Here is a 71,897-nt window from a genome sequence, read left to right as displayed (position 1 = left end):
ATCAGTTAACCTTTTGCTGCAAGCCTCTAAAACACTGGCCTGAAATAACAGCCATCTATCTCACGATGGTTCTGGTGGCTCCTGGGTCCAGGCTGGGCTCGGGTGGTCTTGGCTGGGCTCGCTCGCCTGTCTGGCTGTTGGCAGTGGGGAGTGAGCGGAGGGCCCAGGCTGTGAGCAGGTTTGGACCCCAGGAGCGCGTGTTTGTGCCTTCCACACCCTTTGCTTAGTCTTGCTTGCTACTTTTCTGTTGACTCAAACAAATCACAAGCCAGAAACATTGCTAGGAGGACGCTGAAAGAGAGTGGGGAGTCAGGGAAAGGTGAACAAATTAAGTCGACTGCAGAATTTCTAGCGGAGAAAAGATTAAGTCATATAATCAGTAACTATATTTCCTCAACCAGCTAACTGGAAACAAGTTCTAAAAAATATCCATGAAATAAACTGTGATGCAACTTGTGGCAAAACAAAAACCCAAACAAAAAAAACCCCAAAACCACCAACTAAAATGTTTAAACCTTTTCGTTTTTCACTCAAAATTTTAATGTCTTTTTCTGACTTAAAAGTTTTTAAATTTATCTTTATTTTGGAACAGGGGCTTGCTGTGTCACTGAGGGGTTTGCTAAGTTGCTGAGACTGGCTTCAAACCTGCAATCTTCCTTCCAAGTCTTAACCTTCCAAGTACTGAGATTACGGTTGTGTACCTTCATACCCAGCTTTTTCCTGATTTTTAAGGTAGGCAGACTCCTACCAAAATATTTGCTAGAGAAAAGCATGATTTGGGAAGGGTGAATCCTTAAAGTCCTGCCATGCTAGAGATAACACCTGTTAACAGTTTAGTAATTATCATTTCGATTTCTTTTTAAATGTGTATACTGGCAAATGCTATCCATGCATTTCTTTTATAGGAATTGATTTAGTCAATAGTTGTTTATTGGATACCAATTATGTACTAGGAATGGGTGTGTATTGGTGAGCAAAACAGTGAAGCCTCAGCTTGTTAAAATAAGATCTCACAGCCGGGTGCAGTGGCGCACGCTTGTAATCCCGGCGCTTGGGAGGCGGAGACAGGAGGATAGCGCAGGTTCAAAGCCAGCCTCCCTGGCTTAAGAGACCCTGTTTCCACATAAAATATAACATAGGTGTCTGGGAGTGTAGCCCAGAGGTAGAAGGGTTTCCAGGAAGCCCAGTACCACCAAAACAAAACAAAACAAAACAAAAAAATAACCCCCCCTAAAACCCCCCCAAAAGATCTTAGGATAACTATGAAAAGCAAATCGCTCTCCTTCTGTTAGTATATTTTAGACAGCAGTTCACGTGAGTATAATCGCCACTACTGAGCTTAGTTTGTGGTAAGTGCTGAGATGAGGACTTGGTATATGTTATTGCATTTGAATGCTGGCTAGAACCCTACAGAGTGTCCTATCACGATCCTTGTTTTGCAGGGAGCTAATTAGGCAGAAAGAAGTTAACAAAGAAACCCGGTAAAGGCAGGAAGTGGGGAGCCAGGGTCTGAACCACATCTAATATCTTGCCCTAAAACCCTCAATTCTACCCACTTTGCTGAATCGCTCTGGGTTCAAATAAGCTACCTTCTCCTTTTGCGTGGTTGCATGGTATTTCATCATGAGAGCACTAGTATTCGAGGTATTGGTGGTTAATACCTGTAGCCCACCTCTCCACGCTGTGCCAAAGGCTCTTCCCATTCAGCTTTGTAATGGACTCTATTCGTCCCTCCAACCCTCTTGCAGTAGGTCCTCCTCCAGAAAGCCTTCTTTGACTCTCATCTATGCCAGATACCCTCGTCTGAGCCCCACAGCTTTTAGGGCTTTCCTCAGTCCTCACACTGATTTCTGACATGTGTCAACTTTTGGTTGTCTGGCTCCCGGACTTGGGCAGGAGCTTCTAGAAGTCCAGGCTCTTCTTATCTTCCTTTGTGGGTATATATGATCCTAGTACTTGGGTATTAAAAACTCTTACTGAATGACTAACAAATGGACATTGCATCCACAGTGTGGGTTCTACTAAAATTAATGAATTGCAGTAATTTATAGGTGAATAAACCTAAAAATTAGTTTTCTTATTATGGAAACAACACTTGCACATGGTAAAAATTCAAAAGCAATGGATATGCTGGTAAAAAAGTAATGTTTCCCTTTTGAGGCCCCAACTTGACTTCCCAGAGGTAATCTGCTTCCAGGGTCCCCGTGTCCCAGCTCCGACCCTCCCAGCTTCCTGCCCTGGCCTCCTTCCTAGAATGGTAGAGTCCTGGTCTTCTCCCCCCAGGGATCCTACTCCTGTTTCTTGACTTGAGGTCAAGAAATGTTGTCTTTGATACCATCTCCAAGAAGCCTTCCTGAACGCTCACCCAGAATCCCTCACTCATGACTGTGTATTCAGCATATGGGGTTGTTTTATTAACACCTGCACCCCCAGCTTACTGTTTCAGACACGACATCTGCTGGACTTTGCTTTCGCTTGGCGTTCTGGCGCTACTACGCGTACGCAGACTGTGATGCCACACCTGGGTGCTGGGGCTGGGACTGGGGTTTCTCAGTAAAAAGCAGAGCTTCTGGTAAACAGGCTCCTTGTAAAATAGTTGTTAGAAAAAAGAATGACGGGGCCTGGTCATCCCCTTCCCAGGGGCAGGGGCCCTGCAAGGGTTGCTGTGGAACTCTTGGCTCTGGAAGAGTGCATTTTGCAAACAGCAAATTGATTTTGGCTTCTTCATCATTTGTACAGATGAGGAATTTGTAATTTGTGGCCATTCAAGGTCATCCTTCCTAAGGTCACCCAGCTAAGGCCCACTAGGACGCAGGACCTGGCTCTCCTCACCTTCTGGGGAATATTAATTCCAGTGCATCAAGCTTTTCTCTGGAGGCACGTGGGTAAGGGATGGGGGTCTAAACTGTCCCTTAGTGGGCAGAGCACTTTGTTTAATCACTCACCCATAAAATCCCTTATCAAGCAGATAGTTAACAGCTCTTGTGTCCCCGGCTCCAAGCAGATGCTGGGGAGACCTTGGTGGTAACGCAGACATGGCCCCTGCTTATAGCCTAGCAAGAAGACAGAAAATGAGCCATAAATAAGTGTGTAAATGGGCTGGGATAACTCTTCTGAAAGACAGGAATAGAACGGAGAGTGAAGACGCCCTCCCCGACCCTGCTGTCCCGTTCCCTCCCTTCCTGCCTGTGGGAGATGCACCGCTCTGGGTGGTCCTGGGGGTCCTGAGGGAGGGAGAGCGGAGGGCCAGGACCCCTAACTGCTACCAAGAATCTGAGCTGCAGGCTGACGAGGCCACCAGCTCATGTTGCTCCCACTCGGGGTCTTTGTGGTGGAACAGAGTGGGGGGTGAATAAAAAGCAAGCATACCAGATAGAGCCGCCACACGAACTTGGGGCACAGATTGCCAGAAAGCTGTTCTTAAGCTCCAAATTAGGAGTTTCATGAGCTCCAATGTGACTGGGTGATTTCAGGCATGTCTGTAATTAATTATCCCATAATGCAGGGCAGTCCTAAGAATTTGTTCCAGTCCCAGATATAACCAAGGGGATCTGTGGAGTTAGCTCTGGTAAGGAGGGGGGAGGGAGGAGGCACAGCCGGAATGGTGGAGGCTGAAGAAGGAAACTGACACAGGATGGAGGCCCTGTTAATAAACATTTATTGAGGGTCAGTGATCTACCAGGCACTGGGCCAGACTCTGTCTATACCAAGAGGAGTAAAATTGAGTGGCTGCCTTCCAGCACTTCCAATTTAGTGGTAAGTGCAGTGAGAACATTTGGCTGGGAGTGGAAGACCTCCATCCAGATGTTTGACCTTGGACTGTCTTTCTCATCCCAGCAACTCTGAGTTCAGAGGGGCCTGATTTCTTCTCTTCCAATCTGCCAGCCTGGTCTTAGAGCAAAAATGGAGATGATCAGATTCATTGAATAGATTTGTGGATAATGTTGAGCAGTTACCTGGCACCGGGCTGGACATGTACCTTGTCCTCGAGGAGCAAATGCTCCCAGCATTTTCTGTTGGGAGAGGATGAAGGGCTTGGAGTGAAGTCACAAGTGCTACTATGTACTGGCTGGGCCTAGGAGGGGCTTGGCCTGCTGGGACTTTTGAAAGGGGCTTGGGGTTGGTTTAGAAACTGGACTCTGGAGTTGTCTAGAGTCCTGAGAGTACTGCAGTCAGGGGAGCGCTCTCCAGGAATCTCTTTTAAAATCCTCAATTTACCCCATAATAGAACAACTTAGGCTAACCACACTCTTTGTTTCTTTGATTTGGCTGGGATTATGTCATTGGTGCAAATATCTGATGCTGGTCAGAAACTTAGATTGACTGTTGATAACATTTGAGAAGTGATTGTGACCTGAAGAGCAGCTTGAACTCATGGCTGTCGTGTGCTGGAAGTGAGCACGTCCAGTTCTGGGTAACACACACACACACACACACACACACACACCCTCGATGAATAAAAATGTGGGGAAATGTATTGGTTATTACTCAATAAGTGGAGTTTGTTTGTTAGACACAATCTTTCAAAACATGAGGTCCAAAGGGAAAAATTATGAAAGGGCCCTGGAGACTGAGCGTGGGAATCATTGCTGTGGTTCAGTCATCTGACCAAGACTTGCTTCTCAGGATCTCTACCAAGTGACCAGTCCCAGTCGCTGTTTGCCCTCTCCTGGTGACAGGGCACTCGTCCCTCCCTGGCGCACAGTGGATGCTTAGGCTTCAGGGCCCTCTGTAGTTTTAGTCTCGTCCTTTCCCTTCCATGTGGCCCAGTTTTCTTCCCAGCCCTGTTGCAACATAACTGTGCATTTTGGACAACCTAGTTCCATGCTGTGATTCTTGAAGTCATTGTCTTCATGGTGAAGTGTTGAAAGCCAGCTAGTCCACTCAATGCAATCCTACAGAGAAGGTTGAGGTACACCAATATCCAGTTCTCTCTTCTCTCTGGGCACATGAATACGTCACATTTTCCAGTCTCCTTTGTACCTAGGAGGCGCCATGTGACCAGCTTTGCCCAGTGGAGTGTGGGTGGAAGTGATTTCTGACATTTCCAGGCCTGGTTATTCATGCCCTGAAACACCCTGCAGCATGATCTATCAGGCAATCCTCATCTCATGACGGGATGAGCCACACGATGGTAGAGACACAACAGGAGGCAAACTGGGTTCTTACATCACCCTTTTATAGTGGAGTCTTTTGACCAGGAACAGCATCACTGGAATTTATGAGATAAAAAAAATACATTTTGTAGTGCTAGTTATTGAACCCAGAGCTTTGTACATGCTAACCAAGTTGCTCTACCACTGAGCTATACCCTCTACCCTGAAAAAAGCCCTCCAACTCTTAAAGAGTTAAGACACTAAGATTTGGGGTTGTTTTAATAGCTGTTAGTGATAGTTATTCTGAGAAGCCAAAAATGACATCCCTTCTCTTCTGGAATGTAGAACCAACAGAGACATGGAGATTTAAGAATTGTATTTTTGGAGGGTGGGAATTGGGTAGGGGTTAAATCGATGATGTGTACATGTATGTACACATGTTGTTTTTCTTAACCCCAATATGATGTATAAATATAATGCTCCAATAAAAATTTTTTAAAAATTGTATTTTTTAAAATTGAGAACTTTTTCAAAATAAAGAATAAAAAAGGAGGTATAGCTCAGAGGTAGAGCTTGGGTTCCATTCCCAGTACCGAAAAAAAATAAAAAAAGTTTGTTTGGAGAACATAGCGGCCATGTATGACCACAACAGTGGTGCCCGTTAGACAGACTTGCCCACTTGATGGCAGCTTTAGGCATCTCAAGAGTTTTCCCTTATGAACATGAACCTGCAGACATATCCTAAAGCAGTTCATAAAAAGAGAATCCAAAAGGGCTTGTCTGTTTCTTCTCCTGACCCCATTGATGATAACCTCCCTTTCACAAAGGGAGAGGCATGGAGGGTAATGGCAGGAAGTGTTACTGTGATCAAGTTCCCCCCACATGGAAACATGAGGCCAGGAAACCAAGGTTCCCATCCAAGGTTCCCCTTGACATTAAAGTTGGTGAGTCTCTGTGTGTTAACTCCTCGAGGACATAAGCCACACCTTATCCCCCTTCTGTCTCTCCACAGCACTCACTGCAACCCCTAGGCACATATGCTGGTGATTCTATGCTTGCCAACTGACGAGTGACATGTCCTGAGTATATCTGACATTTTCCCCACTGGGTCGGTTCAGAAGTAGGAGAAACTGCCGCAGTGTGACCCCTCACACCGCTAGTCCTTGCCTAACCCAACAGTTTGGTGGTGTGAAAGGCCAAGCCGATGACCCAATCCTTCCTTGGGGATATGTCAGTGCCCTCCTTCTGCCCACCAAGCCCCAGGCCGGGCAAGACACTTGACCCTGTTGACCTCCTGGCTGGCCCATCACTGCCTTTCAGGCGAGGTGTGTCTGAATCCCAGAGTTGGTTGGACGTCTCTGAAGTTCAGGACGAATTCTTGTGGTGCTGGGGCTTGAACCCAGGGCTTTGTACATGCTAGCCAAGTTGCTCTACCAATAAGCTACACCCTCAGCCCTGAAAAGAAATGTTAATTGAGAAGTACCTTCAGCAGGTTGTGGCTGAAAAAAGAGGGGCTTTTCTTCTTCTTTTTTTCCTAAAAGATGTCTGGGTATTACCTAGGTAGGAAGCAGAGAGGGTGCTCCATCATTTAAACATATGCACAGGCAGGTCAGTGATTCCTGGGCTTTGGCATATGGTGACGTATGTGACATTAAACTAAGCACCACTGATGGGAAAATGGATAAACAAAAGTTGGCATATGAATACAGCGGAATATTATTTGGCCTGTAAAAGCAAGGGGATTCAGACACAAGCTTCAACATGGATGAACCTTGAGGGCATTATGTTGAGTGCAATGAGCCAGGCGCAAATTGACAAATACCGTATGATTCTACTCATAGGAAGTACCTGGAGTAGTCCAATTCTTAGAAACAGAAAGTAGAACAGGAGTTGCCAAGGGCTAGGGAGGGGGAGCGTGGCGTGAGTTTAATGGGCACCGAGTTTCACGTGGGGATGATACAGAAGTTGTGGAGATGGTGGCGGTGGTGGTTGCACAAGAGTGTGGATATACTTGATGTGCTGAACTGAACACTTTGAAATGGAAGAGCACTAAAAAGAGTTGAACAAAGAAAACCAACCACAATGACCCCAACTTTTAGCTCTGCCTGTCAAAGGCATTTAAAGCCAAACTACACGCTGGATTTGGGGCTAGATGTCTACAATCCCAGTACTTGGGAGGCTGAGATAGGAGGATCACAGGTTTGAACCAGCCTCAGAAATTTAGTGAGGGCCTCAACAACTTGGCAAGACCCAGTATCTCAAAAAAAAAAAAAAAAAAAAAAAAAAGACTGGCGTATAGCTCTGAGGTTTACTGGATTTAATCCCCAGCACCAAAGCAAAACAAAACTAAACTAAACTAAAGCCAAACTATAATGTGCTTTAACTGTTAGGCTATCCACAGAAATGATATTTCTAAGGCCGGGCGTGGTGGCGCACGCTTGTAATCCCCGCGCTTGGGATGCAGAGACAGGAGGATCGTGCAGGTTCGAAGCCAGCCGCACGTGCTGGTTTAGGAGACCCTGTTTCCAAATGTAAAAATAGGTCTGGTAGTGTAGCCCGGAGGTAGAAGGGCTTCCAGGAACCCCAGTACCACCACCACCACCAAAAAAAAAAAAAAAGATATTTCTAACCTCGAGGAAGTTAGAAAGATGTGCTCGTAAGGCACAGAATAATCCTTTGAATGCAACAGTCTCAGCTTTCTAGAAGAAGTGAATTAATTAAATATATGGCTGTAGTTTCTCTTACATGCCATACTGGACTCATGTGGTCAGCATCTGTGAAGCCCTAGGTTGGCTGGTGGCCCATTCTTGGGAAGAGAGAAGAGGGACTCGGAGGGTTAGGTCAAGCTTCTTCTGATAGGTTTGCTCAGGGGGTGGTTGGCAGGCTGGACACTGAGCTACAACAGGGCCATACAGGGTCGGTAGTATTTGTACCTGATACTCCCTGTAATTACTAATAGTGCCTCCCAGCTACTTTTTTGGAGGGTACTTGGATTTGAACCCAGGGGTATTCTACTTCTGAGCAACACCTTCAGCCCTTTTTATTTTTTCTTTCGAACCAGAGTTCTGCTGAGTTGCCACCACACCTGGCCTCCAGCCACTTTAAACACCTGGCTTATCTGGGTGCTGAATGGCACAGTCACCCTGCCTGTTTCTTCTTGTGCACCATGGGTAGCGGGGCTGGGGCCACGCTGTCAAACGGTCTGCTCAGCGAGAGTCCGTGCGGTCATGTGTTTGGAAAGGGCCTTCCCAGACTTGGCAAGTGGCAAATTCTTGGTCCATGGCAGTTATTTTTATCCAGGCTGTCTAGAAAAAGCACCAGCTTCTGAGTTCGCAGTTTGGATCGAATCCCTATTTACTAGAGTTTCGACCTTCAGCAAGTTGCTTAAATGCCTTGAGTCTCAGTTTCTGATTTGCAAAGCAGGGTCCATGAAATCTTTCTCAGAGTTCATAGGAAGTAGAAAGCAATATAACAAATCCCTTCCTCCCTCCCTTCCTTTATTCCTCCCTTTCCTTCTTGGTGAGTGTGTATCCAGTCTCCTAATCCCAGCTCCATAGATATCTCCCCCAGCATCTAATTAATCTTTCTTAGCAAGGTGAAGCGCTGCTCCATCTGGGGCTTCGCCTTTCCCATCCACAGTGTTTTATTTGAGTCTATCTTGTGCTTGGACTCTGTGTGTCCCTGCTAAGAAGGTAGGGGTGAGAGTGGGAAGGAGAGAGGACCACCGAGGCAGAACACAGGCGCCTCTGTTCTGAGGGGCCTCCAGCCTCCCTGCTGGAACCTCTGTCCACACCTGAAATAGTCCAGGAACTTTGGCCTGGCATTTTCCAGGAGGACAAAAACTTTCTTCTTCCCCATTTTTTTCTGTTGAAAAGTAATATTTCCCCTAGGTTTCTGTGGCCCTCGGATGTGAGCTTTCAGTTGGGCATCCAGTTGGCTGTCGTTTTTGTCCATAGGTCCGTAAGTCCACTACTCTCTGCTGGAGGACCACAGTGCTGGCTCTCTTCTTGGAGCCTCATGTAAACTGGAGAGAGCTCTTGGGTTTGAAGTGACCCCCAGGGGCTCTGCAAATGTCTCCTGATTGCTTCATGAAGAGGACGAACATAGATCGTGTGCAAAGAAGAGAAACCAGAAAATGATTTCTGCAGGGGACATCCTTTCGCACCGGGCCTTAGGCGGGAGTTGGAGGCAGGGCTGGAAGGATTCTGCTTGGATGCTTCTATACCACTTTCTCCCCTCAGCCGGTCCTCACCTTCTGCTTGGTACCCAGGAAGCGCTTCAGAAATGCTAGTTGGGCAGGGCTGCTCCTTCCAGGCCAGGCTCCTGTCTCACCACTTCCAAATCCTGCTGGGATTGTCCAGACAGGACTCCTTCCTCAGGCTTCCAAAACTGGTACACATTGCAGCATCCGTCATATTGTATTGTAATTACTTGTGGGCTCCAGACAAAGTCCTCCAGGGCAAAGGCGTCTCCTTGTAGCTCTTCCTCCCGCTCCTACCGCGGGGCCTGGCTGTGAACGGGAATCATGGAGCAGCTTATCTGGTGCTGTCAGTGGTCGGGGAGGTCCCCAGGAATGAGGGGCTGGCGGCATATCACGGGCCTTTGAGCGTCAGCCTGCACAGCTTCAATCTGCTTGGCAAAAACTCTCTTCCCCATTTCCCAGAGATGGTTCTCGTAATACGCTGGCGGCAGGCCCAAGCCAGGCTCTGACTAGTTCCTAAAACAAGTTAAATCTTTCCCTTTGGGACAGTTCCATCAGCCGGGGTAGATGAGCATGCTTCTCTAATGACCTTGGCTTTCTCCGTCCGCACGGTTGGGCCATTTCCCACTCCGTTCCTCAAGGCCCTTCGTGGCAGCCCTGTTGTGCTTGGCCCGACTTTTGGCTGGTGCGGAGATGAGTTTTGTCTTCCCAGATCTTGGGGTGGAAGAGAGCTACCTCCACACCCCCACCCACCGCCGCCTGCGCTGGGCTGGGATGGAAACTGGCTCCTCGTCCAACAGATCTCCAGGAGATTGGAAAGTGCTGGTTGGAGGAGGCAGCTGTGTCACTGTTGGGGTGTGGATGGAAGGCAGCCAGGCGAGGCTGCGGTCTTGCTGTCTCTTCGTCTTGCTTTCTACTCTGATGGAAGGAGGATCCCAGCTGCAGGCATCCTGGCCACCATCTTCCCTGCGTGGACTGTTTCATGGGATGAGCATGGTGGGGGTGCATAGAGACAATAGGCCAGGCTATAGAGGGAGAGAATGTCTGCCAAGAACCCCAGTCCCAGGCAGCCCCTGGCTGCAACACAGACCTTCAAGTCCAACCTAACACCCCTGGGGTGCGAGCATGATTTTTGTCATATGCATTTATAAATAAACCTCGATTTGAGTTATCTTAACAGTCTCCACCCTGCAGGTGATCCAGGGGATCCTGACTTTGAACCCAGGAATCCTTGGCGGTTAGCTTCTTGACTAAGGGACATGCAAGGGTCTCCCCATGGTCTGCCCATCCTGAGGGGAGCACACAGGTAATTTAGCTCTCTCACTGAAAAATGGAAGCATGGATTTCATTGAGAAGCAGGATATGGAGGAGTGGACGGGGCCCTGGGTCAGGAGTCAGTTTCAACTTTGCCGCCTTCCTGGCTCTGTGAGCTTGAGCAAGTCTGATCCGTTTCTTTTTATTTCTAAAGTCCATTTAATAAAGATTAATACAGCTTAAAAATAAGTGTTGTGAACTCTTTTGTGCTTTACCAATATTGACATGCTGGATATGGTGGCATATATTTGTAATCCCAGTACTTGGGAAGCTGAGACAGGAGGATCGCAGGTTTGGGGCATGGCCAGTATCAGTAATTTAGTGAGGCCTTCTGCAGCTTTAGTGAGACCCTGATTTAAAATAAAGAATAAAACAGGGCTGGGGGTATAGCTCAGAGGTAGAATGCCTGCCCCTGGGTTACACACACATACACACACACACATATCACCACCACCACCACCACCAACAACAACAACGACAAATATTAACATATGATTTTCTTTTTTTTTCTTTTTTTTCTTTTTTCTTTTTTTTTATTGGTGCATTGTATTCATACATCATAGTAGGATACATACTTTTGTAGACATACATGCACACTTTTCCCAGTCAGCCCCCACCCGATCCCCACCCCATTCCCTCCCCATCCCTCCTTCCCATGCTTGGCTTAGTGGTTGACATCTAGTATTATAGCAATTTATCCAAAATTAAAAATGATAATCTCACATAACAGTTTCATTTGTCTGATACCAAGCTTTTGATGACTTAAAGATAACATTTCAATATTTCTTTTTGCTTTCTTTCTTACCAGAGAATATTTTTTTCTATTTTTTAGGTGAAACTATCATATATTTATATATTTATTTTTCAGAAAAAAACTATACTAATATGGAATATGGACTCTAGGTACCCAAAACAATCTTGAAAAAGAACAAAGCTAGAAGATATATATTTTCTGATTTCAAACCATATAGAGCTACAATAATTGAAACAGTGTAGTACTATTCTAAAGGCAGATATATAAACCATTGGAGTTAAATAAAAGCCTAGAGCTAAATTCTTCCCTATATTGTCAAGTTATTTTTGACAAGGTTTCCACGAACATTTGGTGGTGGAAATATTAATCGTTTAACTAAATATTGTTAAAAAATAATAATTACATGGAAAAGAATAAAATTGGACCCTTACCTAATCCCATATACAAATATTAACTCAAAATAGACAAAAGACCTAAATATAAATCTTAAGACTATAAACTTTTAGGAGAAAATCTGGGTCATTAAACCTCACAACATTGAAATTGGCAGTGATTTCTTGGATATGATTTCAATGGCACAGGCAACAGAAGAGTATACAAACTCCCTAAAAAATAAAAAAAAATATTGTATATCCAAAGACAATGTAAACAGAGTTAACAGTTACTAATAGAATGGGATAAAATATTTCCAATTGCTATATCTGAAGGTATATTAATATTCCAACTAGAAATCCTAAAAATTAGCAACAATAAAAGCAAACAATACAATTTAGAGATAGGTAAAAGACTAACATAAATAATGAATCTCCACAGATAACCAATCTTAGTTGTCTGTTGGATGGAAAATCTTGTTTCTCTAGTTCTGGAGTGTGTTACCTATTTCTTCTTTGTAGTTAATCTCTTTGAGTATTTTCTCTAGCGCTGGTTTTGAAGACATAAATTCCTTCAGTTTCTGTTTGTCATGGAAGCTTCTTATTTTTCCATCTAATTTGATAGAAAGTTTTGCTGGGTAGGAAATTTTTGGCTGGAAGTTGTTTTCTTTCAGAATTGGGAATATGTTACTCCAAGCCCTTTTGGCTCTCATAATTTGGTTTGGGAAGTCTGGAGTGATTCTAATTGGTTTGCCTCTGAATATCACTTGGCCCTTTGCTTTTGTTGCCTTTAAGATTCTCTGCTTGGCTTCCACATTGGTCATTTTGACAATTATGTGGCGTGGGGATCCTCTTCTCCGATCCTGTCTAAAGGGAGTTCTATAAGTTTCCTGGACCTGTGTATTAACCTCTTGCTCTATGTCTGGAAAATTTTCTGCTATTACTTCCTTGAAGAGATTGTTGATCCCTTTGTTTTCACTTTCTTTTCCCTCCTCTATTCCAATTATTCTTAGGTTAGCTCTCTTAAAATGGGCCCATATTTCTTCAATGTCAGATTCCTGCTGTCGGATATTTTTTTCTAGATTAGAAACTATGCGTTCATTTTTGGATTGCTCATCTTCTAAGAGCGAGATTCTGTTCTCCATGTGGTCTAATCGGTTGTTTGTGCTTTGAATTGAGGCCTTTACTTTATTAATTGCATCCTTTATCTCTTTTTGGCTCTCTCTGAGTTCTTTTCGAAGCACCTCTATTATTTCTACAGTTATTTTCCTGATTTGATCTTCTAGAAATCTCTGATTTTCAGTTTTATCGGGTTCTGATGTTGTGGGGTTGTGGGCATTCATTGCTCAGTATTATTCCTCTTTCCCATGATTTCGGAAGTTTGTGCCTTCTCTGGGTTCTTCCCTTGGGTCACTATGACTTCACTTAAGGTGTTCTGGATCTCGAGTCAGTAGTATCTCAGACCCCACTACTCCTTTACTGGGTTTTATCACAGAGTCTCCGACCCAGAGAGTCGATAGAGGCTGCTTTAGACTGTGGGGGGTGCCAGGTTGCATGTTCTCCTATGGTGTGATATCTCTGCCACCGCCCCTCTCCCACTGGGTCAAGTCCCAGTGAGTACAGTACTGGGATTTCTCCTCTGTGGCCCACAATTTGACTCACTGTTCTTGAGTACGCAGATGTAGCTGTACTGGCCTCGCTGAATTTGGTGCTGCTGCCGCCGGTGGCAATATGGCGCCACTGCTATGCCCTCAGCTGTGGGGCTGGCATTTTTCTTCTTGGTTTTGATTTCCACTCTGAATCCCTGCAGCGTGTGCTGAGCTCGGCCCCTGGGAGCTTTAGATGCTCTCTGCTTCGAAGAAATCCCGCCTGGCTGTTCCGCAGTGGCTCACCTCGGCTTGCTGTAGCCGTCCGGTGAATTCGCCGGTGCCGCCGGCAGTATGGCGCTGCTGCCGCGTCTGCCGCGTCCTCGGGCGTGAGGCCGGTGTATCTCCTCTGTGGCTCTGTTCTCAGTCCGCTTTCTCTCTGGAGCCTGGTGATTTTTTGTTTCACTGGTGATGGTGTTTTCTGGCTATGAAAGGCGCTGATTTTGTGGTAATGGAGATTTGTTGTTAGCGGGGCTCTTAAGCCCCGCTTTTCTCGGTCGCCATCTTCCCGGAAGTCAACATATGATTTTCATAATCACCCAGGACATAGGCATTGTTACCAAGCCCATTTTATAAGTAAGAAAGTGACTCACAAAAGTGCTAAGTAACTTGCTCAGGGTCACATAGCTAATAAGTGATGGGGTCAGTCGGAGCTCTCTGAATCTCAGAATCCTTATCTGCATGCTGGGCATGATGGTCCATGCCTTTAATCCCAGGACATTTCGGAGGCTGAGACAAGAGGATCGCAGTTCAAGACAAGCCTAAGCCACTTAGTGAGATCCTTAGCAAGGTAGGGAGACCTTATTTCAACATAAAAACATAAAAAGGGCTGGTGTTGTAGCCCAGAGGTAGAATGCCCCTGGGTTCCATGCTCAATACAAAAAAAAAAAAAATCATCCCCAGGATTTATGCACACAGAATAAGAGTATGCGGTAACACAGGGAGGAGGTGGTCAGCTAGAAGACCAGGAGGAAGGGCTCAGAAGAAACCCAACCTGCCGACACCTTGATCTTGCACTTCTGTTTGCTAGAACTGTGGCAGACTGTGAAAAAAATAAATCTATTTTGCTTAAGCCAAAATGAAACCCAAACAATATTCCCCAAATGTGTTGCCTGGACCACATCAGCATGTCGTTTTGTCATTATTCTATAGATATTCACTTACATATCTTTGGAACGAAAGCCTTCTCCTGAGTCTATGAGTTCTACGAGGGGCTGGATCTTCTTTGTCCATCGATGACTAGCAGAGTTTCTGACACATAGTAGGGACTCAGTATCTGTCAGATGAATGAACGCGTTGATCCCATCCCTCTGTGCTGGGATGAGACTGACCTAGCCTTCCTCCTAGCACTGGCCTCCATAGGCATGGACTATGTCTTGTTTATCTCAGGGTCTTTGGACCTCAGCCTGTACCTGGCACAGACACCTGCCAACGCTGAATGAATAAAGCCACACTAACGCCCTTTGCCTTGAATCAGAGGTCGCTCGTTAGTCATAAAGTCATGGGTGCCCTTGAGCGCCATCGTCCCGTGGACATTGACACCTGTAAGCTATGGAGTAATCTTTTGTGGCGAAAACAGATAAAGGAGAGGAAATGGCATTCTTTCAATTACTGTGTAACATGCTGTTCTAAAGTGTAGCCGCTTAAAACCCATAAGTATTATATCTCCCAACACCTGGTCCATTTTCTGCTGTATGTGGCAGAGCCAAGGAGACTCAGTGGCTGTCCTCAGCCAGCAGCTGCCTGGGCTGAAACATCCAAGATAGCATCCTGTCTCCAGCCCTGCTTCCCCACGTGGCTGCTCATCTTGGTGGTCGAGCCCCAGGTTCCTTCCAGCGTGAGAGCTGGATTCTTTTTTTTTTTTTTTGGAGGGGGGGTACTGGGGATGAAACCCAGGAGCTTTCTACCTCCAGGCTACACTCCCAGACCTCTTTCATATTTTATTTGGAAACAGGGTCTCACTAAGTTGCCAAGAGCCTCACTAAGTAGCCGAGGCTGGGTTGGAACCTGTGCGATCCTCCTGTCTCAGCCTCCCAAGTGCAGGGATTACAAGCATGCACCACCACGTCCGGCTTGAGAGCTGAATTCTAAAAGGCAGAAACAGAATGTTTCCCAAACTCATGGAGGCAGGCCCAGAAGTCCCAGGCATTATTTCTACGGTGTTCATTTGAGCAAAGTAAATTCCAAGGCCCAACTGGTCTTGAGGGGAGGGAAAATAGACTGCACCTTGCTAAGAACAGATATCTATATAGAGATGGGGGAAACTGTGAGCGACCATATTGGAGACTCTCTACCAGAGATGAAAGGGGAGAGATGATAGGAGCCCAAATTATTCTTGTGCAAAGGAGAAGCTCTTGACAGGTTGTGGTTTGTGCCCAAACCTTTGGCTTCTTCCTTAAGACATTGATATCATGGGGTTTTAAAGCTTCCCACCGTGTCCTGAGAGGTCTGACCAGGGTGTTGGAAATGTTTGGGTTTTATCTTCCTGTTTTCCTGGTGATGTTGCAAAGACGCTGGGAGAAGTGACCGGTGGACAGCAGACGGCAGGTCAGCGGCAGCACCAGCTGCTGTCGCCCCGTGGTCAAGAGCATGGCTGCTGGGTTCAAATGTTGGTTGTGCTACTGAAAGATTTGATAGCTCATATAATCTTGCTGAACCCAAATCTCCCTCCCTCCCTCCCTCCTTCTTCTTCTTCTTCTTCTCTCTCTCTCTCTCTCTCTCTCTCTCTCTCTCTCTCTCTCTCATGTGGACAATAATGTTTACTTTATAGAGAAAAACAGACAATGGTAAAAAGCACAAATTCTGAAGCCAGACTGCTAGAGCTCAGACGCTGGCTTTTCCATTTATCACCCCCATAACCTTGTGAAAAACACTTAATTGCTTTATGCCTCAGTTTCCTTTTCTGTCAAGTGGCAATAATAACAATACTTATTGGATAGAGTTGTATGGATCCGATGAGTTTTATCCTAAGGGAGCAGCTAGACCAAAGCCTGGCACATGATCCGCAATCCATGAATATTGTCTGTACTTATTAGTGGGTTTAGATGAAAATTCAAACAAACTAATGCTTGTAAAAGCCTCGCACGTGCCTTGTGCATAGTCCGTGTCAGCTGCTACTGCTGGGAAAATGGGTCCTTCATCCATTTACCCCCTTTTAAAAAATTGAGTGCACTGTAATATTACATCATATCGGGGTACAGAGAGAAAAATAAATGCACACAACTCTTGTTGCCCTCTCCACTGGTTCGCTCTTCTGTTCCCTCCAAGTCTTTGAGATTGGAAATGGCAATTTTGTAAATGTTCATGAGATTATTTCATTTCCTTTCTTACTAATCACTCTTGAGGAAATTTGGAGCAAACTTTTTTTTTTTTTAAATTGTTTGTTCTTTTAATTTGTTCTTTTAATTGTTCTTCTGAAAGCCAGGAGCATCTTGTCTAATTGGTCAGAACAGACACTAATCTTGTTCACTCTACTGCTGTTAACTGGGGCAGGGGGTCTCCCCCCCACACGCAGGCATAGGCTCTCTCCTCGGCCTCCATGGGTGCGACACCTGTCAGAGAGGAATCCTCCCCTTGCAGGAAGCACACATCTTTCCTTCTCTGTCCCAGGCTCACCTCTGACTAGGTGGATGAATTCAGCACCACATGGGGTTGAATCCCAGCTCCCACGGTTAACAGTTTGTCATTACTGCGATTTAGCCTCCTCATCTGTAGGATGGGAATAACAGCAGCAGCTACCTTATAGAGTTGCTGGAAGAATTAAATGAGGCCATAGGCATGAAAAAGGCTTATATGGTGTCCGGTCCAGAGCAAGTGGTCAGCACCAGTTGGTGGCGTGGATGGTTGCTGTGGTTACGCACATTCCCAGGCCCAGCTGAAAGGCTCCCTCCTTTGGGAAGTCCTCCAGCTTTTCCTGGCTTTCTTCTCACCCTTTCTCTGGTTTCTCATAGCATGCTTTTCTTCCAACACTGAATTAGAATATTTAAGAAGTGAGCCTTTTCTTTCATGGTAAGCTCAAAACTGAAGGTTTTTGCTTAAATCAGCCCTTATTTTCCACTGGTCTGTCCCAGGTTTGGGTATAGAATATAGATAGTATCTGTTATATAATTTACAACTGTTAGCTGAGCACCCACTATGCGCCATGCCTGGAGATTGCTCCTTTGCGACTCCTTTATCCTTTTAAGTCTGCTAGGATGCTTCTGTAGTTCAACTTAATTTGTAGTAAACTATTGGACTATTGGGGGTCAGGAAAGAAATCTGTAACTCTCTTCAGGGCAGGAGAAAGACTTTGATCAGCACTTCATAGTTGTGCAGCATGTGGACTCTCAGCACTTGGAGCCTCGTTTCTTAATTTTTTTTTTTTTTTTTTTTGGTGGTACTGGGGTTCCTGGAAACCCTTCCACCTCCGGGCTACACTCCCAGACCTATTTTATATTTTTATTTGGGAACAGGGTCTCATAAGCCAGTACGGCTGGCTTCGAACCTGTGCGATCCTCCTGTCTCCACCTCCCAAGCGCGGGGATTACAAGCGTGCGCCACCACGCCCGGCTGGAGCCTCGTTTCTTTAGGAAAACACCAGCTCACTCCATTCTCCTTGGAGGTGGGATTAACCAGGATCATTGGTGTCAAAATGTCCGGCAGATAGGAGGCCCTTTCCCAATTACTATTCTGTGGCTGGCTGGGTTGTGGCCCTGAAATTTCCTGCAAATGTTGTAGGTGGCCGCCTGTAATTCCAGTACTTGGGTGGCTGAGAGAGGAGGGTTGCAGGTTTGAGGCTAGCAGCAGCGATTTAGTGGGATCCTCAGTGACTTAATGAGACCCTGTTTCAAAATAAAAAATAAAAAATGGCTGGAGGCAGAGCTCAGAGGTAGAACACCCCTGGGTCCAATCCATAGTAGCACGTACACACACACACACACACACACACACACACACACACACAGAGAGAGAGAGAGAGAGAGAGAGAGAGAGAGAGAAACTTGTGAGTGATCAAAAGGAGATTCTGGTTTAGTGTTCCTGGTGTCCTTTCGTACCTCTGTACTCCTCTGGCAGCTGAGTCTGAGAAAAGGCATTAAGAGAATTACACACTCGGATCTCAACATGGGGCCCCTGGCAGCAGGTCAGGAATTTGGCTTAGGAATTTGTATGCAACCAAAAGGTGATGTAGGTATAAACGTCCACAGTTTATACCACAACACGGCAGTGAGAATCCATGGCAGAGAGGACATGGCAGATGGGACCCATGGTAGAGAGAACATGCCAAGACCCCATGGCAGTGGAAGCAAGAGCTCAGGAGACGAGCCACACTTCTCCGCCAGTGTCCGGGAGGCTTCTGCCTGCCATTTTCCTTGGCCTTCCAAGGAGGTCGACCGGGGCTGCCTGGAGCTCGGAGTTTACGGAGCTGCTCAGGCTAGCCAGGCTGCTCACCCCAGCGAGCAGAGCGTTCTGAAATGCTGAGCAAGGTTCTGTCTTCATTAGCGCTTGTCTGCAAGACTGCAGGGTGAACTGTTCTTCTAAGGGGAGGAGATGGTGCGCTTCCTTGGCACAGAAGTGGTGCGAACAGGGCTGTCCGGGCCCTGGCCGATGGCTTTGGCCTGGGCCATGGGTCTTTCAAGGGAAACACTGGGAGAAGATCACCCTGGATGGCCTGGAGCTTCTCACTAAGGGGCTTGGGATGCAGTGCTTGGCTCCTTTGGGAGAAGTGGGCTCTCTGGCTGTAACAGGGTTGTCAGGGGCTGAAAGAGTGGGGTTTCCAAGATGGCCACTGCCTGGTGTCCCAGTGCAATCAGCCCTCAGACTCCTTATCCGCAGTCCATTCTAAAAAAAAAAAAAAAAAAAAAAGCCAACGCGGCAGCTCCGGGTGGCCAGGATTGCGACACCCGATGTGTTTGTTCCCTGTGTTTGTGAAATACCTCAGAGGCACCGTTCCAGTGCCACCTGACTAGCTTTCTGATTGCCACACGGCTCTGGCTCCATCTGCCAATACTCCTCCGGGGCTGACTGGTCAGAGATTTTGATATGTTTGTGCATTTAGAATGAAGAGACCTCTTTGTGGCTGCTGGTGTAAGGAGATTTTTGACCTTTCCAATTTTGAACATCTCTCGTTGGATTTGGAGGCAGCTCCGGTGGCCTGGAATAAGCGGTGCAGTGTGGCCACGGACCAGTTACTCGGCCTCTCTGAGCCCCAGTTCCTTTAAGGACATGAGGAGGAAAATAATTCCTACCTTGCAGGATGGTGAACCATAAGTCCACCACCCAGACAGAAGGTCAGGGCTTCCGCTCACTCGGCAGGATGCCTGCTCCTTCGGTCACTCAAATGGAAGCTGACCTCAGGTTTTTGAATCGTTAAAAAATTCAATCTTGCATTTAATTCCTGCAAATTAATTACTGTCAACCTTTAACTGAAAAGAGGAAGAAGAATCCTGGCTAATATATAACGGGAACTCAGACGCCCCTAGAAGTTGCCTGAAGAATTGGCTAAGACTGGGCCTGGTAGCCTGTACTCTCAGTACTGGGGATGCTGAGACAGGAGGATAAAAGGTTTGAGGGCAGCCTCATCAATGCATGGAGACTCTCAGGAAGCGAGTGAGATCCTGTTTACAAACAATAAAATAAGAAAAAGCACAGGGATGTAGCTGTAGCTCAGAGGTGTAATACCCCTACATACACCTACACACACACACACACACACACACACACACACACACACAATTGGCTAAGGGTGCTGAGTGTGAGGAAGAGGGCAGAAAGAGGCACGTAGTCTGTGAATCATCTCCTCCATTCGTTTTCTTCTTCCAAAGGGAAGTCACTGAGGTTGGGGGGATGGGTAGACAGGTTTTGGGGTTCGGTTACGTGGCAAGTCTGGAGAGAGTAGTTTTGTGCATAGTTCTCATTTTTTTCATCTCCTCAACCCTAAGAAGTAAGTAGCACAATCCCCAAATAGCAATTGCTTAGTAAATTTTTATTGAGTAATTATTATGTGCCGGGAATTGTTCTAGCAATTAGAACACATGAGAAAATCGAGGCCCAGTGTGGTGATATGCCTTGCTCCAAGCCACAGGGCTGGAACAGGGTCATTCAGGGATGGTGCCATCTCTCCTGGGCCTTATTCCAGGAGGCTGCATGGACATAGACACACGGATATGCACACACATGCATGTATACACAAACACAAACACACCCACGTTCACATGCACACACACAAGCACACAAAAATACACACACAGCATGCAAACACACATGTTCAAAGACATGCACACACACAAACACATCCACAGGAGCACAGACACATATATTATCCCAACATATTAATGCACATACACACCATCCCATTAATTGGGAAAAACTATTTTTTGACTTCTGGAGCTTCGGAATACTTTAGAGCATCACTATTACAAGCCAGGTATGGTGCTGCACGCCTGTGATCCTAGTACTTGGGAGGCTGAGACAGGAGGATCACAGGTTCGTGGTCAGCCTCAGCAACTTAGTGAGGCTCTCTGCAACTTAGTGAGACTTTCAAAATAAAACAAAATAAAATAGGGCTGGGGGTATAGTTCACAATGCCCACTGGGTTCAAGCACCAGTACCACCAAAAACAACAACAACCAAAACCACAGATACAATCTCAAAGCTTTAATTCTCTCTTCCCCTGTTGTTTCTCCCCTCTCTCTCCTCTTTCCTCCTTTCTTTTTCTCTCCCTCTTCTTCCTTTTCTTTCCCATTCTGTGACCGGATTTCTCTATCTACCCTTTCTAGCCATAGACCCTTCTAGTCTTAGGACATTTTTAGGATTATAGGCTCAGATTGGAATATTCAGCCAGAAACTAAAGACCCACTCTAAGGCCACCAAGAGCTGTGTCTGTTTGCAAACCCTGCCTTGCCCAGGCTTTCCTCCTCATGGGCTCTTGTCCCCAGAAGCCCCTCCCCGGGCTGCCCTGCTCCCCTGCCATCAGACATGGGGTGCTGGGTCAAGCCCTGGCAGCTGGGCATCCCTGGCCCCAGCACCCACCTCCCCTGTGGTCCCATGCATTTGCCAAGTGCCTGTGAAGGCCTCTTCCAAATGTTTCATCACGCCTTGGGGTGGGGATGCAGCTCATTCTGCATTTCGACACTTTGCTTCTACCTGGCATTCTCCTGCCAGCTAGTAGGTGAAGTAACTCATCTCCACGCTGGCGGCATTGGGGCCATAATTTATGGGGTCCTGTGCAGAGGTCCCTCAAGTCCCCGTGGAGGCATGGCAAGTCCAGCCCGTAGGCCTCCGCGCCACTCCGGAGGGAAGCGTGGATGCCGGCCTTCAGCTCGGCTCCTCGGTGTAGGCAATCCAAACCCTTCCGAGGATTTCGTCACCTTGGCGTCTCCAGGTGGGGGTGGTGGAATTTGAGAAACTTTGGCAACTCCCATATCTCAGTCCCGAAAGACTGCCAACAGAGTCACCTTTCCCAACTCTTATATTTTTCTTATGGTATCAGGGGGACATCTTTATCTATATATCTAAAACATCTTCACCTTTACCATTAAAGACTCTCGAGACCCCCATCCACACGTGGACCCCTGGACTCCAGGGCCCAACATTTACCCTCTCTTGGCTGTTTGGCTGCGGTGCCCAATTAAATGTGTTTGCTTTAGAGGCAGGCTGCTGAGTTGAAGCCCTGTAAACAAGTCCCAGGCTGCGAGGACAGCATATTCTGCAGATAATCCAGGAATGAGGTTAGCAACATGTACTTTGTCTGGGACCAGCATATTGTAACAACAACAACAACAACAACAACAACAACAACAACACCAACACACACACATACACACACACACACACACACACACACACACACACACACACACGCAAAGATTCAACAGGAAGGTGGAAACAGGAACTCCAGTGAGAGGCTGGAGTTGTTGAACACTGCCCAGGGAGAGAAAGAGAACTGAGCCCAGGTGGCTTGTGGGCATGAGGCCAGGCTTTGGGATTGTTTAATACAAAGAAATGGAATTCCGGAGGTGAGGTTCTTTGCTTAACTGATAGTCGTGCGTGGTGATTACTTATGTTTCGGTCGGATGTGCACGTCCAACGAAGGCATAAAAGGCAAGGAGCTTGGGTTACATTTATACGCTGCTCTGTCATGTCTCAAACCGTTCACTGTGAGTCAGTCCCTCTGCTCGCTGAGCTCACAGTCAGGCATGTGACCCCCCTCCGCCCCCTGGTTGGCACCGTTTCTGTGTGTAATGGTGACAGTCCTGGGTGAGCCGCCTTCCAGCAGGGGAGGCTGAGCCCAGTACAGGCGCAAGCTGTGGCCCTGTGACACCCTTCCAACAATGTTCTAAACGCTGTGACGAGGAGCCTTCACGTTGTGTTACAGACACCAGGGCTGCGGGGCCTCGCGGAAGAGGACCGCCGGCGTTGTGTGGCAGGGCAAACGTCTCATGTTCTCCACTGCAGCCCTCTGCTTGAAGCTACTGTTGTTGTCCTGGGTTGGCATGTGGGAATTTTCCTTTCTGTGTGCTTTCACCCTGGAAATAGAATCTGAGTGGAGCTTCCTGGGTCACTGATTTCTTGAGGGACGGCTTCTCGGGAAGGGGCACGGGAAGGGGCTCAGTGGAGGTATGGTATTGTTGGAGACCAGCCTGGGCCGATCCCGTGAGCACGTGTGTGGCCCTGAGATGCAGTTTTCTCCTGGAGGTGAGGAGGCCACATCTTCTACCTAATTAGGTGGTTACTGGATGGAGGAGTTGGCGACTTCCAGGCCTTTCTCTGTGAAAGTCTTCCTGATGGTCCACAGAGTCATTCCCCAGAGAAGGGTGAGGTGAGTAGTTAGCACCCAGTGCCCTCGACAGCTGGGGATAGACATGCTGGCCTGGTCCCCATAGGCATACTGGGCAAGGCACCAATACTGGGGTGCTAGCACATCTCAACACTCTGTCATATCTCCTTTGTTTTATTTTTGTTTTTGTTTTTGTTTTTTTTAATTTTGTACTAGAGGCTAAACCTAGGGCATTCTATCTCTAATTAACACCCCTAGCTCTTTTAAAATATTTTTATTTTGAAACATGGTTTTGTTAGGTTGGTGAGGCTGTCCTTGAATCTGCAATCTTCTTGTCTCAGCCTCTCAAGTACTGGGATTATTGGCATGTGCCACGACACCCAGCTTGATACCTCTTTTTAAAAGGGAGGACAAGCCGGGCATTTTTTTTTTTTATTCTTTATTTTGAAACAGGGTCTCACTGAGTTGCAAAGGACCTCACTAAGTAACTGAGAATAACCACGAACTGTGATTCTCCTGCATCAGCTTCCCAAATTTGGGATTACAAGTGTGCGCCACCACGCCCGGCAGCTGAGTAGTTTTAAATGAACGTTAATAAACAGTGGCTCAGGTGGCAGGTGAACAGACAAATAATATGCAGGGCTTGACTGGAGGTCCAAGATGACTGAATGTGGAGGGGGAAAGGTCCGAGACCCTGGTTGATACAGGGCTCTCCGCCTCCATTCTCGGCCACCCTGGGTGACTTGCTGCCTCAGGGGAGAAAGCACTATACCCAGAGGACCTGCTGTACGGCTTCAGAAAGTCACTCATGTTCTGGATTCCAATCAGCCCATGTGGAAAACAGAGTATTTGGACTGTCAGAAGCACAAAGAAGCCTGCTCACGAGCAGGCGCTTACTGGTTCTTGTAACTGTAGAGTTCAGGGGAAGGGAGGCTTCAGTTCTGGCTGGATCTAGGGATTTCAATTGGCTTCCTCTCCTAGTTCTGATTTCCTTCTCATTACCTTTATCCTTAGATTGGCTTTCTTAGGAGATGTTCCCAGAAGTGCTGGGTTTATATCAGCCGTTTAGGTCATAGATGCAGGGGGAAAGGATTTCTTTATAAAAGTTTTGACTAAATTCCCTGAATTGAGTATGGCCAGCTTCTGGTGAATGGAAGGTTCTGGTTGGCCAGATCTTCGTCATGTGGCCAGAGATGGATGGAAACTTCTAATTGGCCAGGCCTGGGTCATGTGACCACAGGTAGATGGAAAGTTCTGATTGGCAGGCTAGACCTTGGTCCTGTGCCTGCAGATGGATGGAAGGTTCTGATTGGCTAGGCCCTGGTCATGTGTCCACAGATAGCTATGGCCTGTGGTGGTTGAGGGATGGGAGAGCAGACAGGTCAACTGCTCCAAACCTGGTGGGTTAAAATGGGGCAGGAGAAGGTGATGCTCCACAATGGAGAACCCTGGGGCTCTCATCGGAGGAATAACTGTTCTTTTAAGTTATTTCCAGTCCTAGCCTTTGTTAGTGCACCTGTCAACCCCAGGCATTTGTGCAGGAGGCCACAATTCTCTCCAGGAGCCCTCCCCCTAGTCTCCTACTCCAGAATTGCATCTTTCTCCCTTAGCCTGCTCTAAGTGCCTCTGCCCTCTTCATGTCCCCACCCCACCCCACCCCAGTTACTCCATCTGTGCACCCAGAAGAGCTTGCTGCTCATCAGCTCTGCCTAAAACCCCCACGTCCATCTGCAGACAAATCCCTTCTTGTGGCATCGAGACCCAGGGCTCCCGGAGCCTGCTTCTCATCGGACCAGCTCGGCATCTGGGGCTCTAGATCTCGGTGTCTTTATACATACAGAGTGGGTAGCTACAGCGCTGCCTCTGGGGCTGTGGTGAGGCCAGCATGTCTCTACAGGGAGAATAGTCACAGCTGGCTGCACATGGCTAGTTCCATAGATGCTGCCTGCCGTTAGAGTTACATTATAGTTACAGAATACAATGCCAATGAACAGGTGCCTCCCTCTGTACTCACCTCTTATCTTTGTCTTTTTCCCAAGGCCTCCCCCCATTCTGGCCATACGGGGTCCCTTCTCCTGCCCTGAGCATACTTATTCTCTCTTTTGCCACGTTTGTTCCCACCTTCCCTCCGCCTGTGATACCCTTCCTCTTTGTACATCCTTGGCTGGCTCATGTCTTGTTTCCTCTGGGAAGCCTTCCCCAGCCATCCACATCTCGCTCCTGCCACCGCAACTCTCAGGCTAAGGAATGGCCTCCCTCTGTTGGGTCACCTAGCACCCGGGGCATTTCTTTATTATGGCACATGTTAGTGTGCGTTTCTGTGGTCATCGGGGGTCAGTCTCCACTCACAGGTGTGGGTTTCCTGCAGACAGGCATATGTGTTCTTCATCTCTGTTCTCTGTGTCTTCATCGCATAGTAAACTGCTCAGAGGTTGCCGAGCAAATGCATGAATGGCCCATGGGCTCATCTGCTTGAAAGTAAGGACTGTGTCCATCTGTGCCCATGCCTGGTACCCATACAGTTCACGAAATCCTTCCAGCGCTCTTAATAGAAGGATGGATCCATGAAGTAAGGGAAGGTAGGAAGTACCGAGGAGAAGGGGAATTTGGACAGTGGACCAGGGGCCCAGATGTGGTCTGACACTTGTAAGGAGACCCCAGCTGGAGCTGGGAGTCAGGCTCAGTCTCCTTCCCCTGGGCTGGCCCTTCTCCTGGCCGTGTGGGAAGAAAGAGGCTCCACCCAGCCCCAAGAGAAGTATTAACATGTCAGAGTGATTTGCACAGTATTTCACAGTCTTATCTGTTAATAATAAAAATGAAATTACATTAAAAGCACAGCCATGTATGTGGGTTGCAGGCCAAGCTAATGACTGCTCACGTGGTCAGATGGGTGTCCCTTTAATCGAGGCCAGTAATGATGCTGCTAATAACAGCCTGGTTCTCTTTGTGGCTTCTTTCTTCTGAGCAGCTCAAAGCACTTTCTCTTCTTATCTCATCTCTCTCCCCAACTTCCCAGGGAAGTGAGCCTTATCATGCCATTTCTCAAGGGTCTGTGTGTTGACTCACTCCGTGGCACCCCGTCACCTGCTAGCCTGGGTGGTGCCCTCACGTCTCTTCCCTCCGGCTTGGAATATCCCATTTCCTGGGTTCCCGAGAAGGCCTGGTGAGGTAGGGTGCTCTGAACAGCAGGATGGTTTGGAGCAGACGCCACTATGGGAGGCAGAGGAGTGGGAGGAGAACCGGGAAGGTGGGAGTGGGGAGAAGGCTGTGGGGAAGATGGAGCCCAGAGATGCAGAACGTTCGACACCCAGCATCATAGCCTAGGAGTCTTGTTTTCTTCTTCTTGAACAATGTGCATTAATATTAACTGTTCATGTGCCAGCCGCCCTGTCCAGTGTTAGCTCCTAGAGGAGGCACAAGTCTGAGCGTCCTGTACCCCAGGGTCAGTTGGCACACAGTAGGGCTGGCACAAGAGCAAAGTAAAGGTGGGGTTTTGCAACCCCCACACACTGAGATTCAGGCCCGGGTTCTGCCCCTTACCTGCTGTGTGGCTCAGGAAGCCCCTTATCCTCTCTGGGCACACCCCTCCCCCACTTCCTCTTCATAAACAGAGCAGAGACACCCCACTTGGTGGGGTTGTGGTGAGGTTAACCGCGGCGACTCTGCCTGGCACCTAGTAGGTGCTGGGTATTCATTTCCTCTGATTAATCTTAGATGTGGTGGTTCCCAGCCCTGGCTCCGCATCAGAACCGCCCTTCTCAGGAACAGACTTGCTTGGAACCCCCTGGGAAATTCTGGCCCATGAGTCTGGAGTGGCGCCAAGGCACCTGCCTCTTAAGAAAAGTCTCTTCTGGCATCCCAGAGTCAGAGGGTCTCAATGTTTGTCAAACTGAACATATGGTTGGGTATAAAACAGCAAAATGTCACAGATTTCTCTGGTTTCTAGGAATAGCAAAGGATTGTGGCCTCTTGTCAAGGGAAGCCCTGGGTCCACCTGGGGCCTGGCCACTCGTGAAGGCAGACAGGATGGAGGAAGGCTGCCAGCTTGCCTCACAGTAGCTCCCTGACCCAGTAAGCGGTCACCTCTGACCTCCACCTTGCTGCTTTCCTTGGAGTAGAGTCCTGAGAAGAGATGGCAAATGTTCTCTCTGTTCACACTGGAAGCTCAGATCCAGGGAGTGTAAAAGCCCTGTTATCCTCATGAGCATCAGTCAATAGGGTCAAAGTCATTTCTCAATCTTTGTTAAAATATCTCAAGTTCATGAAGGTGGAAATAAATGCTCATAACCATTTACAGCTGTGAGACCCTTAAGGGGCCTTTGTGTAGACTGGGGCACCAGCCAAGGCTGAGCAATCCCCAGCGCTCGGAGGGAGGACTCCACCCCAGTCCCGGGCTCTGTCATGCAGGGGCGTCAGGCCATAGGGCCTGAGTCCTGGCCAGACCCTGCCAGCCACTTTTGGTGTGACTTAGTGCTCAAGAGCCTGCTCAGGCCTTGCTGACTTCGAAGCATGAATCCACTCGGAGAAATTCTTTCTCTAAGGTTTATGGCCCTGAAAAGAAATTTGCAGAAAGGAATTTGTCCCAGGACTAGAGTTGTAAATGGATGAGAGAAGACTCTGGAAAGATCCATGTCCACAGCTCCAGGTGAGAGTTAGGGCCCTGCAACTGCTGAGCCTAGATGTGGGGCTCCTGGGGGCCTTGCAGGGTCTCCTACCTAGAGGAGGCAGCATTGGTTGGGACCTGGGGGCTGAATAGTGTAGGCATTTCCTCATTTACCAATTTTTTTTGGTATAATCCCAAGAGAGATTACCATGTCACATTCTTAGTAAGCAACTCTGTCTTACAGATGTGACAACTGAGGCTCAGAAATCCACATCTATGTGACCCCATCGCCTCTCTGTGTTATGCTCACTCCAAGATGGATGCCGCAAAGCATCCGTCTTGCCTAGCAGAGGCAAGGCACCTCTTTTCTGGAACAGGTCCCTCTCATCTTTGGGAAGGGAGGGGGAGCGGTGCATTGGAGGGTCAGCGCAGGTGGACGCTGGAGTCCTTCTCAGGATCCAGAGCTGGAGTGGACACTGCCTCTCTGCAGACAGGCTCTGGGGGATCGGGGAGGGCCGATGGGTCTTGGAGTCTCCAAAGGCAACCAATTTCCAGACCTGGTATCACCCGGGAGATTCCTAAGACAGAATTGCACAAGGGCAACCTCTCCTTGGGCCTAGAAAGTGAGAATGTGAGCTTCTTTTCCACGTACTATGAGTGAGTCAGTTTTCTAAGAAGTTGAGCCATCCCCTGGTTGGCTTGGGAAGCCAGCCAGGCTGAGTGGGGCAGGGATGATGCGGGCACAGCACTGGGCTCGTTGGACTGGGTATGGCCCTCCCTGCTCCAACCCGTATGTTCTCCACAGGGTGGTGGCTGGGTGCTGAGGCTGGCATGGGGAGGAGCTCCATGCCTATGGTGTAGAAGCGGGGTGTGTGTGTGTGTGTGTGTGTGTGTGTGTGTGTGTGTGTGTGTGTGTGTGTAAGAGCTGGGGCACTGTCTTGGGACAGAAGAAAGTGTTCCATTCCCTAGTCTTTCCTGCCTAGTGCAGACTGGCTTTGAAATCAGAGATCTGGGTTGGATCCCAGCTCTCCCTATGTGTTCATATCCCCCCACCTACCCTACGCCCCGGGATCTCACACTTACCAACCAGCCTGGGGCAGCTCCTTTTAACCTGCGTGAGCCTTAGCTTTTGCATCTGTGCAATGGGGATACCATCACCTGCCTCTTGGAATTGTGAGTTATCAAGGAGATTAAACAGAGAAGGGAAAGGTGGGGGGGCTGCCCTGTTTTCAGGAGGCTCTGTACTTTATTGCTGACTTTCTGGGTGGTCCCTGGCTGCTCAGAGCTTCAGGGTGATCATCCATAAAACACAGCTTCCTCATGGAACCATAAAGATCAGAGAGAGCACTCCTGGCATACCTAAGGTGTCCAGCAGAAGCACTAATTGCTATCTCCTTCCTGGCTCATTCCTTCAAGGTTTTGCCAAGAGGCTGGGTGTGGTGACACATGCCTGTAATTCCAGTATTTGGGAAGCTGCGATAGGAGGATCACAGGTTGGAGGCCAGCCTCAACAACTTAGCAAGATCCTGTTTCAAAATAAAAATAAAATAGGGATGGGGGTGTGGCTCAAAGGTAGATTGTCCCTGGGTTCAATCCCCAGTAATGACAACAACAAAAATATTTGCCAAGAAAAGACATTCGATTCAAGTGTGAAGATGATGTGAAATTCCTCTAGAGGCTGATCTTTTCTAGCTCCTACTTCACGAGCTTTGAGGAGCAGAGCCTGGCAGGTCTAGGTTGTCATGGGGTTGATGGGAGTGCCATGATAGCACAGTGCTAAACCTCAGGGGGCTTCATGGCTGGCTGTGAGCCTATGGCCTTTCTGCTGGCGATGCAGGCCTGGCTGGTGCTTTGGCCCCAGTGGGCAAGGCTGAGCCGACTGGCCTAGAGTAACAGGTCAAAGGCAGTTGGGTATCATCTTGTCACCTTGTAACAAAGGTTGCCTTGGCCTTGGCCAGACCCAAAGAAGGTGGGAGAGAGGGATGCTTGTGGCCATCAGGTCTTGGGGAAATGGGATGCTCCTACATTTTGTCAGGGCTAAAGTCGCAGATGGGGTCAGTGGCAAGGCACACTGTGGTCCTTCAGTGGATGCCAACCAGCTATTGGGCCACAGCTGGATGGTGACTGGAGCCCCCCTGCTTCATGGGGGGCCATAGGGCTGGGGGGGGGTCCCAGGGCCTGCTCTAGGCCAAGTCAGACAGGATGTGCTCCCTTCTCCCTTCTCCCTTCTCAGAGGCTTTGAGGGATGGATTAGACGCCAAGCCCAGAGCTCTTTCTATAACATTGTGCACATCTGGTCATGGACCCCTGCCCCGAGCGCTCTCCCATCTGTTCTGGGCAGAAGGCCTGCTGGATGCTCAGGGAGCACAGAGGAAGAGGAGAGGTCCAGGGAAAGTGGAGGAGGCGACATGTGGGCTGGGCTTTTTGGTGTCAGTTCACTTTTCTTTTGACTTCTGCTTCTGCTGCTTCCCTGGAAGTCCCTGATCAACCTCCTGTGATTTCATCTGCTTTCTTTCTTTCTTTCTTTCTTTCTTTCTTTCTTTCTTTCTTTCTTTCTTTTCTTTTCTCTTCTTCTTCTTCTTCTTCTTCTTCTTCTTCTTCTTCTTCTTCTTCTTCTTCTTCTTCTTCTCCTCCTCCTCCTCCTCCTCCTCCTCCTCCTCCTCCTCCTCCTCCTCCTTCTTCTTCTTCTTCCTCTTCTTCTTCTTCTCTCTCTCTCTCTCTCTCTCTCTCTCTCTCTCTCTCTTCCCCCCCCCCTCTCTTTCTCTCTCTCTTCTTGGTACTGGGTATTGAACCTAGGATTACTCTACCTCTGAGCTATACCTCTAGTCCTATTTTATTTTGAAACAGGGTCTTGCTAAGTTGCTGAGAACCTTGCTAAGTTGCTGAGGCTGGTTGGCCTCAAACCTGTGATCCTCCTATCTCAGCCTCCCAGTTACTGGGTTATAGGCATGTGCTACCATGCCCAGCTTTACTTGGCCCTTTCTATCAACTAAATACCTATCCAGAGCCAGGTGTGGTGGTACACACTTGTAATCCCAGTATTTGGGAGGCTGAGACAGGAGGATTGCACAGGTTTGAAGCCAGCTTTGGCTACTTAGTGAGTCCCTTTGCAACTCAGTGAGACCCTGTTGCAAAATACAGAATAAAAAAATAGGGCTGGGGGTGTCACTCAGAGGTAGAATGCTCCAGAGTTCCATCCCCAGTACTGCCAAAAAAAAAAAAAAATCTATCCATGTATGTGTCCATCCATCCATCCATCCATCCACTCATCCACTAGTCTATTTTCTTCTGTAATTAAGGAGAGTTTATATAAGTCACTATTTATAGAAATGTGGGAGGATTAAGGAAATCCAACAGGAGAGTCTAAGACTAACCGTATCAGGAAGCCATTACCCGCTCTAAGCCTGAAGACAGGGGCTGGCAGAGCTCAGAGAGTGGAGCTGTAAGAGGGGCTTCCTGCCAGGAGCTGCTCCTTCAACAGAGGGGCACAGCAAGGGGGATAAACACCTGACTTGCTTCTCTCCCTGCTGCTTGATTCCCCAAAACCCCCTTCGTGGCTTGACCTCTGCTGCCGGCTGTCATGGGACGGAGCATCCGCCTCCTGGTTCTCACCTTCATCCTCAGGACTCCTTCCTATTCTAGTGGAAGATGCTCCCTGGATTGCTATCTCTGGCCAGGACTCCTCTCCTAACCACCTACCTGTCTATTCATGGTACATCTCTGCTTGACCTTCAGTGTCAGGAACTCAGCCTGTCCACAGCGGAAGTGATGGTCCCCCTTAAACTGTTTATCTCTTGTAGTCCCTGCCTGTGTGAACAGCAGGTCCGCTGAGCCGTCATCCAAGCCAGGAGCTGGGGCACTTTCCTGACCCCACTGCCCATCCTGCAAATCCACACCCAGAGTTGTGACAGCTGCCTTCCCTCCAGCCCTGCTGCCTGTGCTTTTGCTTAGGCCCGTCTCACCTCTCCTCTTTGTTACTACAGCTGCTTCCTAATGAACCTCCATATTTCCATCTCGCATCCAGGTCGCAGGGGCTCTGGGCACCCCATCCCCGCCGCCTGCCCTGCCCCTTGGCTGCCCAGGCAAGGCACTTGCAGTTCCCTGAATTTCTGCCAGTTCATACCCCGGTGCCTTGAAAACACACTGGATGCCGGGCATGGTGGCGCACGCTTGTAATCCCCGCGCTTGGGATGCAGAAACAGGAGGATCGCGCAGGTTCGAAGCCAGCCACGCTGGCTTAAGAGACCCTGTTTCAAAAAATAAAAAAGTATAAAATAGGTCTGGGAGTGTAGCCCGGAGGTAGAAGGGCTTCCAGGAACCCCAGTACCACCACCAAAAAAAAAAAAAAAACCCAAATCCAAAAAAACACATTGGACTGTCCTTCCGTTACCACCGTCATGGCAAAAGCTCGGACCCGTCTGGAAAGCATCACCCACATCAGGTGGACCTGCTGTCCAGGGTCTCAGTCCTCTTCCACATCCTCCCTGGATTGTCTTGCTTAGCTAACCCTTGATCCCATGTTCTCTCATCAGTGCTGAGCAGGGTGAACACATGTTCGGTTTTACATCTGGAGCCACAGCAAGCCGAGGCAGAGCTGGGGCTCCGGGAGTTTTGCATGGCAGAGGTAGGGGGTGCTTGGCCCTACCTTTGCAAGGTACGCAAAACCAGAAAGAGGGGCACCTGTGTGGGGGCCCTGAGCATTTTCCCATTGAGAAGTGTCCCGCACGCCAAAGGCCCTCAGCCCAGCACCCAGTATTTTAAATATTTGCAGCCTTTCCTCCTACTCTGCTACAACACTCTCCTCTGCCCGGCCGAACACGCTCTGTGCTCTGCGCTTCCTCTCTTGGGATTGCTATTCCCAGCATCCACACACTGGGGTCATCCCATCACAGACTGTGTCAAACCGTCTGCACCCTCCATCTTGTCTCCGCCAGGACATGTGCTTTGTGGATCCTTTGAAAATTTGTCATGTTGTGTTGAGTTATCACAGGGCGGGGGGGGGCATGTATTAAATTTATTCAACAAGTATTTGCTTGCAGCTTAATATATTCTAGACACTGTTCTACATGCTGTATGCATATCAACTAATTTCATACATATAACAGTCCTCGAAGGAAGGTATTATTGTTGCTTCAGTGTCACAGATTATAAAACTGAGGCACAGGGAGGTTAAATAACTTGTCCAGGGTCACACAGCTTGAGAGTTCTGGAGACGGGAGTTGAGCCCGTCAGTGTGGCCTTGCTGTTAATCGGGAGCTGAGCAGAGCTGTAGGCAGTGGGTTCTGACGGCCATGCGGGGAGGGTGAACTTGACTTCGCAGGCCTGGGCAGCGTTGGGTGGTCTTTGAGTCCTCACAGGGTGGGTGACCTGGAGATGCATCTGGAGTGAGCTGTGCAGATATGCAGGTTTGAAGGAGCTGTGGGGGATACTTCCAGGTTCCCAGCAGAGCAGGTGGGGTTGTGGGGGCTCCCTCCTCCTCCTCCTCCTCCTCCTCCTCCTCCTCCTCCTCCTCCTCCTCCTCCTCCTTTGCAGTACTGGGGATGGAACCCAGCGCATTTTACCTCTGAGCTACACTCTTATCCTGATTTTTTATTCTTTATTTTGAAATGCGGTCTTACTGAGTTGCAAAGGGCCTCATTATGTAGCTGAGGCTGTCTGTGAACTGCGATCCTCCTGCTTCAGCCTCCCAAATGCTGGGATTACAAGTGTGCATCACCACACTCGGCAGGGGCGCTCCTTCTTTATCAATCCCACGGACTGGAAGTAAAAAAAAATTCTGAGGCCTCTCACTTGGGTGGACTGGTGGCCGTCTCCTTCCTCTGTCTTCATGCATGAAGATCTGTACCCTGATCTCTTCTTCTGAGAAGGGCACCAGTCATATTGGATTAGGGCCCTCCCCAAGGAGCTTACTAAACCTAATTATCTCTGCAAAGTCCCTAACCCCCAATACAGTCACATTCTGAGCCCTCCTGGGGTAAGACTTCCAACACATGAATGGTGTCCAGGTCAAGCACATGGATGCGATGCTGAGAAGGGTCCATCTGGGCCAGCCATCACAGGGTGGAGGGGAGCGCTTCTCAGCAGAGAGACCCGCATGTGCAGAGGCACAAAGGCACATGTGACTCCCCATGGGGAATGTGATGCTGGAGAGCAGGGCTGGGGCTGGACCCGACAGACCATGCATGGAGGCTGGACTTTATCCTCAGGACTGGGCTGGGGAGCCTCAGGGGCCAAATAGCTCATCAGATGGGGATGCTGGGGCCACCCTCCTGGTTCAGCAATGCCGTTGACTGGCTAGCTGGGCGACCCTGGGCAGGTTACTTAGGACACCAGCGTTCCCATCTGCACCATGACTATGTTGCTGGTGCCTCCTTCTAGGGTTGCCACGAGGTCAGATGGGTAAATCCCACAGTGTCTCTGAGCTGTGCCTGGCGGGCAGATAGTCCTTGTTAGACCCCAGCTGCGGGCTCAGCTCTGAGTTCACACCAGTCTCCCACGGAGGACGCGATGCTCAACTCATCAGCCCTTTCTGCCAGGAGCTGTGGGGAGTGAGGTCAGGGCAGAGAATCTGTCGTCATCAGCTGGAACTGAGAACTGAAAGGTACGGAGGCTCCTGGAAATGCAAGGAGAACTTGCCAGAAAGCAGTTTGGGGCAGGCTTCTGGGAGGTCTGGCTTGGCACAGGGTACCCTCTGAGGAACTGAAAAGGGGACCTGAAAAATGTGTTTTCTCAGTAAGAGGCAAACGCGGCGACCAGGGCGGAGGGCACCATCTCGGGGTTCCCGTGTGCAGAGTGACAGCCTGTCGGGGTTGGGAGGCTTCGAGAGGTCATCCGCCTGCAGACATCACAGTAGCAGCTGCTGGGCTGAACTGGGATTGAAGACCTCCTGTGTTTTACTTCATGGTGTTGGAAAAGATTAAAATGAAAAGGATGGTAACTGTTACCATCCTTCTTTAATTTAATAGTTCTTACAAAAATCCAGATGCCTGGCCTTGGTGAGCTCTAGTACATCTGGGAAGAGCAGGGCTGCCCCATACAGAGGCTGTTGGCAGGAATTAACCATCAGGGGCCTGCCCCATCCCTGCAAGTGTTTGTGTGTCTGGTTGCCAAGTCCATCCCAACGCTCTCCTTTTACAGATGGAGAAACTGAGGTCCAAAGTGGGGCTGTGAGCTGTCCGATTTACAGCAAGTGACCAAGCTCGGAGGAGGCCCCAGGTTGCCTGGCACGCAGCCACACGTTTGAGCTGCACTTCTTGTTTTCTTTCTTGGCCTTTGTGCCCCGGTGGGTGGAGCAGAGGAGAAAGGGGACGAGGTTTGTTTTAAGCTTTAATTGCACCTTTCGGTTCTCAATTCCAGTTGGTGACCACAGATTCTCTCCATCTGTTAAATGTCTTCAGTTACCAAGGACTTCACATGCATCAAGTCCTTGCAACAGCCTGGAAGATAAATATGACCTTAAATGTTTCAGATGAAGAAACTGAGTCTCAGAAAGTTTTGGAAAGCCGGTCCGGCATCACTGGGCCAGCGTCCGGCAGAGTCTATGCTCCATGGCTCTGTCGTGGGCCTGTTGTAAGCTCCAGGTTATGTTCTGGGAGATACCAATGTGGGGGAGTTCTAGAAGCCAGGGTCCACGTGGTTTACCAAGGTCCAACTGGGACCCCTTTCCAGGGGTCCTCCCCTGGGACTGCCCACCGCCTTACCTTTCAGATATTCCTCGTGATAGAGGGGGACACCCCAAGAGGAGACTTGAGGGACCTAGCCAGGGACCAGGGAAGAGGTAGCATTTGTGAGCTAGAGAAGTCCTGCTCATTGTCAAGACCCCCAAGTCCTCTCTCCAGAGTAGCAGTCTTGTGGGGGCCCCTGCCCCAAGCTCACCTCCCAGTGGCAGTTGTGTCTTGGCGTTAAAGCTTCCTTTCATTTCTCTCTCCCTCTCTAGATCATCAGCTCCCTGAGTTGAGGGACTCTGGTCCCATATCTCTACATCCCTGTCATTTAACATGGCGCTTAACTCCTGTTGGGCACCAGAAACTTGTAGTCTGGAATAAATGAATAAGTGTGTGATGGAGGAATTTCAGGGTGGGATCTTTTCTTCTTCCCAGGATCAGACTGCTGGGATTTGAGTCTTAAATGCTATGGACAAAGCTCCCTGGTCCTCAGTGTCTGTATCTGTAGAGTGGAGAGGATAATCATGCTTCTCTCTGGTCTATTATTAGAATCCACACACTGCCCATCAATTTCTCGGCACGGTATTCTACTTAAGCAATATGGTAGCCGCGAGTCACAATCCGTGTGAACTGAGCACAGCCATACCCTTTCATGCACCAGCTGCATTTCAGTGCTCGGCAGCTACTATATTGTACAGCACAGACACTGAGTGTCCCTGCTATCACAGGAATTCTACTGGACAGAGCTGGTGTAGACCACAGGGAAGTGCCCTTAGCCCCTCCTGCACTTACTGTGATTTCTCTTCTCTCTCAACTCCAGGTGGCATGGAGACACCGAGGAAAGGTTTGTCCAGGGCACTCAGTAGGAATGAAACTGAGACCCAAATCCTGGTAGTCTGATCTAGGGAAGAAGAAATGGTCCCTCCATCATTCATTCATTCATTCATTCATTCATTCATTCATTCCACACCATAGTTTCTGGTGTCCATTTGGAGTTAAGCACCATGTTAGATGACAGGGGAGTAGAGAAAAAGGGGACATCAAATAAACAAAGACTAAATCTCATAGACAGTATAGCAGTCTCTTAGAAGTTAATGCCCTTCTGGGGTAAAGCTTGGGCACGGTCCCAACACACAGCAAATTCATGACAGAGTTCAAATCATTGTCAGTGTATGCTGTCCTCTGTTCTCAGCCCTCTCCACCTACTGTGTGTTCTTTGGGGTTCTGTCTTGCAAAGACTTATCTTCTCCTTTTCCATCCAACAACAATTCCTTTCTTATCTGCCGGACAGCTAGTTCATACTTGAGTATAAATGACTGATATGGTTCAGGGGGACTCCTTCCTAAAAGTGGGGTGCATGCTTGTAATCCATGTACTTGGGAAGCTGAGACAGGAGGATCGCAGGTTCATAGCCAACTTCAGCAACTTAGGAAGACCTTCTGCAATTTAGTGAGACCGTTTTCTTTTTCTTTTTTTTTTTTAGATTTAGAGTTATTATTTTCTTTTTTTATTTACCATCTTTATTAATTATTTGATTTTTTTAAATTTATTTTTTATTGGTGCACTGTATTCTTACATCATAGTGGGATACAAACTTTTGTAGACATACATACACGCATCGCCCAGTTAGCCCCTACCCGATCCCTACCCCATTCTCTCCCCATCCCTCCTTCCCATGCTTGGCTTAGTGGTTGACATCTAGTATTATAGGAATTTATCTAAAATTAAAAATGATAATCTCACATAACAGTTTCATTTGTCTGATATCAAGCTTTTGATGACTTAAAGATAACATTTCAATATTTCTTTTTGCTTTCTTTCTTACCAGAGAATATTTTTTTTCTATTTTTTTAGGTGAAACTATCATATATTTATATATTTATTTTTCAGAAAAAAATCTATCCTAATATGGAATATGGACTCTAGATACCCAAAACGATCTTGAAAAAGAACAAAGCTAGAAGATATATATTTTCTGATTTCAAACCATATAAAGTTACAATAATTGAAACAGTGTAGTACTATTCTAAAGGCAGATATATAAACCATTGAAGTTAAATAAAAGCCTAGAGCTAAATTCTTCCATATATTGTCAAGTTATTTTTGACAAGGTTTCCACGAACATTTGGTGGTGGAAATAATAATCTTTTAACTAAATATTGTTGAAACATAATAATTACATGGAAAAGAATAAAGTTGGACCCTTACCTAATCCCATATACAAATATTAACTCAAAATAGACAAAAGACCTAAATATAAATCTTAAGACTATAAACTTTTAGGAGAAAATCTGGGTCATAATATCTTACAACATTGAAATTGGCAGTGATTTCTTGGATATGATTTCAATGGCACAGGCAACAGAAGAGTATACAAACTCCCTAAAAAATAAAAAAAACATTGTATATCAAAAGACAATGTAAACAGAGTTAAAAGTTACTAATAGAATGGGATAAAATATTTCCAAATGCTATATGTGAAGGTATATTAATATTCCAACTAGAACTCCTAAAAATTAACAACAATAAAGGCAAACAATACAATTTAGAGATAGGTAAAAGACTAACACAAATAATGAATCTCCACAGATAACCAATCTTAGTTGTCTGTTGGATGGAAAATCTTGTTTCTCTGGTTCTGGTGTGTCTTACCTATTTCTTCTTTGTAGTTAATCTCTTTGAGTATTTTCTCTAGCGCTGGTTTTGAAGACATAAATTCCTTCAGTTTCTGTTTGTCATGGAAGCTTCTTATTTCTCCATCTAATTTGATAGAAAGTTTTGCTGGGTAGAAAATTTTTGGCTGGAAGTTGTTTTCTTTCAGAGTTTGGAATATGTTACTCCAAGCCCTTCTGGCTCTCATGACTTGGTTTGGGAAATCTGGAGTGATTCTAATTGGTTTGCCTCTGAATGTCACTTGGCCCTTTGTTTTTGTTGCCTTTAAGATTCTCTGCTTGGCTTCCACATTGGTCATTCTGACAATTATGTGGCGTGGGGATCCTCTTCTCCGATACTGTCTAAAGGGAGTTCTATAAGTTTCCTGGATCTGTGTATCAACCTCTTGCTCTATGTTTGGAAAATTTTCTGCTATTACTTCCTTGAAGATATTGTTGATCCCTTTGGTATCACTTTCTTTTCCCTCCTCTATTCCAATTATTCTTAGGTTAGCTCTCTTAAAATGGGCCCATGTTTCTTCAATGTCAGATTCCTGCTGTCGGATATTTTTTTCTAGATTAGAAACTATGCGTTCATTTTTGGAATGTTCATCTTCTAAGAGCAAGATTCTGTTCTCCATGTGGTCTAATCGGTTGTTTGTGCTTTGAATTGAGGCCTTTACTTCATTAATTGCATCCTTTATCTCTTTTTGGCTCTCTCTGAGTTCTTTTCAAAGCACCTCTATTATTTCTACAGTTATTTTCCTGATTTGATCTTCTAGAAATCTCTGACTTTCTGTTTTATCGGGTTCTGATGTTGTAGGGTTGTGGGCATTCATTGCTCCAGTGTTATTCCTCTTTCCCATGATTTCGGAAGTTTGTGCCTTCTCTGGTTTCTTCCCTTGGGTCACTATGACTTCACTTAAGGTGCTCTGGATCTCGAGTCTGTAGTATCTCAGACCCCACTACTCCTTTACTGGGTTGTATCACAGAGTCTCCGACCCAGGGAGTCAAAAGAGGCTGCTTTAAACTATGGGGGGTGCCAGGTTGCACGTTCTCCTATGGTGAGCCACTCCCCCACTGGGTCAAGTCCCAGGGAGTATAGTACTGGGATTTCTCCTCTGGGGCCCGCAATTTGACTCACTGTTTTTGAGTTCGCAGATGTAGCTGTACTGGACTTGGTGAATTCGTTGCTGCTGCCGCTGGTGGCAATATGGCGCCGCTGCTACGCCCTCGACTGTGAGGCTGGCTTATTTCTTCTTGGTTTTGAATTCCACTTTGAGTGCCTGTAGTGTGTGCTGAGCTCAGCCACTGGGAGCTTTAGATGTTCCCTGCGCTGAAAAATCCCGCCTTGCTGTTCTGCAGCGGCTCACCTCGGCTTGCTGTAGCCGTCCATTGAATTTGCTGCTGCCGCCGGCAGTATGGCGCTGCTGCCGCGTCCTCGGGCCTGAGGCCGGTGTATCTCCTCTGTGGCCTAGTGAGACCGTTTTCGAAATAAAAAATAAAACAGGACTGGGGTGTAGCTCAGAGGTAGAATTTCCTTGGGTTATACACACACACACACACACACACACACACACACACACACACAGGCTATACATGTTGATGTTCTCCTTGGCTCTAGACCTTGGCCCACCTGGTTGGTTGTGTCTTTAGGATACAGAGGCAGGAGCGGGAGGGTTAGGCCCATGGAATTGAACCTTGAGAACCTTGGGAGAAACACTGGGTGGAGAGGGGAAGATGGGCCCCTGGCATTTAATAACAGCGGTTGAGTTTAAAATGAAAAATTAAAATCCTGGCCCACCTGCACTGCTGCAGCAGGGCTGTGGAGTCTCAGATGCCCCAATCGGGCTTCAAAGGAGCACTGCAGTTTCAGAGTCAGGATGGCAGTAGCCAGGGATGTCAAGAACAGAATCAGCGTGGGATCCGTGGCAGAGGCCACTGGAGCTGGTAAATGACGCCACTGTGTGAAGTTTTGTGCAGTCAGAGAATAATACTAGGGGTGTGGGGAGGAGAAAAACAAGCCACTTAAAATCTTAGGGATGGCATTCCTTGCCAAACTTTCTTTTATATTTTTCTTTTTAAAGCAAAAACCCCCAATCTGAAGCCAGTGAAGCAAACGGAAAGCAGTGTCTGGGCCTCTTGGGTTTCAGAATGAGTTGGTTGTTATATAAACAAGGTGGCCCCTGGGCGGGGCAGCCACTCTGGGCTGGCTCCCTTGGTGTCCACAGTCTTTGAGGCTGGTAGCACCCTGTCCTCCAGGGTCTTTACTTTCTTAAAATTTACTGCCACGAGGCTGGTGTCTCAGTTATTCCTGCAAGGGCCCTGTCAGAGTGGTAGGATGAATAGACTCATTTTAGACAAAGGGAAATGCAGATTTTCTGCAAGGTGACCTTGTTTGCTGGCAGTCAGGTAGAGAGGAACTACAGAGATAAATGATGGACACCGCTTCCTTTTGGCTTTCGGCCAGACAGGAGGGAGGAGGAGTGGAGGATCATGGGCCGTACCTGTGCAGGTGATGCGGAGAAACTTCACGCTCACCTGGGGTTACTGAGTGACCTTGAGGGATAACAATCACGATCAGGACCAAAGAGCCTGGACTCAAAGCCTCGATGCACATCCCTCGGGTAGCTCAGCCTCCAGCCAGGGTCTGGACGTGCCTAGCCTTGGCTTACGCCTCTGGGGAATGAGGACAGTGTGGGACCTGCCTCCTCGGGTCGTGGTGAGGACGAAGTGAGCTAAAGCCTGTCGTGCATCTCCAGCCACTGCCCGCACCAGGAGTGATGGCTCTCATTGCTACAGCCTTTCGCATTTATACCGTGAGGGACTTATTTATTTTTATTCCCATTTTATAGGTGATGAAACAGGTCATTGAGAGATTATTTGTCCCAAATCCAGGAAAGAGGCAGAGTTGGGACGTAACCTAGGGCAGACAGGCTGACTTTCTTTTTCTCTTTTCTCCTCCTCCTCTTCCTCCTCCTCCTCCTCCTCCTCCTCCTCCTCCTCCTCCTCCTCCTCCTCCTCCTCCTCCTCCTTCTTCTTCTTCTTCTTCTTCTTCTTCTTCTTCTTCTTCTTCTTCTTCTTCTTTTCTCTCTCTCTCTCTCTCTCTCTCTCTCTCTCTCTCTCTCTCTCTCTCTCGTGCTAGGGATTGAACCCAGGAATATTCTACCTCTGAGCATCACTCCCAGTCTAATTTTTATTTGGAAACAGGGTCTCACTAAATTTCTGAGAGTCTCACTGTGCTGGCCATGTACCTGCGATCCTGCTGTCTCGGCCTCCCTAGTACTGGGATTGCAAGCGTGTGCCACTTCCCGGCTGGGCCTAAGGCTTCCATGTCAAGCCCAGGCTTTTTCTGTCCCTGCCATATTAGTCCCTGTGCCAGGGTTCTTGGGTGAGCACTGAGCAGGGTCATAACAGGACCACTCTGACCCCAGGCTCCTCTTCTGCTCATTTTCTTATACCAGTGGAGGTCTCCAAGCTCCCCTCCAGGGGCCTGGTACTCTTCTCACCTGCCCTGCCTGGTTCTCCTGCTCCAGCTGATGTGGATTCATCCCCATAATAAATATGACACCAAAACCCCATCTGACCCCCATACACAGGGAAGTCACTATTCACACTCTGAGGGCTCCAAGGCTCCAAAGACCTGGACTATGGTCACTGCTGTGAATGTCATGTGGGTCCAAGCGGCCCAGGGTGAGGAAGACCAAAGTTAATTGAGTCATTGAAATGAATGAATGACCAGACACTGAGCTCCATTACCTGAAGGAAGCGAACTGGGTCTGGGGAGCGGGAGCAGGAAAGAAAGCTGACCTCAACGTGGGAGTCAAGAAAAAAGGCTTCCCTAAGAAAGCAGAGCTTGAGTTGTGTTCTGAAAGGTGACTGGGAATATGCCAGCCGAGTGAGGGAGGGAGCGCTTTCCAGGCAGAGGGGAGGAGACTTCGGGTAGGTGAAGATGTGGAGGTGCTGGGGAGATGGGGTATGGGCCGGTGGAGTAGACAGGTGCCTGCTCTAGGGGTGTACATTTTTTTAGGGTTGTAAGTTGTTTTTTTTTGGTGGTACTGGGGGTGGAACCCAGGGGCCTTTCTACCTCCAGGCTATACTCCCAGGTCTATTTTATATTTTATTTGGAAACGGAGTCTCACTAAGTTGCTGAGAGCCTCACTAAGTAGCTGAGGCTGGCTTCGAACCTGTCCGATCCTCCTGTCTCCGCCTCCCAAGCGCTGGAATACAAGCGTGCGCCACCACGCCCGGCAGGGGTGTACGATTTGATGATGAGGGATTTGATGGTGAGCCACTTTGATTTGGGGGTGATGGTGAGTTACTCATACAATTTGGTTTATATTTTTTAAAGATAAACTCCATGGCTGCTGGGCTGAGACTGGTTTGGAAAGAGATTGGTCTCAAGGAGTCATGTTGACAGGCCGTGGATTTGGGCTACGTGGGGCTGGACAGTGCCTTAGACCAGGGTATTGAGCGGTGGGGCAGTGGTTCCATCTCTGTGGGAGGTAGAACAGCCTGTCCCAGGGACCGTGTGAGGCTCTGGAGATACAGAGATGAATACAACATGAAGACTCTTCTTCAAAGGCCTACAGTGCACAGGAAGGAGGCACAGGCACAGGTGCCGACATGCACACAGAGCTATCTACACACCTTTGAGTGTGACTTCCTGGCTCTCTGTCCAGAGATCAAAGTTATCTCTCTCCCCCTGGGCTCTGGGCTGGTCTTGTGATTATGTCAAGGAAATGCAATAAAAGCCACGGTTTGCCAGTTTGGAGCCTAGGCCTCAATTGGTCTTGGGTGCTTCCACCATATCTAGGAAATGTGTGGTGTTTCTAGAGCAAACCAAGGCAGGCCTCCATGATGATGAGAGGCATGTGGCCCAATTACCCCTGTCACCTTAGCTGGTAGTAGGACAAATACCAGAGATGCATCTTAGAATAGCTAATCTCCAGGTGTTTGGCCAGATGCATGAATGAATTCAACCAAGATCGGCCAAGCTGGCCCCGCACCAGCAGAGCAGCTCAGCCAGCTCAGAGATTCATGAGCAATAAGAAATGATTATTAGTTAAAGCAGGCATCAGCAAAGGATGAACTGTGGGCTGTCCAGCCAGCTGTTTTATACATAAAGCTTATTAGACTCCAGTCTTGCATATTTATTTATGTATGACTTCAGCTTCTTTTAAGTCACAAAGACAGAGCTAAACGGTCAGATCAGACACCACGTGATACGCCGAGCCTACAATGGTTACGAGCTGGCTCTTTGAGATAGTGTTCTCTGAACCCTGGTTTAGGTGGACTGAGTTTCAGGGTGCTTTATTACACAGCGCTGGCTAATTGATACACAGGGCCCGGAATAAAGGAGCCTGGGGGGGGGGCAGGAAGGAAGGAAGGTTAGCTCCTCCCTGACCAAGGCATAGAGAGGCTGGCAGAGGCTGAGCAGAGGAAGTGAAGCTCACTGTGCCTTGAGCCATGAGTCAACTGGGCTCAGAGGGAAGTGGTGAGGAAATCAAGGGCCAGAGTGATTGTGATCAGGCCCGGGTCATGTGGCTGGTTTCCTGGTGTCTGTTTAGTAACACTTTTCCTCTTGCTCCCATAGCAGTTTAACCTTTTGGGGAAGAGAGGGTCGTGGGACCAAACGCAGCTGGCTGTGTGTCCCCCCTTTGCCACTTCTGAGCTGTGTCGTTTTGGGTCACTTACTAAGTCTCTGTGTTCCTGAGTCTCCTTATTCATCCAGCATGGAAAGTGATACTAATCTCATGGAATTGTTATGAAGTTAAATGCCATAGTGGGCATGGATTCTGGGGCATAGGGCTATTTTAACCAGGGTGGGAGAGCGCAGCTAAAGGAAAGCTGGTCTAATGCTGAGATTTCTCCTGCAGCAGGTGGTTTGGGGCATTATCTAAAGGTGCCCATGAGCCTCCTGTCCCACGGAAGCCACCCGCTTCCCTGGTGGGCTGTCTCACCTTGGGAACTCCCACCATTGCCAGCTTCTTGGGGCCCTCCAAGCTCTCTCTCTGCTTTCCAGTCCACCACCTGTGGGTCCATTCAGTTCTGAGGCTGAGGGGAGTGGTCACTCATGTTGGACTTAATTCCTGATCCTCTGGGCCAGGCCTGGGCATGTCCACATGCCCATTTAGGTGATGAGGACACATGAAGGGTGTTGAGCCACCTTTGAAAGCCTTGTGCTGGGCGGCGGGACTCGGGGATGGCCCGGGCATCGTCTTTTTGCTTTTTCAGAACACAAAGTCTATGGCAGGAGGTGGATTGGCAAAGAGATGTTTTCAGCCCAGAGTGATGAGAACAGAGGCAGAGGGAGTGCAGGGCTGCAGGGGACATGGGGTAGCTTGGGGCTCAGGAAACACTCAGGCCATGTGTGAGCCGGTTTTCTGGCAGAGGCGGGAATTTGGGAAGCACAGTGGGAAGGAAAGGCCTTCGGGGCAGAGGACCAGCACGGCGTGGTTGATGGACAGCCCAGGGGAGGCGCAGCAGAATCTCCATGCTGCACAGCAGGGAGTCAGAACCTTGGGCAAGGTGAGCAGGGTGAGTGGCCTGAGACCACAGCGCCATTGCTGTCCATGGGACAGCGGGCAGAGGACCAGGCAGAGCATCATAGTTGCAGGGTATAAGGGATTCAGATCACCTCTCCATGGCTCGCTTGACAGGTGATGGCTTCCGCTTTCTTGGCCTCCAGGAAGGTGGGGTGTGAGGAAGGTCCAGCATCATGATGGGTCCATTCAGCTTTGGAGCCCACCATTGGGTTATGGTTTATTTCTTACCAAACCTAATAGGAGACTTTATCATGTTGCTTCGTAATGTACACTGGATGGGGAGGGCTGAGAATCCATGCTGAGCGTGTGAGTAGGGGCTGGGGAGAGGAACGGGAGGGGGGACATGCCATCCTGGGCCACACGGCTCCCACAAGTGACGGTCGGGGCCTGGGGACAAGGCCCGTGTTCCGGGCTTAGAGGCCATGTTGGGCAAGTATTTGGAAATCCTTTCTGCTCTTCCAGATGAATGAAGAAGTGAACCCAAACCCGGGAAGTGGATATTAAAAAAAAAAAAAAAAAAAAAAAAAAAGAGTCCCATCATCAGTTTGGGAGCCGAGATACTCAAGTGTCTCAAAAGAGAATTTCTCAATCAGGAACTGGCCAGCAAGGGGAAAAAGTACCCTTCAGAAGGACTTCCTTCTAGAAGTCAGATGGTGGGTTGCTGCCCCAGCAGGACCGCATTCCTTCTGGGTTCATTTCCTAGCTTGGAAGAGGTTGCCTGCAATCCCAGAATTTGAGAGGCTCAGACAGGAAGATTGTAGGTTCGAAGCCAGGCTCAGCAACTTAGACCCTGTGTCTGAATAAAAAAATCAAAGAGGGCGGGGATATAATGTAAAGGTAAAATATCCCTGAGTTCAATTCCACCCCCCAAAAGAGAAGAGGTTGGATGCTTCCTGCTTTCTTCCTGATCCTGTGCCCCCAGCGCCAGCTGCCTGCACTCTATCTAGCCCAGGAGTTTAATGTTCCAGGGTCAGGCTGTGCGGGACCAGGGGACATTGCAGGGTTCTTTGGTGAGGGATGTGTGGGCGGTGTGTGGGAGACTCGGCCTGCTCATCATCCCAAGGCGTGATCTGCTCTTCTGCTCACACACAGACTTGTGAGCCCATCCCAAATCAGCCAACGGCGAGTCAGTTCTCCTTCCTAGTCATTTTGGAGGAGAGGCAGCTGATACTCAGAGCTGAGCTCTTAATCTTCTTCCCCTGTGGGAACTGTAGGGAGTTGGCCTCGGCCATGGCTGACTTCCCAGCACCCGGCAGGCCTCTCACAGGCTCAGGTGCCTAGGGACAACACGGAGGGCGTGGCCTTGGAGTTCCGGTGGTCCCCTGGCTACTGTTGTTACCTCGGGAAAGCCATTGACTTTCCTCTGCCTGGCTGCCACTTCTAAGAAATAGGGACAGCAGTACTCAAGCAGAGGGTGGAAGAGACCCATGGGCCAGGGTGCTCGAGGCCCAGGAGGCGCCGCTTGCCTGCCCCTGAGAGGGCACAGGCCCAGAGGTCGCAGGCGCTGAGAGTTGATGGCTGCCCGCCCTCAGGTGTGTGTGTGTGTGTGTGTGTGTGTGTGAGAGAGAGAGAGAGAGAGAGAGAGAGAGAGAGAGAGAGAGAGAGAGAGAGAGCGCGATATGAAACCAAGATTACTCACAGGTGTCTTGGGAACACATTTAAGAGGTCCCTAACCCACTTTCAGATATGTGGGTGTGTGTGTCTGTGAAGGAGTGTGTGCTTTGTGGTACCAGGCATTGAACTGGGGGTGTTTTACCTCAGCACTGCACCCCTAGTCCCTTTTTATTTTTACTTTTTGAAACATAGCCTCGCTAAATTGTTGAGGCTGTCCTCAAATCTGGGATCTTCCTGTCTCTGTCTCCCAAGTACTGGGATTACAAGTGTCCACCACCACGCCAACAAAGTTTTGCATGTGTTAAATGTGAGTATGTATGTGTGTAAATACATGTGGGAGAAAGTTGAGTATATGTGCGTGAGTGTTTGTGTATCTGTGCAGGTGTGTGTGGTGGTGAATGTGTGTGTGTGTGTTGAGTGTAAGCATCTGAGAATGTGAGCATCTGTGAGTGTAGGTGAATGTGGCAGTGTGCCTGTGTGCACAAGTGTGTGTGCCTATGAAAGCGATGTGTGTGGCTCTAGTGTACCTCTGTGCTAGCACCGAGCATGGGCAGATCAGTGTGTAGCGGACCAGTATGTGCTCTTTAAGTCACTCACAAACCCTCCCTGAGGGTCCCGTCTGTGTGGCTCTGTCCCAAGCAGTGGGGGAGTCACTGGAGGGTCGCTGAGCACTTTTCTTCTCGCTCATTCTTCTCGGGGGGATCAGGGTCCAGCCCGCCCTGCCCCGAGCCCTGCCTGGCCCTGCCTGTGGCATCCCCAAATTCTTGCCGCTGTCTGCTGGTAGAGTCTGCAACCTGGAGTCCCCGCAGGAGATGGGCAAAGGAGAGGGGGTGACATCCTGGGTGGAAGCCTGACTGCGGATCCACAGGGCTCCTCTAACAAGTCTCGGGGACTCGGCCTCCTCTCTGCTCCATCAGCCCGGGGCTAGAGCAGGCCTCCGCTGTGCTCGTCCTGGGAGGACACACCTGGCCCTCCCTTGCACCCTGCTCCTGTGCCCCTGGGGTGAATCGCGTCACCTGACATCACCCTGGGTTGAACATGCAAGGCCCTTCTGTGGTTGGCTGCTCTGTTCTGCCTGAGCTGCTTTTTCTTGGGCTGAGTTCCCAGCCCCCTCCTGGAGCCCCAGGAGGTGCACTTCAACTCTGCAAATGCCAGGGATCCTCTGTTCCCTTGCCGGCTCTGGGCAGGGTCAGCTCCGGTGGTTCCGGGTGCCTGCCTCTGGGGTGGGAGGGGAGCTGAGGATCTGCACCCAGCAGCGCCCTGGCAACTCTCAGCAGCCCAGCAGTTAGTTCCCCTTTAAAGATGCTGTCTCCCATCTGCGGCCTCCTGCTCGCTCACCCGGGACACCCAGAGTGGCCGAGCACTGCGTTCCCTCACTCAGTGGACACAGAGCACCTTCCATGTGCCCGCCATCTCAGAGCATGAGGACCCAGCAGGGAAGAAGATGGGCAGGAGGAGCTGTCTCATCTCAGGGGATGAGAGAGACAATCATCAGATGAGTCGTCCGGATGGGTCAGGGGCTGCTCATATTCAGTGGACAGTGAAAAGGGATTAGTGGGAGCTGGGCTATGTGAGCCCTATATAGGGTGGCCCCAGAGAACACACGGGGAAGGTGACATTGACCAGGGACCCGGAGCAAGTATGGGAGAGGGCCCCACAGGTGAACAGCGGAGGCTGCGCCGGGTGGGGACAGCCCGTGCCCTGCCCCTGAGGTGGAACGTGGGGCATCCCAGGATGCATGGCTGGAGAGGAGGGGCGAGGAGGGCGGTGGTAGGTTATTTGATGAGGGGGGCAGGACAGATCTCATAAGGCCTGGAAGGCAGCAAGGGGGCTTGGAGCTTGTCTTGAGTGAAATGTGAGGGCTTTGAAGACACGGAGAAGTGACAGAGACCAAATGTCAAGGAATAAATACCAGACAGGCTTCATTTGGGATAAAGACTGGGAGTGGGGACTGACCGGAGAGAGTCCACGGGAGTCGAGTCCACGGGAGTCCGGAGCCCCTTCCTTACAGACTAGGAGCTTTTTACGGGGCAAGGAGGTGGGGGTCCAGGAGTGTCTGCTGCTGGTGGGTGGGCCAGTGACCAGGTCACCTCAGGGCAGCGTAATGGCCAGTGAGTGTTTTTCTTTCTCGTCTTTCCTTGGGTCCCTCTGTTCTCGGTCTCCTCCAGCCAGACCTCACAGTGCCCGCACCCAGGCCCATCTGGCTGTTGTGGAGAACTTGAGGGGAAGGAGCAGAACAAGAAACCCAAAGAGACTGGACTGACAACAGCCAGGCCTTCACATGGCCACCCTGTGCCCCTGAACTGCAGACAAAATAGACTGCGCTGCTAGCGCCCCGCCAGCTGCACAAACGGACCAAGTTATGTCTTTTTTCTGCTTGAGCCTTTATTTCTTCATCTAAAAAATGGAGATGATATTATCTACCTTTGAGGGTGTTGTGAGAATGGACATTGCTCAGAAACATCATTTTCACAGGAAGTAAACAAGATAACTCATTCCTATTTGAGGGACAAGGAAGCTGAGGTTCAGTTAATAGAAGCCCATCTGATTTTAAGCACTCACAGAGGAATAGCCCCCAATCTGGGGCTTAACATAGAGGTGCACTGGGTGTTCATTCCTTGGTTGGCCACGTGGCCCCAAGACCCTCTTCTACCTGGTGAGATTCCAGGCTCCTGCCCTCTTTTGATTAATGGGAACCCACGTCCTACTCCTTTGACCACCACAAGTTTATAATTCTTGCTTGCTGGCTCCGAAATCAGCTGTTGTCATGTCAGGAGGGACAAACCCGCCTTCCCTGTCCCCGTCCCTGTCCTTCCGTGGCGCCACAGGGAGGGGAGACACTGCGGTAAGAGCACGATTCGTCCCCTCTTTCCCGGAGTCGGGCGCTCTGCAGAGCACTTCAGGCATGCTGTCTGGTTTCAACCCACAGCCACCGCAGGTGGAGAGATGCACGGAATTCTCATCTGTGTGTTACAGCCGAGGAAATGGAGGTCTAGAGAGGTCAAGCGGTTTGCCCAAGGTTACGGGGCCAGTGAAGGGCAGAACTCAAGCCTGAATCTAGGATCCCATCACTTCAAAGTCTGTGCGCTCGCTGCTAATCTCTGTTTATTATGGCTATTGAGTGCTGTCGTGGTCAGAATATTTATGCGTGGAATAATTATTTGGTTGAATTGTTCAACTGACAAGTCAGTGGTACTGGTTTGGAACCATTTGAAGAATAGCAGGGGCAGGAGAGAAGGACCGATTGGATCAGCTGGGTCTGGGAGCAAGCTGGCGCTCCCGGGCTGGCCAGCGCATCGTGGTCCTATGCAGTAGTGGTGACCAGGACGAAGGTCTCTAAGGATTTTCGTGGCGGAACTCCTAGAATCTGTGAATGTTATGTGGAAAAATGACTTTCTGGATGGGAGCCAGGTGTGGTGGCACATGTCTGTAATCCCAGTACTTGGGAGTCCGAGGCAGGGAGGATCCCAGGTTTCAGGCCAGTCTTGACAACTTAGCAGGGCACTCAGCAAATGTGTGAGCCCCTCTTTTGAAATTTTAAATAAATAAATAGAGAAAAACAAAAACAAAAAAAGCCAGGCCTTTACGTGGCCACCTCTAGAGCATCCAAACTGCAGATGTAATAGGTGTGGAGTTGAAGGCTGGGGTGTTACTTAGAGGTCGAATGCTCCCGGGTTCAGTCCCTGATTCCCCCCCCCCCTCTCTCTCTCTCCCTCTCTCTCTCTATCTCCCTCCCTCCCTCCCTCTCTCTCTCTCTCTCTCTCTCTCTCACACACACACACACACACACACACACACACACACACACACACACACACCTTTACAGATAGGAATAAGGATATGGATGCTGCGAGGAGGAGATTGTCCTGATAGGCCCAATCTAATCACTTGATCCTTAGAAGCTAAACTCTTTCTTGGCTCTGGTCCTAAGGAGAGATTCCACGAAAGAAGACTGGGCAGAGACATGCGGTCTGACAAAGGGTCACCTGCGGCTGCTGGCTTTGGAGATGAGGTGAGAGCTGCGGGTCCAGGCACGCTCACGGCTGTCAGGTCTAGGAATGATGAGGTCGTGGGTTCTGCCTTGGGGCCTCCAGAAAGGAACGCAGCCCTGCTGATGGCTCGGATTCAGCTTCTGAGACCCGTGTCGCACTTCTGGCCTACAAAACTCACAGATGCTATGTGTGTGGTAGGTGTGCTACTCCATGTGTGGTAATTCCTTGTGGCCACTGTATCCATCAGCATCTTTCCAGTCATAATCTAAAGATCTGACCATTTCACTTAGAGGAAAGAAGATTTATTTTTCTTACAGTTTTGGGCTCAGTCCACATGAAGCTGAGGACCATGGATTTCGGGACATGGCGGTGGGACAGCACAGGAGCTGGGGTCACATCATGGAACCAGAAGTTAGAGGAAGGCAGAAGCAGAGGAGCCCTTTCTATAATCACCAGACATCAACCTCAGCCACCCTACTGGCCTGAGTGTCCACCCAGATAAATCCACTATTACAACCTTCCTGGTATTACAATCTTCATGACTCCATCCACCATATCAGTCCCGCATGATAATATGTGAGCTCTTTAGGGGACATTTTATACCTAACTATAATGGACACAGTAAAAATGAATACAACAAATTATTTCAGGCCTTGAGGTCTCTGATTTCACATGTGCAAAGTATAGACCATACACCCTGCATCTTTAGATGGTCATCAGAATTGAAGAGACCGAGGCCATAAGTTCCCCGACGTGGCATCTGCTCAGAGCAGGTGTGTAGGCACCTTTCACTAAACTGGAATTGGAGGATGGAACATGGGAGCGTTCTTTCCTAAATCCAGGCTGTGTTTGATAGCTGCCCCTCAGGGTGTCGACAGCAAGCCTTGGAGATGTTCAGAGGAGTGGGAGGGGCCCGTGGATGAGGCTGGTCACGGTCTCAGAAGACATGGCAGTGGAGATCGTAGTTGGAGGACATCAGGAAAGAAGGACTTTGTGGCTTGTAAAAAATTAAGTCTATCTCCAACTCAAGTATTAGTGTCACTATCCCAGGCCCGTGGGGACAAGTAGATCCGGTGGAAGCCGGGCTTTCTGGAGCAGGGGTCAGGAGTGAGGATGTTCCCTGGCTGGGCTGCTTCCGGCCATTGTCACCTGTCCTGTAGACCTGCTTCTTGCCTGGGCTGCACTCTCAGGGAAAGGTCGCTTGCTTTTCCTTGAGTGTGTGTCCACAGGGGAGGTGACCCTTTCCTTTACCTCTCACCTGCCGGGTGAACGGAGGGAGACTTTCTCTTTCTGAAAATGACAGTGTTGCTCTGAGAACCCTTCAGGTCCCCGTTAGCTTTAAGCATCTGTGTTTCCAAACACAACCACAAGCAAATGGTTGGGGGTAATACAGGCTAACCAATACTTGCTAGAAGTCAGACACTGTTCATCTAATTCTTCAAACATACCTCCAGGCACAGAGAGGTCAGGTTCTGGCCTCAGGCCACGCACCAATGTGGCATGCCCTCAGCAGTCATCCTGCACCGGCCATGCTACTAACCACGAACCTCGGACCATTCCCATGTTCTTTCATCCACTGTTTGAGGGTTGGCATGAGTCCCCACCAAGGGCTGGGCCTGTCTTCCTTGCACCCATCTTGTCTTAGTTTCAGCTTTGTTTTCCTAGGGTTGTCAGGTGATCTTTTGATGAGCTGAAAGAATATTCCGAGGCATTTGATCCCCTCTCTGCCTGTCATTGGGCGGCATGCAAGTCCTGTGTGCTAAAGGGGCACAGTCAAGGCCGGTGTGCCCTGAGCACTTACTACACGCTGGGTTCCTTCCAAGAGCTGGATGTGTGCTCACACTCTGTGTTCTCACACCTGCCCCGTGTGATGGGGTGGATCTTCTTGCCACCCACACTTTGCAGAGAGGGAATGAGCGCACGGAGCGAGCATGTCACACAGAGGGTGTGAGGCGTTGCCTGGATCAAGCCCAGCCCATCTGCCCACAGACCCTGGGTTCCTGCTTCGCTTTAGGTGTGGTCTTTCTCAAGCCACGGGAAGTTCTTAGAAATTCGGTAGCCGAGGGCTCTATGGCCCAATAAATTGGTAAAAGTGAAGTTAAGTAAAGTTACCTTATGTCTGGGTCCTTGAATAGCCAACTGGTGATCAGGATCTTTGAGAACAGGACACAGCTGGCACACCTGTGAAAATCACTTGCCCATGAGGACTCTTTATTCTGGGGGACCATTTCAAGGTACATACTTTGTGAAAATCAGCTCTAGAGTCATTCAGGTGGGAAGGATTTGGGGAAGGGGAAGAACTACAAGTCCAGTTTCTCGTTAACCCTTCCTCTTTCATTTCAGTTTCCTTTAAAATATTCCCCAGCCAGGTGTGGTGGCACACACCTGTCACACCAGTACTTGAGAGGCTGAGACAGGGGGATTGCAGGTTCAAGGCCAGCCCCAGTAACTCAGGGATACCCTCAGCAACTTAGCAAGACCATTTCAAAGTAAAAAATAAAGGGGCTGGGAGTGTAGCTCTGAGGTCTAATGCTTCTCCTGGGTTTAATGCCTAGTACCAGAGAAGAAAAAGGACAAACAAATAAACAAAAGCAAAAAGTCCCCAAAGGTCCCACACTGCAGATTCTGCTGTGCACCAAGTGTGCACTCAGGAAAACCAAACACTTATACTGTGTTTCTGAAAAGTGAAGAGCACTTTCCAAATTGGTGATTCTCCACTAGGAGGATCTCTTCTCATGCAGGGATTTCTTTCTTTCTTTCTTTTTTTTTTTTTGTGGTACTGGGGTTCCTGGAAGCCCTTCTACCTCCGCGCTACACTCCCACGGGCTACACTCCCAGACCCATTTTTTAACTTTATGTGGAAACAGGGTCTCTTAGCCAGCGAGGCTGGCTCCGAACCAGCGCGATCCTCCTGTCTCTGCCTCCCAAGCGCGGGGATTATAAGTGTGCGCCACCACGCCCGGCCTAATGCAGGGATTTCTGGCAAAGCAAATTGCTACTAACTGGCTTATACTTCTGCACAAGCCAACCTTTCATGAACTAGGCACATTTGGAGAGCAAGAGGCACGTTTGGAGCCTCTCCTTTGGATGGGAGGAAAGCTTGGATGGGGAGGAAAGAGCGGAGTGTGGAAGCTGGAGGATAGACGCTGTCAGTTTTCCCCCGGAGTTGCATAAAATGATAACTCAGCTTCTGCTTTCTGTCTTCACGGGTGGCAATGCAGCAGGGTGCTGGAGAGGAGAGTTGGGTAAGCTGGGGTGGTGCAGTTCAACTGTTGGATCTAAGAAAGTCTGGATGTCTACGCTGTCAACTTTTTTTGTCTACAGTGCCTGCAAACACTTTCTTACATGCCTTAACTTTTGGACTTGCCATGAGCCCTGCCCTGTGGTGGTAGTGATCCTTTGAACACGCACCTGAATGTGTGGGTTCTCCTTCTCTCCTTCCTTCCTTCCTTCCTTCCTTCCTTCCTTCCTTCCTTCCTCCTTCCCTCCCTCCCTCCCCTCCTTCTTCTTTTCTTCTTTTCTTTCTTTCTTTCTTTCTTTCTTTCTTTCTTTCTTTCTTTCTTTCTTTTCTTCCCTCTCTCCTCCATCCCTCCTTTTCTTTCTTTCTTTCCTTTCCTTCCTTCCTTTCTCCTTCCCTCCTCCCTCCCCCTCCTTCTTCTTTTCTTTCTTTCTTTCTTTCTTTCCCTCTCTCCTCCCTCCCTCCCTTCCTTCCTTCCTTTCTTTTTTTCTTCCCTCTCTCCTTCCTTCCTTCCTTCCTTCCTTCCTTCCTTCCTTCCTTCCTTCCTCCTTCTCTCCCTCCCTCTCCTCTCCTCCTTTTTCTTCTTTCTTTTCTTCCCTCTCTCCTCCCTCCCTCCTCTCTTTCTTTCTTTCTTTCTTTCTTTCTTTCTTTCTTTCTTTCTTTTTTTCTTTCTTTCTTTCTTTCTTTCTTTCTTTCTTCCTTTTCTTCCCTCTCTCCTTCCTTCCTTCTCCTCCCTCCCTCCCTCCCTCCCTCCCTCCCTCCAAGTCTTGACTGAAGTGTCTTCTTTACTTTGGAGGAGAGCTTCATGATTGGCAGCACATAGGCCGAAGGCACAGCCCTGGAGCTGGCAGCATTTAAGGGTCTACAGAAGTGGCCACATACAAAGGTGTCAGAGATCAGAACTGCCTGGGGGCTGGGGATGGGGCAGTCTGGAAGCTTTTCTTGATGGAAAAGCTAACAAGCTGGGCTCTGGAAGGTGAGTGGGGCGTGGCTAGACAAAAGTTAGTAAAAAAAAAAAGACCTGGGAGAGAACTGTCCCAGCCAGGGGAGAGCCTGAGAAAGTCCAGAGGCTGTTATTAGCTTGTCAGTGGCCAAGTGACATGAGATTTAAGTTCTTTTGCTGTTTCTGTGACAACCGGTGACCTTTGTGTGGTAGAAGCTCTTTTAACATCTGGCACTGAAGGGAACCTTTCTAGGTCAAGAGTTCCTAGTGAGCCCAGGCGAGTTATTTTAACTTTTGATAACTCATTTTTTTTTTTCATCAGCAGGATGGGGACAAAATACCTATCTCATGAGGTTGAGAGAAGGGTTCAGAATGAATGAAGAATGAAGAGCTCTGTAGCAATGGGGGATACCTAATAAATACTTAATAAATGTTAGCTATTATCTGGGCATGATGGTACAGGAGGATCACAGGTTTGAGTCTAACATCAGCAACTCAGTGAGACCATGTTTCAAAACCCATCCATCCATCCATCCATCCTTCCACATACATACAATAAGGATGGGGGTGTAGCTCAGAGGTAAAACACTTTTAATCCCTAATACCCCCCCCCCAAATGTTAGCTTTGATCATTATTATTACTATTACAGAAATGCTACTCTGGAACACATGAGGAATATAGCAGATAGTTTGGCCATGACAACTCAAAGGGCAGCACATGGAATTATGTCTGCATCTTTGGCTCTTAACCAGATTCTGAGCTGGTAGCTTTTGGTCAGTGCCTTCTAGTAATGAATTGAGTGGTTGCAAATATGAGAAAAATATCCCTTCTCTCTCAGAAGCATCATTTCCCAATCTGTTCTTCAGCCTGAGGATGCAGGGCCCTGCCCTGGCTGTCTAGGAAGACCCCCGTACGGGCCACTGGACTCACCCCACATCTTCATGGACATCCTCCGTGAGTTCCTTTCGGGTGAAGAACGTTTGACCCCTGTTTAGAAAGCTTTGCCTTTCACAATCTTCCAGTTCCCTAGATACAACTTGCTGAGCTAACAGAACGGACAGAGGAGAACTAGCTATTTTTAGGATGAACTAAAGGGATCAGAACTTTGCTCTCTTCTCAAGTATCAAACCTACAATGTGCAGGGATGCAGTCGTGAAGAGTCTGGTGTGTGTGTGGGGGTGTCCATTCCACTCATACGGCTCACAATTACCACCTAGAGATAGTGATCGAGCTGGGTGTTGTGGTGCACACCTGTGATCCCAGTACTTAGGAGGCAGAGATGGGAGAATTACTGGTTGGAAGCCAGCCTCGGGAACTTAGCAGAGACCCTCCACAACTTAGATGTATAAAAGAGGACTTGGGGTGTAGCTTGGAGGTAGAATGCCTCAAAATAAAACCCAGCATAACACAATACAACACCACACAGTAGTCATAGACTGTGGAGGACGGGGGACCTGCTCTGAGTCAAAGATTATGGCAAATATCTTACATCCTCAACAGCATTTAATTCTTATAATAATCTCATGAGATTGGTTTAGTTCTCCATATCATTTGTTTTACCTGTGTGTGTGTGTGTGTGTGTGTGTGTGTGGCCCTGGGGATTGAACCCAGGAGCATCCTACCTCTGAGCTACATCCTATCCCTATCTATTTATTTATTTATTTATTTATTTATTTATTTATTTATTGGTGGTACTGGGATTCCTGGAAGCCCTTCTGTGTCCAGGCTACACTCTCAGACCTATTTTATACTTTTTATTTGGAAACAGGGTCTCTTAAGCCAGCGCAGCTGGCTTCGAACCTGCCTATCCTCCTGTCTCCGCCTCCCAAGCACGGGGATTACAAGCGTGTGCCACCATGCTCGGTGATATTTTATTTTTTATTTTGAAACAAGGTCTCACTAAGTTTCAGAGGGCCTTGCTAGGTTGCTAAGACCAGCCTCAAGCCTGAGATCCTCCCGTCTCAGCCTCCCAAGTGCTAGGATCACAGGCGTGCAGCACTGCACTCGGCTTAGTTTTCCCTATTTTTCATACAGGAAAATTGAGGCTGAGAGAAATATAGACTGTTTTCCAAAGCCACCTGGAGAGGACCAAATGGAGCTGAAATTCCAGCTCTGGTTGACCTGGCCTCCGGTGCCAAGGATGAAAATAATGGAACGAGGTCCAACAGAAGAACAAACAGCCTGAGCCCCTGGCTGGAGCTGGGGCCCACCGGTCGCCATGGCGCTGCCGAGCGCCAGGCTCTGCTGATGGGTGCAATGGCGCCTGGGTGGGGGGGATTCTGCCTCAAGGCCTGAGGTTTTGCATGTACCTCTCTCTTCCATGGTCACTGGGATGCCTTCCTCGCCGGCTGCATGGCTCCTTGGGGGGGCGTGCCTGTCTGGGTTCCTGCACGCCTAGCAAGGGCTGTGTGCTTGGCCTGTCTTGGAAAGTAAATCATGGTCCAGACCCTGAACATGGGCTGAGCTGCTGAGTCTACTCAGCAGTACCTGGAAGGTGTGACTGCCGCTGCTTTCTGCCATCTGGCCGGGAATGTCGCTTTGCCTTCCCTCTGGGCACGTCCCCGGGCGGATGCTGCAGGCTGGTTCCCTGGGAACACATCCAACTCCCTCCGACTCCGTTTTCTCTCCTCTAGAAAGCGGAAGCCCAAAGCCCACTCTGCAGACTTCCTTGCGGTTTGGGGTGGCATGTGACTTAGCTGGTGAGCGCCAAGCGAAAATGCTGCGAGGATGTCTCTCTCCCACCTTCTTTTTCTTCTTCCTACTGGAATGGGAACTTGATGGCTGGCATCATGGCAGATCTCTTGTGAGCATGAAGGAAAGCTTAGGAGAGCGGAGAGACACCAGCTCAGCGCCATTAGCAGCACCAGCTCCCCTGAGTGCTCCCTGCTGAGAAGCATCTGGCTGCTTCGTTGTACTGTTTTGAAGGTTTCTGTTACTTCTAGCAAAATGTACCTCTTAAGCTGATCACAGTCTGTGCATATCCTTTGCGCTTTTCAAAATGGGGAGTGTGCTTAGGGTAGGAGTACTCTCCTTTACTTGAAATAAGAAAAGCAAAACAGGGAGAGGAAAACCACACCACTGTCTGGGATGACACGTTCTCTTGGAAGGGAGGACTGTCAGAGCATGGATCACGTCGATGGCATTGCTGTGTGTTGTCAGGGTTTTCTCACAACTTTTTCTGTTGACTTTCCTAGCCCCCCTGTAAAGTATGAATTGTTATTATAAACACCTTCGAGGTTAAAAAATAAATAATAATAATCTCAGGGTCTGAGTACTATGAAATTGAAGAAAATAAAGTCACTAATCCAAACTGTGGCAGTTTCACAAAAGTGGTGCCTTTGAGCTGAGTTTTGACGGATGAATAGGCTGATAAATACAGGGAGGTGGGAAAAGTACTTCTGGTTGAAGCAAGAAGTACAAATCCTGGAGTCACAGGAGGTCTGGGCAAGTTTGGGAAATGTGGTTGGTGCTCAGGGTTGGGACCTGGGGAGCCTGGGAAGCATAAGAAGGGAAGCAAGGCTGGGGAAATGGGTACTGGCCAGATCATAAAGGGCTGGTACACTGGCAGCCTCTTTGGGTTGCAGAGGACAGAGGCCTTTAGCTGATCTCTAGTGATGGGATAATTGTAAAGAGATGTATGGGAAGAAAGAAGGTTCTAGGATTAGGGCTAAGCTTCTTGGGGGAAATCAGGACTGTACCACAATCGAGATCACAAAATAAAAAAGACTTCAGGTCCATCAGGCCTCACAGAGGTTAGGTTTGGTTGCATAAAATTGTCAGAATCAAGCTCAGTTCTAGTGGCTAGTTATTACATCTTCCTCTCAGTAGAAAACCCCACTGGCTTCTACTCTAGGGTTTGATGTTGACAAGAAGGCCTTTGGGTACAGTTGTCTGTGTGGATCTCCAGCTCAGATCCTCGCAAGTTTGCCTTAGCTAGTATGGGATCGGCTCTGCTGTCATAACAGATAGACCCTGCTACTGCCTGAGCTTCACCCAAGTGCACAAGGTGTCACCCAGAACATGGGGCCTTGTGGCAAGAGAAGAGAGAGGCAAAGGAGGCAGCCAGTTCTGACATCCTCTTTTTTATCTTTACAATCTGTCCATTAGAAGTAGCTATGCAGGAGCCGGATGTGGTGGTGCAGGCCTTATAATCCCAGCATTTGGGAGACTGAGATGGGAGGATCATGTTTGCAGATAGCCTCAGCTACTTAGTGAAGCCCTTTGCAACTTAGAACCTATTTCAAAGTAAATAATAAAAAAATAGGTCTGGGGGTGTAGCTCGGAGGTAGAATGCCCCTGGGCTCCATTCCCCCCAGTGATGACAAAAGAAAAAAAGTAGCTCTGTGGAGCTAGGTGTGGTGGCACACATGCCTATAATCACAGTGCTCGGGAGGCTGAGACGGAAGGATCACAGGTTTAAGGACAGCCTCATCCAGAAGTGAGACTCTCATCAACCTAGAGACTGGGGGTGTAGCTTGAAGGTAGAATGCCTCTGAGTTCAGTCCCCAGTAACACACACACACACACACACACACACACACACACACACACACGAGCTCTGTGCACCTACCAACTGCAAGGGTGGCTGGGGAGGGAGGACAGGGAGGCACAGGAGGGTAAGTGTGAGTGTTTCCCATTGTAGAGACTGCTGGGTTCCTGGCCAGCCATGCTCTCTTGGGCAGAGCAGTCTGGCTAGGGTCGCTTCACAGGCTCCTTTCCAGCGATAGACCAGCTGCCTGTGGTCAGATGCCCTCTCCTGGTCCCGTAGCTGGGTCTGAAGAAGAGGCCGTGATGTTTCTGAGGTCAGTGGGACAATTCCCACGTGAGGACCTAGCGATTTAATGGGTCTACTTCAGTGTATTATGTGAAGCTGGGAACTTATTTTGTGGCACGGGGGAGCCTGGAGGGCAGCGATGTGGCAGGTGGAGGCAGATATGAGCAGTAGGAAATGAGAGGTGATGTCTCTGCTCTGTGCTTCACTGACTGCAGTGAGGTTAACAGCACGCACCTGGCTGACATCTTACCTGAGACACTGCCTATGAAGCTGCTTCTATACCCTAAGCTGCAAAAGTCTTCTATCAGGTTTCAGATATAAAGGGGTGTATCAGGATAGACAGTATCAGGTGGTTGAAAGTAATACAACCTAGCCTAATCTAACTTATATAATGAAGAGAATTTACTGGATTAAGTAAGAAATTCTTAGAGTATGTGCTTCTGACAATACTTGATCTAGCGGCACCCCAAACCCAACTTAAGATTCTTTATTATTACAGAGGAGGAGTACAGGATTGAGGTCAGCCTTAGCAATTTAGCAATACCCTCAGCAACTTAGTGAGACCTTGTTTTAAAAAATTAAATTAAAAAATAAAAAGGGCTAAGGGTGTACTTGGAGGTAGAACATCCCTGGGTTTAATCCCAAGTTACACACACACACACACACACACACACACACACACACACACTCAAAACAAAATAATGAAGCATGTGTGTTGGGTCTATGTTCTGCGGTGAAACCTGTGTGAGCTATAAAGTGCGTTTAAAATGGATGTGCCAAGACTTCCAGGAAGATGGCAACAGAGAAAAGCGGGGCTTACGAGCCCCACTAACAACCAATCTCTATTACCACAAAATCAGCACCTTTCATAGCCAGAAAACACCATCAGCAGAGAAACAAAAAAATGTAATTACAAGGGACAGAGAAAAAGAGGGCTGGAAAAATGAGACACCAGAAAGAAACCAGACTGCAGTGCTGCGGCCGGAGCCGCAGTGTGGAACGGCATGGGTGCCATCTTCCCTTGCAGCACCAGGCCCCAGAGAGGAGGGGACTCAGAACAGAGCTCAGAGCCACAGAGGAGATACGCCAGCCTCACGCCTGAGGACATGGCAGCAGTGCCTTACTGCAGGCGGCAGCAGCAAGTTCACCGGATGGCTACAGACCAACGCACTCAACAGCCCACCAGGCTCCAGAGATGAGCAGTGGACAGTGAGCTGAGGTGAGCGGCTGCAGATCAGCTGGGCTGAATTTGGCAGGGAGCATCTAAAGCTCCCAGTGGCTGGGCTCAGCACACCCTGCAGGGACTCAGAGCGGAGCTCAAAACCAGAGAAGAAATATGCCAGCCTCACAGCCGAGGGCGTGACAGCAGTGCCAGCGGCAGCAGCAGTGAATTCACCGAGTCCACTACAGCTCCATCAGCGCACTCAACAACAGTGAGTCAAAGTGCGGCCCTTAGAGGAGAAATTCTAGTACTGCACTCCCAGGCACTTGACCCAGTGGGGGAGTGGTGGTGGCAGAGATATCACACCATAGGAGAATGCCCAACCTGGCACCCCCCATGGTCTAAAGCAGCCTCGATTGACTCCCTGGGTCTGAGACTCTGCGATACAACCCAGTAAAGGAGTAGTGGGGAATGAGATACCACAGACTCGATAGCCAGAGCACCCTAAGTGAAGTCGTAGTGACCCAGGGAAGAGCCCAGAGAAGGCACAAACTTCTGAAATCATGGGAAAGAGGAATAGCAATGGAGCAATGAATGCCCACAACCCCACAACAATCAAAACCTGATAAAACAGAAATTCAGAGATTTCTAGAAGATCAAATCAAGAAAATAACTGTAGAAATAATAGAGGTGTTTGGAAAAGAATTCAGAGAAAGCCAAAAAGAGATAAAGGATGCAATTAATGAAGTAAAGGCCTCAATTCAAAGCACAAACAACCAATTAGACCACATGGAGAATAGAATCTCGCTCTTAGAAGATGAGCACTCCAAAAATGAATGCATAGTTTCTAATTTAGAAAAAAAATCCCACAGCAGGAATCTGACATTGAAGAAATATGGGCCCATTTTAAGAGAGCTAACCTAAGAATAATTGGAATAGAGGAGGGAAAAGAAGGTGAAACCAAAGGGATCAACAATATCTTCAAGGAAGTAATAGCAGAAAATTTTCCAAACATAGAGCAAGAGGTCGATACACAGGTTCAGGAAACTTATAGAACTCCCTTTAGACAGGATCAGAGAAGAGGATACCCATGCCACATAATTGTCAAAATGACCAATGTGGAAGCCAAGCAGAAAATTTTAAAGGCAACAAAAACAAAGGGCCAAGTGACATTCAGAGGCAAACCAATTAGAATCACTCCAGACTTCCCAAACCAAGTCATGAGAGCCAGAAGGGCTTGGAGTAACATATTCCAAACTCTGAAAGAAAACAACTTCCAGCCAAAAATTTTCTACCCAGCAAAACTTTCTATCAAATTAGATGGGGAAATAAGAGGCTTCCATGACAAACAGAAACTGAAGGAATTTATGTCTTCAAAACCAGCGCTAGAGAAAATACTCAGAGATTAACTACAAAGAAGAAATAGGTAACACACACCAGAACCAGAGAAACAAGATTTTCCATCCAACAGACAACTAAGATTGGTTATCTGTAGAGATTCATTATTTATGTTAGTCTTTTACCTATCTCTAAATTGTATTGTTTGCTTTTATTGTTGCTAATTTTTAGGATTTCTATTTGGAATATTAATATACCTTTAGATATAGCATTTGGAAATATTTTATCCCATTCTATTAGTAACTTTTAACTCTGTTTACATTGTCTTTGGATATACAATATGTTTTTTATTTTTTAGGGATTTTGTATACCCTTCTGTTGCCTGTGCCATTGAAATCATATCCAAGAAATCACTGCCAATTTCAATGTTGTGAGGTTTTATGACCCAGATTTTCTCCTAAAAGTTTATAGTCTTAAGATTTATATTTAGGTCTTTTGTCTATTTTGAGTTAATATTTGTATATGGGATTATGTAAGGGTCCAGTTTTATTCTTTTTCATGTAATTATTATTTTTAAACAATATTTAGTTAAAAGATTATTATTTCCTCCACCAAATGTTCGTGGAAACCTTGTCAAAAATAACTTGACAATATATGGGAGAATTTAGCTCTAGGCTTTTATTTAACTCCAATGGTTTATATATCTGCCTTTATAATAGTACTACACTCTTACAATTATTGTAGCTTTATATGGTTTGAAATCAGAAAATATATATCTTCTAGCTTTGTTCTTTTTCAAGATCTAGAGTCCATATTCCATATTAGGATAGATTTTTTTCTGAAAAATAAATATATAAATATATGATAGTTTCACCTAAAAAGAAAAGAAAAAAATATTCTCTGGTAAGAATGAAAGCAAAAAGAAATATTGAAATGTTATCTTTAAGTCATCAAAAGCTTGGTATCATACAAATGAAACTGTTATGTGAGATTATCATTTTTAATTTTAGATAAATTGCTATAATACTAGATGTCAACCACTAAGCCAAGCATGGGAAGGAGGGATAGGGAGGGAATGGGGTTAGGGATCGGGTAGGGGCCGATATGTACATGTATGTCTACAAAAGTTTTTTTTATCCCACTATGATGTATGAATACAGTACACCAATAAAAAATAAAATAAAATAAATAAATAATAATAAAAAGAGAAAGGTCACATACATTCTTACAAAAAAAAAATAATAAAATGGATGTGCCTATACCCAAAGTGTTGGCACACGCTTGTAATCCCAGCATTTGGGAGGGTGAGACAGGAGGATAGTGGTTCAAGGACAGCCTCAGCTACTTAGGCCTTTGCAACTTAGTGAGACCCTGTTTCAAAATAAAGAATAAGCTGGGCGGTGGCACATGCTTGTAATCCCAGCATTTGGGAGGCTGAGACTGGAGGATCATGGTTAGCGGACAGCCTCAGCTACTTAGTGAGGCTCTTTGCAACTCAGTGAGACCCTGTTTCAAAATAAAGAATAAAAAATTGGGCAGGGGTTGTAGCTCGGAGGTCAAATGCCTCTGGATTCCATCCCAGACCCGCAAAAAAAAAAAAAAGATAAATATATAAATAAAGAATAAAATTAGGGCTGGGGGTGTAGCTCAGAGGTAGAATGCCCTGGGTTCTACCCCAAGTACCTAAAAAAAAAGGACATGCTCTGCTCACCAGAAGTTGGGCCACCCCTGGAGGAAAGCATGGTAATTATGTGTGTTTCTTTCAAGCTCCCAGGTAAAAACGGAACCCCAACCTCACACCACTTTGAACCACTTGCTTAGATCCCTTTCACTATGGCCTGGAGACAGCTGAACTCATCCTGTCTGCAGGCTGGGAGACAGAGACAGGAAGGCAAGGGATGCCTGAGGGGGGCTGCCCCCTGGGATTCTGGCAGAAGGGAGAAAGGGACGTTATGACTCGGCAAGGGCCAGGGGCGCAAGGCCAAGAATTTGCAAGGGGCTCTTGTCTGGGTCAGCTGTGCTGATGCCCTAGAGTCACACCCTGAGGCCAAGTGCCTGCCAGAGCCCTTTGGCTGACACCGTATCCCTCCCCTCGCACACCCCCTTCCACAGGGTGCAGGTTATTGTGTGTGTCTAGAACGGGCTTTAGAAGGACGTCGCACTAGGTGTCAGTCCCCCAAGTTCTGGCCTTCCCCTGCAGCCATGAGCAGGTAGGCCTCCTCCTCTGTGCAGGACCAAAAGCCCCTGTTTGGCCTCTTTTTCCATAAAGTGCAGGATTGATAAGACAGCAAAGCACGGTGGCAGGACTTAGTCCACAAAGTGTATGTTGGAGGATTCTTATAACTGTTAAGAAATGGCATTAAGAATACAAACAATTAATGCTGGCAAGGATGTGGGGAAATGGGAAATTTTTATATGCTTTTGGTGGGATTGCAAAGTAGTGCAGCCATTATGGAGATCAGTGTGGAGCTTCCTGAGAAAACTGGAAATGGATCCATCATATGATCCAGCTCTACCACTCCTGAATGTCTCCCCAAAGGAACTGAAATCAGAATATTATAGTGATGCGTGCGTGCCCATGTTGATAGAGGCTCAGTTCACAACAGCCAAGTCAGGGAACCAGCCGAGGTGTCCATCAACAGATGAGTGGATTACAAAACTATGGGATGTACACAAGTGGAATTTTACTCACCAATAAGGAACAAAATTATGTCATTTGAGCCCGATGTGGTGGCTCACGCTTGTAATCTCAGGGCTTTGGAGGTTGAGACAGGAGGATCGCAGGTTTGCAGCCAGACTCAGAAACTTAGTGAGGCCTTCCTCAACTTCATGAGACTTTGTTTAAAAAAAAAAAAAAAAAAGTAGAGCTGAGCTCAAAGGTAGGATACCTTTGGAGTCAATCCTAGTACCACCCAAACCAAAACCAAAACAATTGTCATGTGCAGGAAAATGGGTGGACCTGGAGAGCATTATGTTAAGTGTGATGAGCCAGTCACAGAAAGCGAAAGTCTCTGTATTTTTTCTAATATCTGGAAACGAGGGAGTAATGATGAGACAAGAGGAATTTTAAGTAATGGGAAAGCTCTGGGCGTGGTGGCGCACGCTTGTGATCCCAGCATCGGGGAGGCTGAGACTGGAGGATCAGAGTTTGTGGACATCTTCAGCTACTTAGTGAGGCCCTTTGCAGCTCAGTGAGACCCTGTTTCAAAATAAAGAATAAAAAAATAGGGCTGGGGGTGTAGCCCAGAGGTAGAATGCTCCTGGGTTCCATCCCCAGTACCGCAAGTAATAATAATAATAATAATAATAATAATAATAATAATAATACCCCAGTGGAGGGATGGAGGGGAACCTAGGGAAGGGTGGCGGTAGAATTAATGAAGGAAACACTTCCATTGGGTCTAGATACATATGTGAAGTTAGCAATGCCAATCTCAGTATCATGTAGGAGAAGGGCAGGGCGTGGGTTGGGAACTGGGGAAGCTCCCCAAGTGCTGAGTGCCCCGTCACTCTGAACTTCATTGTGATGTGAGATGAAAATGTACCTATGTTAATTAAAAAATGAAAATAATAAGAGATGGCTGTGCAGCTGGAACTGGGAGCCTTCCGCAGGGTTTTGCACTGCCAGCCAGCTGCTGCCTGGAACGGAGATGAGAGAGATGGAGTGGGAGGGGTGTCCCCGCTCCCCGAGGCCACCCCAAGGCCCCTTAGTCTTTCTGTCCTTAGAGGCCGGAGAGGGCCTGGGAGATGTTCACTCTGGCAGTGCGAGCTGAGCTGGTACTGTGTGCGCCACCTGGTCAAGACAGGGCCAGCAAAGGAGGAAGCCAGCCAATCAGAGGCTGGCACCCCGCCCCTCAGCGACTGTGACCTGCACCCCTCAGAGACCTCCTCCAGGATTCATTCAGATGCTCCCTGGAGATGCTGGCCACACTTCTTCCATCTGCACTGTCGCTGCTTTGATATTAAAAGTCAGTCTGGTTTTTTTTCACCCTTTAAAAAATATTTATTTATTTTGGTACTGGGGATTTAATCTAGGAACATTCTACCTCCAAGCTATACCCCTAACCCTTTTTATTTTGAAACAGGGTCTTGCTAAGTTGCTGAGGTTGGTCTTGAAACGAGGACCCTACTGTATCAGCCTCCCAAGTCCTGACATTGCATAAATAAAATAAATAAAATTACATAAATAAAGTTTGTTTGTTTATTTATTTATTTATTTATATACTAGAGTTTGAACCCAGGGGAATTCTACCCCCAGCCCTTTTTATTTTTTATTTTTATTTACGTATTATTATTATTATTATTATTATTATTATTTATTATTATTATTTTTGGTGGTACTGGGGGTGGAACCCAGGGGCTTTCTACCTCTGGGCTATACTCCTAGACCTATTTTATAATTCATTTGGTAACAGGGTCTCACTAAGTTGCTGAGAGCTTCACTAGGTAGCCGAGGCTGGCTTTGAACCTGTGCGATTCTCCTGTCTCAGCCTCCCAAGTGCGGGGATTTCAAGCGTGCACCACCATGCCTGGCAGCCCTTTTTATTTTGAAATAGGTTCTTGCTAAGTTGCCTCGAATTTGCGATCCTCCTGTCTCAGCCTCCCAAGTGCGGGGATGACAGGTTTGCACCATCACACCCGGCTTACTTTTTCATTCTGAAATGAGACAGGAAGGTCACTATGGGTATAAATACACGGTTATGACACTTTAAAGAGTCCTGTACATCTTTACCAGAGTGACCTCATGACCTCCCAATGGTTTTCGTTATCACACTTTGAAAAGCGTTGAAACAGCCATGCAGGGGCCACCTCTGGAGCATCTCCGGGGCGGAGAGCCACGCGCAGCCTCTTCACCTGTGTGCCGGGTGACTGGCCCAGTCCCAGCCTTTGGGCCATTTTGCACACAAGGCAGCTCACGACCAAAGGGGCACTAAGTAACTTTTCCTCAACGTCCTCAGGAAATAGTAGAATTGGATCCAAGTTGATCTTTCCACCTGGACTTCAAACACTAGGCATGTTCCACAGCATCCAGCTCACAGTGGCAACTCAGAAGGTTTTATAAGAGAAAGGTAACCTCAGGAATTGAGATGCTGGAGTTGAAGGACATTGGGTTAAAACACAGACATACCTTCCAGAACATTCAGTGGCCTTCCATGGTGGTCATGGCTCTACCTGACTACAAGAACTCTCTTCCTCCCAGGGCAGGTTCTGGGCAGATCTGATGTGTATTTGGTGTTCCTTTTTTCCTTTATCAAAAAAGCAAGTTCTGCTCCTATCTTTTAATATTGTGCTTTTGAGCAAGATTTCCTTGGGGAAAGAACAAGTTTCCTTTGTTAAAAACAGGTTGAGAGCCGGGTGTGGTAGCCCTGCTTGTAATCCTAGCATTTGGGAGGCTGAGACAGAAGGATCGTGGTTTGAGGACAGCCTTGGCTACTTAGGTCCTTTGAAACTCAGTGAGACCTTGATTCAAGATAAAGAATAAAAAATAGGGTTAGAGGTGTAGCTCAGAGGTAGAAGACCCTGGGTTCCATCCCCAGCACTGCAACAACAACAACAACAACAACAACAACAACAACAACAACAGCAAACAACAGGTTGAGGAACATTGTTCAGGTGGTCTTCAGGTCTCCCCCAAATTCTGCCCACAACTTGACCATTCCAGCGTGGGCCTGCCCTTCCTGGCTGTGTGGTGCTGAGGAAGTGGGTCAACATTCTGTCTTAGCACCTTTATCTTTAACATGGGCACAAGACAAGGAACTACTTGCTTCCCAGGCTACTGTGTGGAGGATGGGTGTGCAGTGCCCCGCAAAGGGCAAACGAATATTCAGGGTTTAGGATTAGTACCAATGCCAGCCCTGCGCTGCAGGAGTACCCACTCTGGAGAGGCAGAAAGCCACTGGGTGAGAGTCTGGTGGGACTCACGCCCCTAAATGTGGCTGCAGGTCTCCTGGGATTCAGATCCCTGAGCTAGCCCTGTCCTGTGACAGTGACGAGGCCCCAAGGCTGGCATGGTGGGGGCCACCCAGCTGGGTGACAGCGAGGTGGGGGAAGTGATACCTGGCACGGGTCTACACGGGGTGGCAGAGCAGAAACGACACGGGCTTGTGTGGACATATCTGGTTCACACAAGAGTCTATGCATCCATAATTAACACTTGGGAGTTTCTACTTCCCGTCTGTACAGGGATCTTATAGAGACAAGAGAGCGGACGGGAAGGAGACTGTTGTGCTGATGTTGCAAACTCTGTTCGTGGGTCTGTCTCCAAGTATTATTCAACCAACAAGGGTGGTAGGATCTGTTTTCTTGAGAACACATAAGACACTTCCAGAACCGGCAGCTGCGAGGACCCAGGGGGTGCTGGCCATCTCCCATCCACCAAGTGAGGGCCAGGTGTCTTCGCCAAGGCCAGGAAGTCTCAGGCTGAGATCGGGCCCCTTGAGGACCTAGGGCTCCAAGGGCTGCAGGTTGGGTGTGGAAGTGTGTGCGGGGCAGGCCCAGGTCTGCAGTCTGAGGCTCAGCGCTTGAGTACACCACAGATTTCATCTGACAGTGGGTACGTGTTTAGTGATTTTAAGCTGTGCACATGTGCTGAGGGTACAGAGATGAACGCTCTCCTCGATTTAAGGAGCTCATAGAACACAGATATCTAAAGTACTAGTTAAAATCCATGATGCCGAGTGCCAGTGGAGAGATGTACAAGGTGCTCTGAGGTTGGTGCTTGCATATCCTGCTTAGGAAAACACACGGCTTTGAGGTGAGACACACTTGGTTTCAATTGCAATGCTGCCACTTTCTATGTGACCTTAGGTGATTTTTCTAGCTTCTCTGAGCTTTGGCTTTCCTATCTAGGAAGGAAAGTATACTAACCTGTCAGCATCGATGGGGCAAGGGCAATGAGAAACCACTGGTAAGATGCCCGGCTTGGTGCCTGCGGACTGTGGTCATCCTCAACTGTAAGGACCTGGGAGGGCGAGACTCATCCTCTCCAAGTTTCTGGGGCTCCAGATGCCCTTGTGTACAAGAAAGCAATGGAAGTGAAATCTGCTTCATGAAACAGTAACCCATTGAGCAGATGTCAGTTAAGGCTCCCATGACTAGGATGCAGCAGGGCAGGTGGCCAGTGGTGACCATGGCTGGGAAGCCAGGCCAGCCATGCGGAGGCCCCTCTGGCCTGCGGATATTCCCTCCCTCAGCTGCAACCTGACCACATTCTGGACCAGGACTTGTGGGTGATGGGCTTGGTTCCTTTGTCTGTCAGCAAAGCCCTGGTGCTGGGAGGGGGACTCGCCAGGGGCCTGAGAAAGAAGTCAGGCGTGCTTGGAATGTAGTTGCAAAAGAGGTTACAAGAGCCCAGCCAGAATGCTGAAATCAAGTGATGTCGAGAGGGCTTGTTATTTTTGAAAAAATGACTCATTCTGAGAAGCCCTAGCTGCTCCCAGAACATTCCCCTCGTTGCCCGTGTGTATCACCCGGAGCCCACAGCAGAGAAAAACACACTGTGCTCTCCCCGCTGGGGGTGGGGGCCGGTGGGCTGGGCGTGAGAAAGGGGGGCAGTTTGGTGCGGAAAGAGCATGAAAAGGGGACTCCCCCGTGGAGAGGAGGGCTAGTTTCTGAGTCTTTTTCTCTAAATTGTCTTATTCAAGCCATTACAAGGCACATCCTGTTGGAAGCAATATGTGATCTTTGAATTGAACTGAGCCTGTGTGTATGTGTGTGTGTGTGTGTGTGTGTGTGTGTGTGTGTGTGTGATTATTTCCATTTGCTATGCAAAGGAGATGGGTGTCAGCAAGTCTCAGCTATTTCTCTAAGAGAAACAACCAAACAATCATGGGGAAGACAGAGACAGAGAAAGACAGACAGGCAAGGAGCAGAAGAGGAGAAAGAAGATAAGAGTGAGCCAGGAGGAAAAGAAGGAGAAGAAAGACAAGAGAGGAAGGACCCATGAAGGGGAACCACATGAGTCCGGAGGACGCAATGTGTTCGCGAGGCACCTGCTGTCCTCTAGATGCGGGATGCTCAGAGAGCCCAGCACCCAGTTAGGGCATGGACCCTGGCTCTGCCTCTGTCCACAGCCACCTGTGGAATTTGGGGAAACAGGTTCCTTCTCCATGTCTCCATTTCTCATGGGATTTAGAATAGAATCAGAGTTTAGTAGGCATATGGCTATTCTAGGAAACTTGCAACAATACAGACAACTGGCCCCCATCCTGGAAGCTCTTCTCCCTAAGGTCCAGGGAGGTTCTGAGATTGCCTTTGAACCAGCTCCGATTAGTCCTTGGTATCTCTCTGATTGGCTGGAGCTGGATGGTCTTTGATGTCCTGCCATCGGCCATTCAGTGATTCCCAGTGCTCAGGGGCGCCTGGCTTTGGTGCTGTGCCAGGGACCGGGACACACACAAGATGTGGCTTCTCCCTTTTGGGTCTGGTGTCATAGAGGTAGGAGCAGAAGAGGGAAGAAATGGCATTGCGCTGATGGGTGGGGAGGGCAAAGGCAGACGCGGGCAGTGCTTGTGCGGGCTTTGAGGACCGGGGTGCTGGTGGGGGGCTGTGGGCCTGGGCTGGCGCTGATCAGTACAGATGTCTTTTGGGCGAGGCGGGGTAGGTGTTTTGAAGGAGACCTCAGAGCCAGCACCACCTAAGTGCTCCTTGCACGTGTGAGAGCTGCTCTGCCAGGTCCTGGGCTCTGCTCTCCAGGAGCCGCCGCACGCCGCTGCTGCATCTCCCATCCTCATCACTCACTGATTCTGTATTTGCAAACTCACCTAAATATTAGTTGCTAATATTTACCTGTGAGCCCTAAATCAATACTCTCAGCGCTTTCCCAATATTCATGGAGTAAAGAACAAATTTGACTCACCCAACACCCACGTTCCCATGAGTGAGGTGCTCTCTGCCTTTCTCGCTTTAGCTCAGACTGCAAACAAGTCTCCTCTCTGTGGTCGATTTAGTCTCATGCTTTGAGTGTTTTGTACTTTTTTTTTGGCGGGGTGGTGATTTTGCTGTTTAAAATGGCTTTCAAACCAGATGTGGTGATGCCTGTAACCCTAGAACTTGGGAGGCTGAGATAAGAGGATCGCTGGTTTGAGGCCAGTCTCAGCAAGACCCTATTTCAAAATAAAATATAAACTAGGATCGGGGGTGTAGCTCAGAGATAAAATGCCTCTGGGTTCAATCCTGGGCACCAAAAAATAAAGTCAGGTAAAATAAAATGGCTTTCAAGCATAGTGCTTTCTTAGTGTTCCCAAGCACAAGAAGGCCGAGGTGTCCTTACCGAGAGGATGGGTCCTAGATGAGCTTTGTTCAGGCTGGAGTGACAGTGTCGTCCCTGAGGTTAATGTGCATCAACTACCCATCAAATAAGGTGCACTGAAACCGAAGCATGCATAAAATCAGATTGTGAGCTGGGCGTGGTGGCGCACACTTGTAATCTCAGTGCTTGGGAGGCTGAGACAGGAGGATCGCACAGGTTCGAAGCCAGCCTCAGCTACTTAGTGAGGCTTTCAGCAACTTAGTGAGACCCTGTTTCCAAATAAAGTATAAAATAGGTCTAGGAGCCTAGCCCGGAGGTAGAAAGCTCCTGGGTTCCATCCCTAGTACCACAAAACAAAACAAAACAAAACACAAAACAGGCTGTGTTTGGATGGGCTGATGAAAAGCCTATGACTAGAGGCTCCCCAAAACTTAACCCTTCGTTCCTCCGGGACTGTTGGTTTAATATTCTCTAATTCCATATTCACAGTGGCTCTATAGACGATACCTGCCATCAATAATGAGAACGGACTGTACATGTGTCTCTGTGTGTATGTGTTTATAAGTGTGTGCACGCACACATCTGTCTATCTCCTTAGTACTACTTGTCTACTACTTAGAACTACTTGTCTATCAAGTAGTTCTGTGATTCCATATCACAAGTTAGTATGTGTAACAAGATAATTTACTACCTATTTGGGTTGAGTTGAGTGAAATCGTCTCAGTAGGCTTCGGAGCTTCCTTGCTAATTCTAACTGATAGCATTCCTCATCCAATTTAGCCATCCCCTCGCTGCCTGGATTTGTGCAAAACTCTTCCTTCTCCTCCTCCCGAACTTTCCCTTGGCTCCCACACACACCGAGGGTCAGAGCATCTCGCCAGCTTGGTTGAGATACAAGCTCACATCTTGCAGAGCTGTCATCAGCGACAGTGTCACTTGGATACAGCTCACAGGGTGATTTTCAATTCCCATACTCTTGGCTT

This window comes from Muscardinus avellanarius (assembly GCF_963383645.1).
Source record: "Muscardinus avellanarius genome assembly, chromosome: 4".
NCBI lineage: Eukaryota > Metazoa > Chordata > Mammalia > Rodentia > Gliridae > Muscardinus > Muscardinus avellanarius.
Note: the sequence above shows the minus strand (reverse complement) of the source record.